Source organism: Apaloderma vittatum, unplaced genomic scaffold, assembly GCF_000703405.1.
Source record: "Apaloderma vittatum isolate BGI_N311 unplaced genomic scaffold, ASM70340v1 scaffold314, whole genome shotgun sequence".
Classification (NCBI taxonomy): Eukaryota; Metazoa; Chordata; class Aves; order Trogoniformes; family Trogonidae; genus Apaloderma; species Apaloderma vittatum.
The window spans coordinates 16,277-88,021 of NW_009711862.1; the positions used below are offsets into that span (position 1 = coordinate 16,277).

Below are 71,745 nucleotides of genomic sequence, written 5' to 3' on the forward strand. Positions count from 1 at the left end.
GGGGTTATAGAAGGAGCTATTATTGACTTGCTTACCACCCTTCAGATATCAACTGTGTCTACCTTTGGTTTTATGTGTGTTACTTTTACCAATCGACTTTTCTCTGTAGTATGGATCAGCATTTGGCTTCAGTATATTCCTTTCTGACGCCAGGTAAGATAAAGGCTTGGATAAACAGGAGAAATGAGACCTTCCATGTGTGCTGCTGGATGGAATATTTTGTTAACTGTCACTCTCTCCAGGTTTTTAGGTAACTACGTGAGCAAATCTAGACAAGCCAAAAGGGTTTTGGGGCCTGTCCTGATGGCAGAATGCTATGGTGAGACTTCAGATGCTCTTGAATTGCTCTGTTTACCTTACAGCCCTGGGACATGTCTCTGCAAAAGCTATCCTCAAGAGCCAGGACTACAATGCAGCACAAGCCAGACACTCCAGGCAGGGGAAAATGCAGGCGGTCACTGCATTGCCACAGGCATGCTGCTCTTCTGATATTCCTGTAATGCCTCCTGACTCATGTGACTATCTCTGCCTGGTGCTGCCATGTCCCATGCCACGGTCCATTCAATCCCCCAAGGTAGAGATTGCCTTCAGGCAGCTAGGATTTTTTAGAAGCCTTGGCAGTTTTCAAATTTATATCTACACTACTTTTCACCAAGTATGGCACAGCCAAAGTATTTTTCTACTCTGTTCCCACTATATTAATGCTGAGGTTTTTCCAGGGATGGTGAGGTCCGTTGCCAATTTCCCATGGTAGGACAGCTTTACATGAAAAACAGAAAGCAGAGCATGTGGAGTCTCCAAATTTAGCTTTTTAAATTAAAGCAATAGGCAATGACAAGCAGTGATTTTCTTGAACAGTTATTGCAGACTGTGGGGGGGCATTAAAAGGTACAAGACAGAAAGCCAAATGGCTTTTTAAGCACTCAAGCAGAGTGAAGCTCAACTGGAAATGAATTACCTGGAGTTTGTTATTGCTACTGTAACATGCAATTCAAGCTTCCAAATAAAACAAGACAAGTTACGTTTTAAATAACAAATAATCTTAAAGAAACATAAACTAGGAGGAGTTCATAAAGGCCAGCATTCTGCAGAAGGCTTACGTATAATTTCAGACAGTTCATCCGTAATTGTAAGGCTCTGAACCTTGAAGGAGAAAATTTGCTAAATAGACTGTTCAAAGCCACACTGTGAACCTTGGTCATGGCTTTACTGAGTACTGAAGAATGAAAAATGTTACTAAGTAAAAACATCTGAGGCCATCTAATTCTGCAAAAAATAAACTGAAAATATTTAGTTAGAATATCACTCAGCTGTGTATTTTGAAAATTTATAGAGGTATTACTAGTTGCACTCAAATTTTGGCCAATTTAAGTTTGGATACCCTTAAAGTAAGATAAAAACCAAGGTAGTGATATTTCTAAAGTTTGCTGATATATTGAGATTACTTTTTATCCAAGTGGGTTGATGTCTTAAAGATTTCTTCCCGGTTTCTAAGGTCAAGACAGATGCTGCAAAATCTAATTTCTGGGCAAGTCCCTGTTGTATCTAGACCAAGCAGGCACTGGCATCCTCCCCGTGAAGTTACCCGGCCTGCACAGTGACACCCTGTACATCTTGCATGTGCTATGCTAGCACTCGTAAAAATTTTTACTTTAGTTTAGAAACCTAAGCCAGAAACATCTAAAGCCACTCTTATGTGAGTGTAAGGTGAAACTCAATGTTGAGATTGGCCCAACCACCTCTGTGGATGAATAAAGCATCTAGATAACTGGAGATCTGTGGCAATTTCTATTTGAAGAGGGCATCTGATTTCAAGGAGCAATATTGCACCTGCCAATGGCAGCCTCCTGTCTGGCTTTTAGTTGAGCGTTTCATTTGCAGAGTACTTGATTTACCTGTGTAATTTGAAAGAGACTCAGCAAAGGGATGGCGTGCTGAGCTGGGAGAGCCAATGACCACCCCCATGAATGGAATTCTGAAAAGTGGAACGGAAAAAATGTGTGGTACCTCAGGGTTCCACTGTGGTATCAGACTCTTTCAGGGATGTCCTGGATAACAAGACCTTTTAAGAACTAAGAACTTTCCATTTCAGTCTTTTAAATTCTTCACTGAAAAGTAGGAGAAGAATTTTTTAATTTCATTTTAACAGTAGAAAAGCTGTTTTAAAGGCAATAGGCATTAACAGGCTGGCATAAAAGAAGCCTGTATATACTATATTCTGCTTGGGGTTTTTTTTTCCTTCTCCATTTCCACTTTACTGTAGCTTCTTCAAAAGCAAAAAAAATTGTCCACACAATTTTCAGGCTTGGATTGTGATGTGGAAAGCTGTCCTTATGATAACAGCTTTCAATGTCCCTTTTTGCTAACTTTATACTTGCCTTGAAAATCTCACCTGTTGTTCTGATGCTTGCAGGATGCTCTGTTGCCACGCTTCTAAAGTTGCACTCGTCTAGAATAGCACGAATGCGAACATATCCATTAGCTTAACAAGGTGTTTGAAAAAACAGGATAATATTCAACCTAAAAATTTAATGCTGACATGAGATTTGATGAAGTATTTTTTGCAATGTAGGCACAGTTTGAGCTTAACCGTAGTCTTCCCTTGCACAAACATTCAAGGGCAAAAGCAGATTGGTGTCCCTGGGAAGCATGGTTACCTTTCCAGGCCCTGTGGCAGAATGAAATTTCAGGTCTAGTGGCTTCATCTGAAAAACAGCATGCCTTCACAGAGCAGAGAGATGAACTGCAACCTAGGAAACACCCTGTCTTTTTAGCAGTAGCTACATGCATCACAGCATCACATCTTAGAATGGTTTGGTTTGGAAAGATCCTTAAAGATCATTTAGTTCTAACCCTTCTGCCATGGGCAGGGACATCTTCCACTACACGAGGTTGCTCAAACCAGCCTTGAACATTTCCAAGGATGGAGCATCCACAACCTCCCTGGGCAACCTGTTCCAGTGTCTCACCACCCTCATAGTATATTACTTCTTCCTTATACCTAACATCCTACTACACCAACTTCGTATTTCCTCTGGTCCTTCTAGTTTACAGTGGGCAGGAGTTAAGCCTTCAAAAGTGAGTAAACGCATTCTCACCAACAGGGGTAGGAAGCGGTCTCACCAGCAGTGGATCAGCATGGGATATATTGATTAATGACCTTCCTCTGCACCTCCAGGTAGAAATTCACATTTGGAAAGGTACAGATAACAGGTTTCTTTCAGTTCCCTTCAACTTCTTATGAACTGGAGATCAGATTAGGAATTTCAGTGAGAAGGAGCTGTCATGGTATATTTTAATATCCTTCTGTATCTAAGTAGTTGCATTAATTCTACCCTCGCCACAAAATCTAGGAGTAATTTTCATTCCTTTTGTTGAAAATAAGTACAAAAAAGTGCAGAAAAAACACCATTTTAGATTTACTTTGGATTATATGAAAAAAATGGCTAGTATCTGGATAAAGGCTTCTGAAAATCTATAAATGTAGGGGTTGCATAGTTTAAACAAATAGACCTGAATAAATCCTGAAATACACAAAAGAAAAACATACTACTCACAGATATGCATGTGCAAAAAAAAAGAAACAGCCAAAGACAGGGACGGTTTAGATACCCAAGGGCAGCTGAAAAATTTAATTTTGCTCTAATTTGTGCATTTTAACAAATTTTAATTTATGCTATCTCCAGGTTAAGAGAAATAAAAATCACTGACTTAAATTCTTATCACTCTCAGATGGAACCAAGATTTCTATGTAATCATCAAATTAACCCTGTTAGGATCAGACTAGAACAAAAGAAATGAAACGTACTCTTTCTGTGTAGGCTTTCTAGAAAGTCTTTTGCAATGTTCCAATTACAAATAGCATCAGTTTGAGGAAGAAATAGAGAACTAAAATCAAATTTGTAGTACCAATATTACATTAGCTGAAGAGAGATTAGCACCAAACTGACACTAAACTCCAAGGTAAAATCTTTTTCCTCTCCAGCCAGCTTCTCTTTGTAATATTAATGACTGTTATTAGCGTTAAACCCTTTGGAGTGTAAATGTGCATCATTAAAAAAAAAGCCAAAACTTTGGATTCTGAATAAGTCTGGCTTATTGGTGCTCTAGATTTCATTTTCCCTTCATTACTTCTACACAGAAATGGAGAAGGTCTCAGTACTGATATGAGAAATGTGAGATTCAGTTTGTGGGAGAACAAAACTCCATTCTTCTCAAGAAGCTCACCAGGTTCATCACCTGCAGTCACAATATCTTTGTGCATTAATCATGAATTTGATGACTGCAAACTGTTGACTCCCTGTATTCCCTGAACAGTTCAGATTTCTCCATCATACAAATCAACATTAAGCGAGGCACTGACTGTTCTAGTAATCTTCATTCATTTTATGCAGAGTTTCCCTGACTGGAGAAAGGAAGACCTTTAACATTAGGATAAGAAAAGAGAAACAGATTTAGACGAAAATGGGAAGTCTTTCTTAAAGACCTTTTTTCCCACTTTTTGATACTATATTCAACATTCATCTGCTAATGAGCTATTAAGAATACTACATTACAGCTGTAGCAGACCACCACTGAAGTAAATATGCACAATCTGTGGGCCCCATGCATGTGTGGAAAGTCACCTGATTTCAAGGGCTCTCGTTATAGACATTTTAGATGAACAGTTGATTAACAAGCAGTTTAACTGAAAAACAACCTTTGCACAGGGTGGACACATTAATCTGTACAGTATTAACCTGTTTACTAGCAAACAATTTTGTGGGTATGGGATAAAATAACAGAGAATCTTAAGCACCTAACAATCATCACTTTAATCAAGAGCATTTACTTAAGCTCTTGGTGAAAAGGCCTCCACCTCCCCCCCGCTCCAGACACCAAACTGAACTTGGACCTAACACATTTCACCTCCCGAGAGGCTACTCTGATGTAAGGATCTTAGTCCCTCTTGCTGCAGAGGTCTGGCACACTAAAATCCTCCTGCCCATGTTTAGCCATCAGACTTAACAAGGCAACTCATATTTGGTCCCTCTTCTTGGCCCACTGAATAACTGAAAAAAGCCATGACCTCCTCACCTCAGAATAACCTGGAGCAACGTCTCCCTGCACACAACAAATTGCTGGATCCAGGCAGCAGTGATTAGGTATTTATTGCTTTCAAAATATGGGTTTTTTTGAAAAAAAAAAAGAAAATTGTAAACATCTTTGATGTCTTTTCCTGTCTTTTCTCTCAGCATATGCAGTATCTTGCTGCTCGGCAGCTAATTAGCGTTGTGCTGAAAAACAGTGCTGTGCATCAGTGCCGAGTGACAGGGCAGGAGAGAGGGCTGGAGACTGGTTCAAGTACACACACACACACACACCCCCCTTCCCCTGCAGCCTGACAACCTGGCAGGGCAAAGGAAGAAACCTGATTAAGAAAAAGCATCATGATTTCTGGTTTATTGGCAGGCCACAGTTGTGATCATGGCGCTGTCAGTGTTTCTCTCCCATCTTATGCAACACTTTGCAAACATGAATTTGGAACCGAAATAATTAAACAACGTAATTAGACATTTATTTTAACTCTGTGAGCCAACGTGTTGGCTGAGGCTTTGCAAATGACGAAAACCACAGCTGCCACGTTCAGCTTTGGGAGCAGCTCAGCTGCACTGTGTGTCATCAGTTCCCATCCTGCTCTCTCATTTTAATTAGACTCTCTTGCAGGCAACAAATCAGACCGATATTCTTCCTAAATGTTGCAAGTGCCCAGAGCAAACTGTGAATACTAAGGGAAAAAAACAAAGAGACAAACTAGATGTTTGTGCTCTTTAAGATACAAGAGCTTTGCAAACACATTCAAATCTATCAAAATAGCCATGTTCAAGAGAGAGGTGGCATGCTACTATCTCAGTAGTGTTACTTCACAGTTGCAAGATAGAGATAATTCTGGCAGAGATACTCTATGAGTATCTGGATATGAGATTAGGCTTGGGATACCTAAAGCTCCTGGCCCAGGTCCTACCTCCACTTTCCCTCCGTGACATTTCTTCCCACCAGAGGGATAACTTCACGTGCGTGGTCTGTGGTAACAGCCAGGAAAGAAAGAGGATGGCAGTTGTCCATACCTCCTTCCAGTCATCTCAGTGAATATTGCAGCTACTTTTATTTTAAAATCCCCACCTGTCTCACTTTTGACCGAAAAGTAAGGGATCAGATCAACTCCACTTAATTAAAGCCAGCACAAGAAAACTTGCCCTTCTTTAGGTGGGAGTACAGGACACTCTAAGCTCTTGAAGAGAAACATTCTCCTTGGCTTTTATTCATCCCTCTTCACCCCTCAAAAAAAAAAAAAAAGTCTGCCCTAAGATGAAAACCCTAAATCTCTCTTCCTTCTCCAAGTTGTTTCAAACTTGTGAGCTCTTTCCCATCACCTGTACTTCTTCAGGCTGGTCAGTGGAATGTTCTGCCTGTATGTTGCAAGTTGCTCACATTTTCCCCTCTCATAATCTGCACCTTCCCACACTCTCCCCAGCATGACACAGAGTGCAGGAGAGACCATGTGCATGGCTGACCCCAAAAGCGACTGGGTAGAGGAAATGGCTGTAATAATAATAATAATAGTAACTTAATGTGGAGGGAAAGGATGAAATATGGCAGGGTCTTTGTACTGCATCTTGAAGTGAAGCCTTAGCTCCCACAATTTCTCGTCAGCTGCTGATGAGATGTTACTGTAGTAGGGAGGGAAGGGAGACTCAGAGCCTCTTAAAACACCTCAAAAGTCAAAAAAGCTATACTAGGATCACAATACTTGATTAAACTGCAATATTTATGTTAGTACTGATGCTGTCAAAGATTCAATTGATAGCCTCCATCAATAGTAGATACCTGAACGGAGTAACTGCAGATATCAAATGTGTAATCATTCCATGCCAGTCTGCAGCATGTATTTATAATCACACTAAGTATTTTAAGCATTCCAAAAGCTACTGTTCTTCGGAAAGAGATTCAGACATGATGTGAAAAGATCCCTTGTAGCAAGTCCTAGTCTTTGAAAGAGACACAGAACTTCCAGCGTCTATAACTTGGCTAGGATGTGAAAAGTACTTTCCACTTGTCTCACTATTGCAAAGAAAAAAAAAATCCCAAAGAAAAATATTTTAAACCATTTACAAATCAGCACATCATGTTACATAAAGAATTGAACTACTTGTACACTGCATGAGCCATACAGTTACAAGTTAATTACAGAAGAAACTGCAGATTTGAAGGATGATCACAGATGAGGCCCTGGACATGCATATAGGAAGATCCTTTAATTTGAAATGAACTTGACTGGGAAAAACAGAAGAGCAGTAGCTTTTCTCCTGAGGATGTGGAGGTGAGCTGGTTTACTGAGGTAGGAATGGACAGTGGAAGGAGAAGAGGAGATACGAGCTAATGAAGATAAGCAAAAAACTGTCTCCAGGATGTCAACACCTGGGTTTAGAGAATAAGTGACTGCTCATGTGAGTAATACCAATTGCAGGATCCTGGTCCTGAAAAACGAGGATTCTAATATAACCCCAATAGAGTCTAAATGGTTGGATAACCAAATCATCTGAGCTGGGACTGCATGGATCCACAGTTGTCAAATTCACCATTCTGGACATTCACCCAATCCCCTTAAGAGAAGACAAATGAAAAAATTATTCAAGTGTTGGGCCAAGCTAATACAAACTGCAGGAACAAACACTACTTGAACAACTGTCGGTTGACACATTGAAAAGCATATGCATGTTTGCCAAGGCAAGCAGCTCCTAGGGATTATGCTTTTCCCTGAATAGCTATCAGCTTGCAGCATGTTTCTGAGTTTACAAAAAGAGGTTTAAGAAAACGTATTGAACTGCAAACAAATATAGTACCAAGTGCAGGCAGAGCTCAAACAGCTGCATTGCAGTGGATGTTTACTTTGAACATCGTGACAGAACAGCGTTCAGCAAAAGCTATCCAGTGCGTGCGCTCAAAAAGGATGCCAGGATGTTGCTAGTTCATGTACTCCCACTGACTGGGATGATAAAGGCATGAACATAATTGTCAGGCAGAAAGAAGAAGTGAAGAACTGTGCCACAGTGCTTCGAACAAAGGAACATAAAGCTTTCTATGATCAGCTTACATCTGACTAGACTGGGGACGGGGGGAGAACAGCACAGGGAAGGGGGAGACAGAGCAAACAGACTGATGAGAGCACTAGAGACACACTGAAAGAGGAAGGGCTGGCACTGCAGAAGGGAAATTTGCTGCACAGTAGTGAAAATTAAGGATGAGGAATACCTTATAAAAGAATGTAGAAAAGCTAAATAACATAAAAACAAATAAATAGTGAAAAGTTTGCAAGGTCTTTGGGCCAAAGTCTTATCTTTTCACGTGTACCTTACCAAACATGACTGAGGCAGGATCCCTGGGGTTACAGCTACATGGCACACATTAGCATTAGGGTGATTAAGTTCCTCCTGGCCCCAGGGTCTATTGGATCTCTCACCAGGCATCTCTCTCTAATGAAATGAAGTCTGCTGAGAGAGCTTACAACGAATCAAGTTGTTAGGCTGGATGTAAGTGAACGCTACTAACTCAGGTTAACAGCTCTTGATGTTCTGGAAGTTCTTGATCTGATCTAAAGGTTAGTTGTACTGAAAAGAGGTAAGCAGGCCCCAGAACATGACTCAGCCAATCCATTTCTTCCCAACATAATTGCATTCAGCAACTCTCAAAACCTTGAAATGCTCAAATCCCTTCGATATCACCCAAAAACCTCATTGGCAGCCTTCTACTCATCTGAATCAGGCTTTAGCCTGTGTAATTCAGCATCTAGTTTCAGCAAAGTCTCAAGGGAATGCCAAAGGCAGCCATTCCCCCACCAAAGCCTTGAAAAAAAGCCCGTTTCAATAGGTTTCGTAACACCCATAATTCACTCTGGATGAGATGCACTCTGAACCCTGCTTTCTCTGAAACGCATCCGCCAGGGGGAGGCTTTCCAGCAACAGTACACCTTTTCAATATACAGCTCATGTCCCAGTGGAGCTCTTAGCTCAGGTACAACATGATCCTAGTGCAATTACACAGCACCTCAATCAGAGGCGGTGAGCGTACAAGCAACAATATCTGCCCATTAAATTCTAAATAGGTATGTCTCCAATATTTTATTGCCTCTAAGCTACTTTAAAAATGCAAAATATAATTTTCTCCTTTGTTGACTTTTTAAATTATTTTTTTTGTAAAATACAGAAATGAGAAAAGCTGATTTTAACTAAGAGCTGGGTTTTTTGGAGTTCAACATCCTTATTTGATTCTCAATTCTCAGTTATTTTTTCTGACCCATTAGCTTCTTAAAATTTAATGGACCTACTTTTCTCATTTCCTTTCCTTCTCACCCTTGTCCAGTTAGTAAATCCTTTTAACATCTGATTAATTTCAGCTAAACCAATTCATTATTGCTCTTATCTTTTCTATTCTGGTTTTAATAGTGTCTTTGATATTCTTGGAAATGTCTCCTTTATTTTTCACCTGTGACTGAAGTTTCCCCCTCAATTTTGCATAGTCCTTCATGAAGGACTTACATTGCATGCTTCTTGTTCTAACACAGCAACCTTAATCATACTTTATCCATCATCATCACCCACAAGTTTTGACTCTCAGAAACTAAAGTTCTTCTAGTTAACAGACTTATTTCAATCCTTTGTATATTATTTCAGCACAATTCTCTATTACTATATTATTTCTCTCTCTTTGTATATTTTAATACAATATGTAAAGGGTCATTACCTCATCCTTATTTACTAAGCAAAAAGCCTATTATTTGCTTTAATTCCCTTTCAATGTCTGACTGAGGTTGGCTGCTTGTAATTTCCTTTATCCACTCATTTTTCTGACCTCCGAGGCATTTTATTTAAATCTTCAGCCTTTCTTTGACTGCTTGAAGGCACTCTAAATATTTCCAAGAGGCTTATTCTTTTAAAAAGATTTGGAGATCTTTTCTACAGTATTCTGAATCCCAGATTTCCTGATCTTTCTTTTCTTAAGGACATCCCAGGCATCATCTTCACATCAGTTTCTGAGCTGCTTATTTCAACTTGTCTTCAGCTCAGTTTTCTTCACTCAGTGTATCTCATAGTTTAGTCAGCAACGAACGTTTATAGATCTATTTTTGTTCTCACAAAATTTAAAGAGAACTGACATACACCAATTCAATCTAAGGATGTTTTCTATTACCAGAACTTTTATTATGTTTTCAATGCTTACCATGTTACCTCTCTAAATAAACTTATGTTCAACCAGGGACACAGTGAATTATGACATTAGGAAAGAGAGGGAAGCCAGAAAAATAGGTGATTCCATGCAAAAAACTATCTATCTAGTAAAATCTACTTTCAGCAACAATTAAGATTTGGCACCTAATCCTAATGAAGAAAACACATACACAATCCAAAATAAAAATAGTCTAAAATAATAAACACATTCTAACTAAAAATATATACCATTTGTGCAGCAGTTAAACATATTTCCAAGAATATATGACACTAACACACCCAAACATTTCTTGTCCCTAATCCCAATATACAGTGATGTCAGTACTGATGAGAGCAGGCAACTAAGAGCCACTACCCCAGTACATCAGAGCTGTCTTTTTTTTTAAGATAACAGGGTCCACATTTATTCCTCACCCACGAACATTCACACCACTCATATTCATTTTGTACTGTCATACACAGCTTCAGTTAATCCATCCTCAACTTTTGCTTCTTTGACATCACATCTGCCTTGCACCACAGCCCCTCCATCGCCCTACTGCTGAAGTATTTGTTCAGAATGGTGTGCAGGTGGAGGGCTGGCAAAAAGAGAAGAGCAGGACCCTTTAGCTGCACCTTTTGTAAAGAAGACTTCATCTGAAATGTCTAGGTGACACACAGTTTTGGTCTCACCACTTGCCACTATATTACACATACTACCTGAACAAGGTAAAGCTGAGCTGCAGCACAGTTAAAAACTAAAAGCAATGTGGAGAATTTCTCAGCCTAAGAAAAGCTTTTGTAAAAACGATACTTGGATGTAAAAAAAAAACTTCAGTTTGTAAACATGTTTATAATCTAACTTCTCAAAAAAATGAATAATCAGACACAGAATCTGAATGGAATTAGAAGAAGATTAGGTATATAAACTGCTAGTCATCAGGTCACACTGTATGATAAAGACAGTAGCACGAGTCCTCATAGTAAAAATGCAAGCTCTTAAGAAACACAAGGAGCTATATCAACAAAAATATGAATCAAAATAATATTATTTTTAAATAAATCACTTGATTTTTTTTTCTAAGTAAAGGAAATATACTTTATTTTTCCTCAAGAATGGTCATTAAGAGATCAGCTAATCCAGACTCATACCAAATGCAGGACCAACAGCATTAAAACATTTCTGATACAGGTTTTTTAAGAGGAAAAAGCAGTGACAAAGACTCCAAAAAGACCCGAGACAGCCCTGTGCTGGAAGACAATTGCAGCTAGCAGGTTTTTCCCAATGTGAAAGATCTCCCTTGCTGTGTGAACGTCAACCCACAAATTTGAGTTTCCAGTCAAAATGCAGAAGACTAAAAAGGGATCTTCTACATACAGATCAAGAAAGCATATGAAGACAAGAAGATGTAAACACATGCTTAAAATCACTGAAATACATAATGGGGGTGGATTAGTGAAGTGGGACATAGCATTGTCATCACCTGAATGTCTTCATTTTTCCCCATAATTTTTTTCATTTTTCCCCTTCATTTTTTCTGTAGAGACACTGACCACCTTGCCAGTTTTAAAGCTTGACATAAATAAATTGTTACTAAAAAAACAGTCAGTGACAGACATGGATCAGCAGGCACTTGGCTTTTTAACACTCTCAGCAAAGAGCCACATATCCCATAAGAGCTGACAAATGTGAAGGGGGTGCAGTAATTTAGGTCAGGGTAAGAGTCTGCTTTCATTTCTGCCCTGGAAGTGACCTGTTTACTACCCCTATACCTTTCCAATAGTAATACCTTCACGTTCCAGGTTTTCAGCATGTGCACAACTTAGTTGCTTTCAGCTTTTTAAAGGCCTCATATCAGGGATATCCTGCAAGGACTGTCTTTGTTGGCAATTGCTGACCCAGGAAGTCCTGAAATGAAGAAAGGTATTCAGTTTTTTTCCTGTAATAGCTTGAAGTCAACAGCGTTTGGGGTTTGCTTTTTTTATCCCTTAACATTTCCTGTTCGAGGATCAGAAAAGCTGTTCTCTTTATGTAATTGTTTCCTTAAATTGCTGTTTTCAATTTGCATAATGTATCATTTAAGTAAAGGTAAAGAAGCATTTCATCTTGATAATTTCTGCCACAGCTGAGATTGCAAAATTGCTTCTTGCTAGAAGGAAATTTTTAAAAAGTGCAATCGTTGCAACTTTCCAGATGGCAACTAACATATTTTTCAGTGTGCTGCAATAGTATGTTATAGATATGCTTGCTATTCAGTTCAAATTAGGAAACATTTGCCCCAGCTGAGCCAACGTTTTTCATCACACTTCTTCATATTGTATCACACTTCTTGACATTTCATGATTTTCTTTTAATTCCATAGATCTAAATTTTGCCTTGTATATTAAAAAATCTCTAAAAATTTGTCTTACCAAGACACTTTATTTCTCCATTACTAATTTCTTTGCTAATAAAGCTGTTTAATTCTTTTCTCTGGCCTCATCAAAGAATGCAATTCTTTGCCCACCCCACCATTTTACATTTATCAGTTCTTACCTCCTCCAAACTTAAATTCTTTTCTATTATTAAAAACAGGTATTGATACTGGTCAGAACTACAAACCACCAAATTTCCCATAGAATAACATGGACATTCATGCCTAATACTTCTCTGAATTACAGAGTTGCTGAAAACATTAATGTCATTATACTGAATAGTTTTGCACAGGCCAAAAGTCTGGCAATTGATCTATAAACATGTATTGGTTCTTCAGGTTTAGTCCTACATTTGTCTGAGCTTTTGACTCTGTCAAGCATATAAAGTTTATACTTCTGTAAAATCACTTCTTACACGCCTAAACTTTGTTTCATGCCTAAACTTTGGTGCTGGGCAGGAGAAGAATGCTCAGTAACAGGCTCAGTCATTCAACGATTTAAATTATGTAAAAAAAAATACAGGTCATTACAGGTGACAAAGAACATATAGATCACACTGGCTTAAACAATCCTGTTCCTTGACTTAACCGAAGACTGCAAGTCAGATCCAGAACTGCCTGCCAGAGAGAAAGAGAACTCTCTTAGTCACCCTGAAGCTCTTTACCTGGGTCAGGAATTATTCTTATTTACCTGAACTCTCCCATCCGCTCTTTGCACTTCAAGGCAATCAGGGTGCATAGCCTTACCGTCTCTGCGGTACAGGGTCAGAGATCTGTGCAGACAATCATCAGAGTAAAATAAAATTTTTCCTTCATTCAGTCATCTTCATTTTCTTACATTTGGATGCTATCCTTCTCTATCACCTCTCTCTCATCTGCAAGGCTGCAAGCTGATGCAACCCCTCCCTCACTTGAAATTCTTTCATTAGATCAATTTTATTAAAATGAGTCATGCACATCTCTGCTTGCTGCTTGTTTTATTAATCTGTCTTCCTTTATGAGACCTGGAAAAATTTCCAATTATTTCATAGAAAATTCGAAAATATTGGTTTTGTTGACTTGTAAACTCCAGCATTTTAAAGATTTATTTTTCAATCATTGTCTTTGTTGTTCAAGCTCACCATTTTAATACTGAAGAAAATAAAAAACTGTGATAATTTCTTTTTTTATGACATATTTCTTGGTCAGAGAAAGCCCTATGAAACATTTCAGCTCCAGTGTGTCCCATGGGTTTAATGGCAATGACAGGGGCTTAAGTAATCTACAAGAAGATCTGCAAGAAGGCAGCAAAATCAGTCACCTACACACAGGGGCCAGAAGGATTGCCTCTCTACTGTCAGATCTGAAAGTCTACAAGGAGCTCAGAGTTTATCTAGAATGTGTGCACTTCGCCCATGTAGCTGATGATTCATGGAGTTATCGCTGTATGTTAGGCCAGGGAGAATAAGCTGTGGTATGTCTCAGGTGATTTATGTTTATGCCACTGCTTGGATATGATCACAGGCTGTGAAGCTCACTTGTGATGCACCAGCAAGAGCATGTACTTGTGATGTCTGACGTCTGAAACAGTAGATGGCTTTATCTCAAATTCAGGGAATGTGTTAGGGTTATTTCCTAGACAACGAAAAGCATTTGCAAAACACCGAATTGCAGTAATACATGTCATTTTGTTTTGAAACACAGGTATTAATGGCAGACAATGCCATCAGTGGTAGTTAAGTTTGATTTTCAGCTAGGAATATTATAACCGTGCGAGGTATTCCTTTTCAGCTGCTTTTAAGAAAGTTTACTGTCAACAAACAGAGTTTGCTGCATCCCTCCATATATTGACAATTCAATTCAAAGAAGCTTCTGTTTAACAACCTGGTAAAATCACAGTCCTTTAGTTTAAGGAACACAAGGACTCTTCTCTACCCCACTGCAGTATGGTGCACTAGGTTAAACCTCCCTGGGACCTTTACCTGCTGCTCAGGCCAGCTGGCACTGAACTGAGCAATGCCTTTTAATTCTCTTACCTTCCAGTGAGGGAAAGTATGTATTGAGAAATCTCCCATCAGGAACACCCAAACTCTGTCCAGACACCACGCGGCTAGCTGGTGCAAGCCAAAACCACTCCAGCTACTAGTTTAGGCATTTATCTTTTAGTACAGATGTAGTGAGGAAGAAACAAAAGGAAGAAAGAAATAAAACTATGTCTTTGTTTCACTGTCCAAATACTGGAATGCAGAAGGCAACTCCTTCTCTAGCAGATGCCAACGGAAATTCCGAAATAAGCATCTAAGTGGGGTTATTCCTCTTCCACGCCAGGTGTCTGAGAGAGGTCTACCTAGCTGCCTGAACAATTTATGAAAACATTTGTGACAAAATGAACATGAACAAATTTTTCTTATATTTATTTATAACAGAAAACTCTTCCTAAATGTTATTTATTTCACAGACTATTTCAGTCATGATTAACTAGAGCATACTTCTTCAGAAGAGCACTTGAGCATGTCCTCAAGACCCATTGAAGTCAATTATTAAGTTAGTTGAGGGAATTAGTTATGAAGAGAGACTAGGGAGGAACACTGGACAACAGAAAGCAGTAACTGAAAAGCAGAGGAGAGAAAAAACAATATATGGGACAAAGCCTAACTGGGGAGAAAAAAAATGAATCTGATATTAAATCAGGTGGCCTTGGTCCACGGTAATTTGGTCATTGTAGGGATCTGTACCTCATTCTTCAGTAGCTCCAGCACAAATGCTGTAGAAAATATCTTCTGGACTTCTTATATTTCTTGCAAAATGCTTTATTCTGCACAAGGTTCCCTAAAAACTTCTTTAACTAAACATGTTAATAACACACAAAAAAATATTTGTAACCTGAATTAACTGTTCATGAGGTCATCTAAACTTAAGGACATTCATGTAATATGTATTAACTGAATAGTGAAAAAAAAATGAAATAATGGTTACAGAGAAACACAACAGCAATGCATTAGCAAGGACATAGCCAATGCTCATGGGAAAAATCCATGACAATGAATTAAGCACACGATTAAGTAATGATTTGGTTGATTTGCTCAATTTAGCACACCCTGCTCCTATGATAATGGAAGTAAGAGATGCTCACGCTACATAAGATATTTTACTGAATTAATTTTATTTTCATGTGAACAAAGCAATGATACATCAAGCTGCATGAAACAACAAGAGAAGGCTCAGGCTCATTCCCTCAGCTCTTGGTTTGAGGACCTGTAACTATCGTTTCCACAGGTCATTTCTTTCCATCTGATTGAACAACCAGACCACAGCATGTGCTGGGACAGGGGCTACATGCCTAACCAAGGATTTAATTTGGAGTTCACTATAAGTCTCTACAGAACCAAATATAAACATTTTAGCAAGACTTGCATTCCACAGCATACTTGTTAGAGAAAAAGACATAAAGACACTGACCCAAAGACCTTAAAGTACCTTGGAAAACAAAAAAATGTTTTATATTGTTTAAATTACAATGATTATCTGAGAATAGAATTGCCTTTGCCTCTCATCTGCTGCCTACCTTTACTTCTCATTCACCTGCCCTTCTCCTCCTCCTCACTCCTAGATCAAAATGCAGGAAGAAAGGCCTTCGCATGAAACAGCATCTGCTTGAGTTTAGGTTCAAACTCTTCTACAGGTCTGGATGTTGGATTTCTCTGAGGGGGACCAGTATCTAAAAAGCTGTGATGATCAGCACTTAGCCTAGGATTTACAATCCATGTCTTCACAGGAAAGGCTCTCGGTTCTCCTGCTGTGGAATCCCTATCTTTTTACCCTACATTTATCAGAGAGCTAGGAGGTCTCAGAAAGGGATTTCAGAGAGCAGCATGATAGAGAGGGACTATGTTGAGGTGGCTCAAAGGGAAACACTGAGAAGACAGCATACCCTAACCTTTCCTCATCCTTTGAGCTTCACTCAGGTTTACAGTGGGGCATCTCTATCCTTCATTACCTCCAGGCTAAAGTCCTGTCAAGTTGCTACTAAGTGTGGGGTTTGGTTTTTTTTCCAGTGAACTTTGCAGGTCTCATGTTTCCAGCACACCTTCTGCACTTTTGCCTCTGACAGCAGCATTTTTATTCCCTACTGCTAGCATTTATATCCACTGCTTTTGCATTCCAAGCGAGAGATTCATTGATCACAATGAGCACTCAATTGCTAAGTACTTAAAAGGCACATACAGAACAAGAACAAAAGTTTTCATATCTAGCTTTTGGTGCACCTAATTATTAGTCTTTGTCCATAGATGCCTCAGACAAAGAACCGAACAATTCGTTAGAGACTGGCTCTTTCCAAATGTTTCTTGGCACTCAGACACATGTATTTTGCACAGATTTCAAAATTTGCCAAACCAACTTATCTCCTCATCACCATTTGTAATAGCAAGCTGATGGCCATTTATGGTCATGTGATTTTATTCACATCCCAGAGATGTCTGATAGTTCATGTTTCAGGATGTAGCTCATTGATGACTTAGGAATATAAGGGCCAGACAGAACATGCTTTATACAAGAACTGGTTGAAAAAAATCTGACAGATACAGTGATCTACAAGTGGTCACAAGTTGATAACTAATTATATTCAGAAACATCAGTATTGACATCTTAGCTAATCTAGGTGGATACACAAATTATAAAAGTCCAAGATCCTGAAAGGATATTCCATGCTCTTAAAAATCAGACAAAGAGAGGCTTCCAGTAAGAGAAGTGGAATAGACATACTCAATTTCCTGATTTATGTAGCTACTTTCACAAACAGTTGTAATCTTTCCCCAAATTCAGGTGTAAAATTTATCACACTTGCTCTCCAAAGGTCATATTTATTGCAATCTAATATGATCAAGTTAAAATGTACTGAAAAGGGGTTTAGGATAATGCCACTTGCAGCAACTCTTAGACAGCAATGCTGGGAGTCACAAGGAGAGAGTGAAAGCAGACCTCAAACACCTCCTCCCATGTGATGGCCAGGGAATCTGGTAGGGACCTGCTTCTGCAGCCCCAAAGCATCCCACCTTCTCAACCTTCAACTTTCAAAATATGAAGCAGAGCCTATAAAACACTGCCTTGGAGCCAGTGTGTATAGCCCACAATGAACCACATAACAAAGATGCAATGATGTTCAGAGGAGTTGGAATTTTAGAAAAAGACTCAAGCACAACTTTGTAGCCTAAACTGACAGATGTAATCGGTTTCCATCAAAACAGAGAATATTATTAAGGAGAACATATAAAGGTATCCAAGTCAACTGCATGGTTAAAAAAAGAGGCTGCTATATTGCAGCAGTAAAAATGGTTCAGATAGGCCCAGATCTATGTAAATAACAAGGCTGATTTAATTTCTGACTAGCTACCTCTATCCTTACAAAGTCTCTTTGAGCCAAGTATCAAAACCACTATGGCATTTAGACAAAAAGCTGGGGTGAAACTCACAGGATGGTTGTGTCCCTGGGGAAAATATTCCTCCTATAGCTAGGTCTGTGTCCATACAACCCACATAATGCTTGGGCCTCTTCAGTTGAGTCCAGTTCCCATATTTCAAGGCCATAAACTGCTTCATCAGCTGCTATTTAGCAGAATTCAGGGGCAAATCCAGCAACATCTGTAGGCACTCTAACACATGTCTATATAGGGTCCACAGACAGTGTCACCCGGTGCTCAGGCTCCCTGGGCATACAGGTTCCTCAAACAAAGGATTCCGAAACACTGAAAAAAGTGTCCAAAATTATCCCCTGAACCAGCAACTGAATCATGCACCTTTACTGACTCCACACTCTAGACAGCCTCCTGAAGCAAAACATCTTCTAGTACGCTTCAGGGGAGCCCATGGGGCTTCTCCTTGGCTATAATGGTCCACTGGTCCATATATGGTCCATAAACCATAACTGCATGTTATGGTTACAGTTACTTTATTCATCTGGGAACTTACACCTATACACATCTTGTAAAATGGGCAGCAGTCTTTAAAGTTCTTTAATGAGCAAGTGCTCTAACAATTAGTTTTGTAAAGGAAGGGCATAAAAAGTACCTCAGTTTGTAATCAGTTTCAAAAAAACCACCCAGTAGATACAACTCTGGGGAGCCCTGAGTTGTTTGTGTTCTTTTGGCATGCTCTCCTAATGCTGTGAACAACACTTCAGAGTAGCTCTTTGTTCAGCTTCTTGCCATCTGAAAAAGAAAATACTTCAATACATTTTTAATGAATTTTCATCAGTTCAAAACGAAATCTTCTCAGTTGAGAAAGTAAATATCTCCACAGAGCAAACAGAAAAAGTCATATAGCAGACATATCCAAAATTGTAATAAATGCCAGTGAATATGCTTGGACACACTTCCCATACTACAATGCCTTTGGCAGCTTGTCCCAACAGCTTCACGCCTGCTAGTTCTCCAGCAAGATTCCATTCACGATGTCCCTCAGGGCAGCACCGTAATTCCCGTCTGACGGCTTTCATCTGCATTAAAGCCAGCTCAGCAATACAGATAAATTCTCTACTCCTCTTAAAGACTACCCTTCAGCATCACTTTCCAAGGGAGCTGAAAAACAAGTCTTTGATATGTAATTTCTCTAAATCTTGCTGAATTAATCACATCAACTCCTGCCTTCGTCTTCCCTCACCTAATGACAGGAGACTGTGACCAGTTCCCTCCCACTCTCATGCTGGGAGTATCTGTCATCCTTGAATTTCTCGCTAGCCTGGCTTGCTTCTCCCTGCTCCCTCCCGAGGTGAAGGCAACACAACTGCCTGTCTCTCTGTCCCTGTGCTGGCTATCATCCTGACATGACACTTGCTAGCATAAGCTATGAAAAGCCACGTGGGTTACATCCAGGAGTTCCTTCACTTACATCCAGAGCTGTCATCAGGTTGGTTTCCTTGACAATATCACTCTTGTCATCTCAGACCATCTAACAGGCTGATTTTGTTCTACCTTTAATATGTTCCAGGTCAGAGTCTGCTCAATAAATGAACACTGATATTCAACATTTGAGACTAGGACTTTTTATTCAAATAACATTGTACTTACCTGTCTCTTCTCCAGGCCCATTCCAACAGAGCATCTCAGAATACATTTGTGAACCTGAGCCCTGCAGAAAGGAGGGAGGAAAAGGGCAGAAGACAGGGGAAGGCAAAGAGCCAGAACCTGATTTCCACAACTGAGTCCTCCTCAGTTGTAGTTCTTCTCTTATGAGAAATACTAAGCACTACGTACAAAAGTAGAATATTTTAATGGGAATCTCAAGCACTTATTCCCAGCTCAATCTCAGATTTTTCACGGGCCCTCAGTGAGACCACCCAGATAACAAACCCAGGCTTTATTCCGTTCAGCTCAGACATGCAGATGGAAGCCTCGTGCTCCTAACTACCAGGAACGGATACTAGTGCTCTCAAAAAACACTAATTACACCCAAGTACATGAAGAGGTATGAAAAATTAATTTAGGAGGTGCTTTACACCAGCCCAGAGCAAAGTTCTGAATTGTTTTCAGCCTGCACACTGAATTCCTCATACACCATCAGCAGCCAGAGTTCTGACTTGCATAAAACCCGACCCCAGCATCCACCAAAGTCAGTGGTAACTTTGTCTGGATGCTAAACAGGCTTCATCTGTAGTCTAACAGCAGAATTCCCTGCTTAATCAATACAATTGCTATTAATATAACATGGGGTGTGGGGTAGCATCGTGCTGTACCACATTAAGTGGCAGCAGCAGTACATATGACTAATTAGTGCATCAGGCTTAAAAAGTACAGACATGGAAGCCACGAGAAAGGGATGTACAGTCTCCCAAATCTATGAACTAGTTGTGGTTGTCAAACAGAGCAGATTCCTTGGCATCAACATCTATGCCTGAAGCAAGCAGCAATTACAGCACTTTGCAGCACTGTAAGCCATTCTGACAGCTCTCATCTCAGTCTGCAAAAAGATTTGATGGTCCTGGCCACACTTAGCAAAACAAACGAGGGTGCCCTGCTACCTGCTTTGTGTGGGCCACCACACATGCTGAAATGATTTCTCCATACATTTCTCCCTACACATATTTAATACTAGGAATTTTTCATCCTTACTGAAACACTTCTTTAGCAAGTCTATGCCTTCTAATGCATGGGAGCTTTACCAGGCCCACGCACAGAACATTAGAAAATCACTGCAGGTGATGCAGAAAAGTAGAGCAGCTGCCAAGTGGCCTCCTGGATGGTAAGTCAAGGAGTTCTGTTAGATTACCTCACAGAAATTTTTTAAAAAATCAATCAATGATAGAGAGAGAATAAAGTGGGCACTGCTAGTGTGTGTATTATTTGTTTCTGTTGCTGTGAGAGGCAAGGTTATTTATTTAACTTTTAGCTTGTTAACATAGAGACACATCTTGACAATGATACATCAGTAGACTGGTGTGCCATCTTAATAAATTATACAACAGATTACCATGCATCAGATTGCTGATGAAACCCGTCCCCTTACTTGATCATATATAAAGCACCAGGTTGATTGAATCGTTTAGCTAACATCAATGTTCTGGCATGTTCTCTGCAGAAGGATCCATAACAAAAAGGCTGACTATACTCCTTCCTTTTCCTGTTTCAGGCCACAATTAGAAAGACAACTGGTTAAGAACTCTCACAATTGTATTTTATTTGACATCAGCAATATACACTGGAGTATAATAGGAACAATTTTTTGCACAATCTTTCTTGCAAGATGAATTTATTTTCCAAATACATAGATGTTCATAATACAGGAAGGTAACAGTTAAGCTGCACAATAGCAAAACAAGTTGACAGCTATCAAACCACCTTTTATGTTTGTTAGTATAGTCAGGTGACCAGCATTGAACATACGCATTCAAATAATTTAGTCAACCTCCAATTCTTTCAATCCTCTCAGCCACATTGTTCCATGCAACAAAAATGTGCACGAAGAGTAGTGTAAAAGAACTCGACTCCAAGGCTTCCCTTGCTTTGATTTCCTTTCAGTTATCCCCATGTATGAATCAATACAAAGGAATAAACATCAGAATTTGGCATGGCACAGAAACTCTTGCAACATGCATCTAGGACAGTCACATATTGCAGAAGTAGTAAATTATTGACAGAGAAGTTAAGAGATTTAGGACTTTCCTAAGAGGGCATTAAAGAAGCATTTCTACTATGCTGCTTTAGTGAGTATTTTCTTCATGCTGCAGCTTTTACAGAAAATAAAAATACTTCAGAAAGCTTCATGTTTTTCAATGGGAGTATTTCTTACAATGTCTAAGCTTATACTCAAATGCTTTGGTTGCAATGGACAGGGCTTCACAGGAGAAAGAAAATCTTACAGTTAATTAAAATACCAGTAAATATGGTCTTCCTGGTTTTTACTTTTTTCAGCTTAAAAAAGACACATAGCTGTTGGAGCTGCTGTACATGCCAGAGAAACTCTCTTTTTCTTTCAGTTCCTCAGGTGGTACAGCTACTACTCTTTGAACAAGCACAGAAGTTAATATCTCCCAGCCTGCCTCTCTGACCAGTATGAGTTGAGAGAGCATGAGAAAGGCTCTTTCCCATCATCTGTTCAATGGACCACAGCTCACAGAAGTGCCTCAGCAATTTGTAAGATCAGAACTGGCAGGACTGGTAGAGTACAAGGGTGGTAGCTAAAGGTGAGAAGAAACAGGAGACAACTATTAGGGGGCTTATTTACTTATTACTAGCAAGTAAATACAGTGTCTGCAGCCAGCCTTTTAACATACTGTCACTGCTCCCTATATTTGCTAGTGATGCAACTCTTGACATATATCCAGGTCAAATGGTTCTTGCCACAGTAATACACAGCACGAGTGGACTGGCAGTGCTAGCACTCCTCCACGATATCTAGAAACCAGACAAATCTTTTGTCTGCTCTACCACTGACTTATATTTTGGGCATTCAAAGTACTTTTACGTCACTCCAATAAGACCGGATCTTGAAACCCACAGAACAATATTTAACGGCTTCAGTACTCCAGCCCTACTCACACTGCTCCTTGCTGCATGACAGCCAGGTTTTAGCTGCCACCTGCAGGGGCTCATGCCCTCTGCTTGCCCAGGCTCTGCCATCCCCTCCAGTGATGCTCAATGCAGAGAGAGCCCATGGCCAAGGGGAGAGTGGGCGAATCCTGCTCTGTCCCAGCGCTGCCAGCCCCCACCTCAGCTGTGAGGCAAAGGAGCAAAGTCAGGGATGGGCTTGGAATGAATTCCAAGAGTGCAAAAGCAGCAGGACACACTGAAGCGTGCTGCTAGATTGTACACTTAGGGGGTTTTAAATAGCTGATGAGCAGCTCTTAAGCCTAATTCAACTCTCATGTCTTACCTCAGCAAAATGTGTAACAGTCTCCAGCCTCAGCTGTTCTTACCCAGAACTGGGATACCTTCTCCTGATGAATAGATTGCTCCATCGGGACAAAATTCAGACCTATGAAACTACACTCCTATCTCAGCAAGGTCAGCACTGACCGAGTGCCTTCCTGACTGGACTGATGAACTGAACTCTAGGTCTTGCTTGAAAAGACATTGCCTTCTGCACTTTCCCCATGGCACAGCAGAAGGAAAACGCAGAAGTCTATAGGGAAGCCGTTAACTACTTAGTAAGAGCAACTCAGAAAGTGACAATCAAAGAAAGTCTTTGCTTTTACTCTCATATTTTCTCTTACCTGATTTCACTATATTTATGATATCCAGACAGGAAGAGAGATGTAGCCTTTCTAAATCTCTCTACAAAATTCTCCCACTTTCTATTTACATGCTATCTTCACATTCTTCAAAGAACAAAAATACAATCCATGTATTTATGAAATGGCTACTGAAAATCACAGGGTTAAGCATCTTTTCCACCATGACATATAGGAACTAGCTTAATAGAAAACCCTTGTACATTCATTGTGTCTTACCTTCCTAAGTGAAATGGCTATAAGTAAAATTCCTATCTTTAGTACCGAGAAAATATTTTTATAAACTACAGCTCATCAAAAAAAAGTCGTAACTAAATACTCCCCAAATGAGAACTTTTATTTGAATACAAAATCTGTCTTTTTTATAATCATAGAGATTCTCCTGAAGTTGGCTTGGAAGTGTTTGCTACCTTCCCAAAGTGTGCAACAGAGTTTGTGATTGCCATGTGTGCAGGTGAGGAAACTTCATTTTTTAAAAAATAAACAAACAAAACTAGAGAAAAATTCAGCTTGATTTTCTTTTTCACGAATACACAACAAAATGGAGAAACAAGCACCAATGAGAAAACCTCTTTTCCAATGTTTAAGCTACAACAGAAGTGGAAGGGGCATAATAACTATACTTACAAAAATCAGTGACGCAGCTCTGCTTCTGGGAAGGCCCACAAAGGGCCAGTATGAAACTGTGGGTACTTACCAGCCAGCAGCACTAAGCATGCTCTGTTTCATTACCATACATGTTCTTGCCACTCCCACCACTAATGTTCCACATCAGAACATTCAGAAAACACGCTAAGAGACGACAAGACTGCATTACACCTTGGTCCTCCTTGGAGATGCTCCGTTCCATTACAGGGAGTATCAGCAGTCCTGAGCTGAAGGAGAGTTTTCTTCACCTTCAGCCTGCCCTATTTTTCACTTGGAGAAAGCATTTTCCATCCCACCCCCAGTGCTCTAAGGACCCTGCTGTCCCACGGCACAGCTTGGATGCACAGCAAGGAGGACGCATCCCAGCTGGCAGCAGCTGCTAGCTCGCATCTTTCCAGCCTTCTGGTCACAGCATCCAAAACCTTAGGACAGATTAACTGTGCTGATCCTCAGGCAGGATTCGCAGTTGGTGTTGAATTCCACACTGTGCTCAGCTGGTGCCTAAGCTGCGTGCTTGAAAAGAGTTTAAGAGGCATTTTCATAAGTGGCTTAACCCAATGTAAGATTTGCACTGTCTCTGAAAGAGGCAGTCCTCCTCTACTTCCTCCCTTCTATTTTAGACCATAGATTCCTACCTCATTTCACATCAACAACAATAACAGCCTTCATGCACCCATACGGAGGGTTACAAACCCATCTCTGCCTTCCACGGCACTGTGCGAATGCTGAGGTTGTGGATCTGTTTTCAGACACATCTACTTTAAATGCAGTCACAGCCCACAAGCTCTAGTACTGATTAGATTATCAGAAATGCTCGGCACTAAAAAGCTCCCACGAACCCAGGTGCAGGAATAAAATCTTCAGATTTACTAGGAAGACATGATGCTTCCAAAAACTGGTTGTTACTGTAACAAAAGCTTTTCTCTAGTTTTTTTATTACATATACTCTTAGAACAGAACTAAAAGAGACAGCAATATCTGTATTCAGTCTCTCAAACATAAAGCAAGTTAAATGCCAAAACTTCCAAAGTGTTTCATTACTGAAAATTAAATACATGGGGTCTCAAAAAGATTTTAAAAATGTACTGTTAACATTTTTGCTTGAGAAATGCTCTAGAACAGGAGGATACAGTAATACTTAATAAAACTCCATCCTTTTCCTTTTTCATTCTGTCTGATTATTCCTGGCTGCTGATGAAAATACCCTTTTTTAATGAAAACAACTTCAATGGAACACAAATGTTTCTAAGAGAATATTAGCAACATATTTTCTTTATTACTTTCTCATTACACATATAATAAAGAAATAATTATTTCTAGGCTGTTTCCTGCCAGATGCTCTTCTAGAACCTCTAATAGGACATATCTTAAAATAACTACTCAGTAGCAAGAAACTATTTTTTTTCATCCTTACTCATGCTTTCGCTTCTCTTCTTTTTTTCTCTCTCTTCAAAAATCCTTTTGATTTGGGCCCTTTTATAAACTCTGACCTGCTTATATATTTTTTTTTCCTCCATTATGTGCCATTGATGTAACTCACAAAATCACCTTTGCAGAGGAAAAAAGACTACAGAGGGCACCTGAGATTCAAAAAAGCCTGAGAGTGCCTCTGTTTTAATGCCAGTGGAGGCAGGACAAGGATCCTCAGGCTGTGGTTTCACACCAGCTTTAATCCAGGTCAAAACATCCATCCCAGCCACCTCACCACCTCATTTGTGGCTGCATTAAGTCAGGGAGCCAGATCAGAGAACTGATCCCGTCAGCTACTAACCAGTCAAAAGACAAGAAGACAAACTTGGTTTTTAGCTAGACAAGTTATTTCAGCCAGATCACCACAACTACAAAAATATTTCTCCCTACACAATGGAAGACAGCAAGAAAGAAGGTGGGAGTGCTACACTCTGCAGTAATACCATAATTATGATGAAGTATTCATGGTCTTAAATTAAAAAAAAAAGGATTCTCTGAGCCCTGCCCAATATGCTTCATGAACCCTTCAAATGCAAGCTAAACTCTCAAGGCCAGGATTTTGCACAAGTGAATCCACTTACACGCTGAACGTGTTGTTTGTATTGATCTGCAAAGGTAGGCATCTACAAAACAAAATATTTTCATGTCATTCTACAAGAACTCTGGTAATCAGAAATTCCTCATATCTCCACCACTAGTCTGGTGCCAGAGAATGTTGCCATAAATAAATAAAAAATCTAATGCATGCACAGACAGAATCTTCTATTTATGAAAAGTATGTTCTTATTCATATGATGGCTTGGTACATTCTAGAAGAACAGATTTTCAAACTTACAGATGTAAAGCAGCCTGTGAAGTTACTGTTACTAATAAGGTCTGAATGCACTTTGAAGAAATACTTTTTGTAGAAATGCTTTTGACTACTGAGCTGTCCATCCTTTACTTACCGTGGAGATGAGCCACCAGCACAGGACGATGAGGTAAGACTGCTGTACTCAACTAAATTTTGTAATGCATCGAGCTCAGATGTCCAGCTGAGTGCTTCATACTGCCACCTGCTTCTTCTACCAACCTCCGGTTAAGTTTTTTCCATGGATGAAAACATATTCGCCAATATCGTTTATTCCCTTAAATGCTTCTTTGTGCCATCAGATCATCTGTAGAGTGCTAGGTCAGTTAACAGCAACATGGATACAACATTCACAAAAGCACACAGCAAATGTTAAAGGAGATCAACAACAGCAAGATAACATGCAAGAAATAACACAGAGCTCTGTGCTACTTGAGGGTTAATTTGCTAGTATTCTATTTTTCCTCAAGATCTTTTTCTTTAAAATAGAGATAGGAAGATTAAAAAAAAAATACATATATACACCTACCTCACATGGCAATTTCCATCCAAAAAGGTACTTTTTCAAAACAAGACTGCTTGCAAGCGTGTCTTGAGTCTGCCTCCCATACAATTCAGGGAATTCATATTATTTGAATGGATGCATAAATATATGTATTCAGGCTGCAACCACATTAGTATTTTTAAATGCTAAAGCTATGTTATTATTTTAAAAGAGCATTCAATAATTGATGGGAGTTTGGATGGTTTTCTAAAAAGGGAATCTCCAAGGCTTTTTATTTTTGCTGTGGTTATTTTTATTTTAAAGAAGCCACTACATTTTCATTTTCTTCTGCAAGAGAAACTGAGAATAGAATTATGACCAAAAAAATGCAGTGAACTACAGTGCATAGTAACTGGTTTGGTTTGAAGTTCTTTCTAGTGGAGTAATACAGAAAGCATGAGAATGTCTAAGAGATATCTGTAGATGCACTAAGTTATGGACCAGAAAGCGATGCTAGTCAATTCTGAAATAAATACATATTGCATCACCCAATTCACGTGAAAATAATCACATTTTTAATTCCCTCCAGTTAAGAACACAGTACATAACATTAGCAAAGAGAGACCTTTTCAGAGTTCTCTGTACTTCACACTACTCTCACTTGCTCGGGATGTGGCAAAAACTTACTTTCAGAGTCTGATTTACTCAGAACATGATGAAATTGCTCACCACACTCATATTCTGCAAAAAAAAAAAAAGGCTACATCTTGACTCTGAGGAGAGACCTACAAATAAAGACTGTACAAATTAATGCATTTTTACTTCCAGCAAACTTCCTGTTTAAAGTGCATTGAAGTCAATGAAAAAACACACACTGATTTCAGAGGATACCAGTACAGGTCCTCACAACAATATAAATATAAGAAACTTACCTTGGATCCACACAGTAAAAGAAACATAAGGACTTGGAAAAAACTAAACAAATATTTCGGGAGAACAGACGCTATTGTCACTTAACTGATTTATTTTTTGCTATTTTGGGGGAGTTGGGAAATGCTGGTGGGATGGTTAATGCTGACCTCCATAAGTCTATGCACCCTTTAGATTTTTACCAAGTAATAAATTTTGCTCCCCCACTTTATGCAGTATTGCTTTATGCTTGTCAAGACTATGAGAAGCATCTCCTATTCTTCTTCACTTCCTCTCACTGACCTGTGCAAACTTAATGTTGCATAGTTCTTAAGTTCTGTAATACTTTGACAATTTTGATCATCCATGGTTTTAGCCATATCATCCATAAATATTCTACTTCAACCTAGGCTTCTCAGCACTACAGTTGCCATTCTCTTAATCTGTTAATCAATATTAAGATTAAATAAAAGCAAGGGCAAATTTTTGTCAGCTGTCTGTATTGCAATTCGCAACAGTGCTAGCTACACAACACCCATCTATTTTAGTGCAGTCAAGCCCTATTGGCAAGTTCCAGGAAGATCTGGAAAAATCTTGTCATAATTTCCTCCCTCCTGTATCTTTTGGGTCAAGCAAAAGCTCTGGAGTCCAGTGTATCAAGTCTGGGATCTACTCTGCTTTCTAACTAGAACCCTTGGAAGATTTTGGCATTTGGAGGGAGAGCATTCTACAGCAGAAACTGTGCTCCAACTTCTCACATTTAGAAAAACTCTCATAGGAAATCTCCTATAGGATCTATGGGAAAATCCAAGAATCATGGACTGTGTTGGGCTGGAAGGGACCATTAAAGGTCCAACAGTGAGCAGGGACATCTTTAACTAGATCAGGTTGCTCTGAGCCCCATCTCTTAAACAACCCGTGTGGTCTTTTCCTCTGTTCTGGCCTGCCTTCCACTTGCAACAGCACAAGGCAGATGCCAATGTTAGGCTTTGGATAAACTCGATAAATACATACTGTACATTCTGATGTTCTCACATGGCACACAGACACTGTATTACAGCATAAGATACACAAGAAAGTAGGAGACAGAATTCTGTGCATATTGAAAAGTTCATTCACTTTTCTGTAGAAGTACTGGTTAAATCCTATTAAACAGTTATTTGATTTCCCGAATTTTTTGCAAGGTCCACCCCGAATGATTAAAACCATGATGCCAAAGACTACACTTAAAGTGTAGCCTCTGCAATCAATAACTTTTAGCTCTCATGAACAGAAAAGCTCTAATCATGCTCCTTTCTTTAATTATTTCCCTCTTTCACTCAATTATCACATGATCTACTTGCCTGATCACAGGGTAGAGTGGATGACTGACCAACTTATGTGTACGTTTTTTTTTTCCTTTAAAAGACATGTGGGAGAAGAAATGTACCACCAACATCAATTTGGCAGAGACGAGACCATTTTATATGAGGAGAAAAAGACTCCAGTTTTTCTGGTGATCTCTAAGAGCTCACGCTACCACAGAGGGCTGGGGTCTAGGTTTGTCACCTTGCCTGGCTTCATTATTTTGCCATTCGCAGTTAAACCTGTTAATAGCGAGCTGATAGAACTTTGGCCTTGTTCATAACTGACTATAAAACACACTTCAGTTCCTGTGAAGACAAATCTTCCTGAGCTGACTTTTTAACTGGTTTTCTCAAATGACTGTGTTAGTGCTTGGGGCTGCATCACTGCAATCTGTGGGAGTTTTGCTGTTGGTAACAATGTCTCCGAGGAAACAGCAGTCAGTGGAGATTCATCTCTGTTTCCTGGTAAGGTTTTTCGGCTTTCTATCCTGTTTCCTTTCCTGTTGATAGAGATGACTTATCTGAACTGTTTGGTTAGTTTTAAATCACTATGGTATTGTCAAAAAAAAAAAAAAGACTGCTCAGCAAAGCCAATAGAAAAAAATAAAATAAAAACAGCTATCTCACTCAAACCCACCCCTAATAAGTGATTTGGTCACTGAAATGACACCTGCAACATTCTCCCTTAGGATTTTAGTTAGCAGTGTTGAACATTTGGGCTGCTATATTTAGCATACTCCTGCTTTTGTTTGTGCTTCTGAATTACATAGTATTCAGAACCTGCCAGTGTTACTGAGTGCACTGCAGGCTCTTTACCGTTTCTAATCACTCTACAAGGAGTTCAAATATAATGAACTTCTGTTAACAATAAATTCCTATTTATGTTGTCTGTAGGTATTTTGGAAAGCTAGTTATGGTAATTCCTTCATATGCTGTAACAGAAAAATGTAGCATAGTATAATAAATTAGTCCTAGACTCATAATGAGATTTTTTAAAATTTTTTTAATATCTGATTATGGACATAGGCATGCAAATATGGCAAGGTACTTCAGAAATACGCTGACAGATTAAAAATAGATATTTTTTTTTCTGTGGTATCATTAAAATTTTCTTCCAAAATGGAAGCATAGAAATAAATACTCTGAATCTATTTTTTTTTTAATTCTTGTTTCCTCTAATCTTTAAAATTAAACAGGAACTACAAATGAATCCAAGTAGCATATTTAGATTGATCTTGGTCAAATAGCCTGAACCAGTGTTGATCCTACTGAACAATGCACTGAAAAAGCTGATTATACAATCAGTATATGGGAATGGGTGGAAGGAAAAGACAGCTGTTTCTAGTGAATCGTTTGGAGCTCTGCCTGAGAGAAAACATCCTTGGTTTTCATCATAGAGGAAAGCAAAGAGTAATTTCAGTAGCTTTTGGCACAAACATTATGTTCTCAACATAGAAGGCCATCGTTCTTCATACTAGAAATATTTTATCATTTGTACAATTACGATCAATAATTGCCAGAGGATTAGCTTTGTTTCTTCTGGCTTAACAAAATAAATAAACAATCTTCTATTCTGACAATCTGCAGTAATGTGATGAAATTAGGGAAGAAACAGCTACAGCAACTAGAGATACATCCGAAGAAGCAAACGACTGCATTTAGACATTTTGCATGGTTCCAGTTCTGTGATATGGTGATATGGTGCGATGGTTTTCTACAGAATGCTGTCACGTGAAAGACAAAAAGGAAAGGGCCGTATCTGGCCTTTTGAGAGCAACACTTGAGGAAAAAAAAGAAAGCAAAACAAAATAAATGATAATCATTAAAAAAACAAATAAAAAACAAACCCAAGAGTAACCATTTATATCACTACATCGTATTAAAGTCTTGTATACATCTTGTACATTCCAATGCTATGCATGAAATTGTAGCCTGGGATCCACACTACACACTGTAGGGGGGCATCTCTTGCAGTCTCCCAGGACTTGTAAGTTAAGGTCAGATTCTCAGCCATGAACTGGCTAAACAGTTTGGAGACACAGAAAGAGGCACAGAGATATGGTCATAGCTTCACCACTATGGGGTCTTTTTACTCCGATTCTTGTCCCAACATAGTCTATGGTAGTTTCATGCATATCCTTAATTATGCTAGCCACTTGTGGTCTCCATCAGTCACCTGATCATCACCTGGGCACAGAACCACTCAATACTCACCTTATCTACTCCCCAACATAAAACTTTGACAATAGGCTACCAATTTATTTCACTCAACTGAAGCTAAGGATTAGTCCAGGCCCTTCAAGGTACAGCCAGATCACAGCTGAGAATTTGGCCTTTGATTTTTATTTGTCACCTGCACAGAAATCCTAACCATTTGCCTAGCCAGATGGATCTGTACAAACATTTCTCAATTTATTGCCAGCATATCATCCACTCATCCTGGTGAAAAGAACATTTCTGATCAAGATTTCTATCAGGTTTAAGCTATTCAATTCTTTATTAAAGTTGCCTGCTTGCATACTGCAATTTGAGCTGCTAGGAAAAACACCTATCTGTGCCATAGTTTGAGAAATAAACAGACCATAAATAAACTTTTTGTCCCCAGGCTCCACCTAGAAAAAATTTCTTCCTATTTATGTCACAGCATTCCTAAACAAAAGGGTTTGTTTCATTCGCTCAAAAGATGTGCCATAGCCACGCTCATCAAAGCACAGGAAAATTTGTTTTGCTTAATTTGGAAGTCACTTTTAAAAATTTAACATGACTCAAACATTTTATAAAGGTGACGGGAATATGAGTTCAAAGGAAATCAGAGGAGTGTGAGTGAAAAATATGGAGTCCAGAAAAAAGGAAAAAAAACATAAACCACAAATCATCGAAGAAAGAACAAAGAATTAAAATAAAAAGTTGAACATTGTGGGCCTGGTGCTCATCTACCACAACAGATGTAATTTAAGAATAAATCCACTCAAGCTGGTCAGCAAGGTCTAAGCAGAATCACATGCTTAAGATCACCTTACCAAACAAAAAACTCCAATTCTGAGAATTACATCAAATTTCAGATTTTCACTCATTCTTATTCTGGAGTGAGAATTTCCCAGGTTGCAACACAAAATAACGCTTAGTAAAAATATATGGAGCTCTACAACTCCTTTGCATAACTTTTCTGGAGTTGCACTCTCCCAGGCTGGACCCTCTTTTTCTTTTTTCTGCTGTTCATTTTCTTCCCCTCCCATGCCACCCATTTTAATCTATCAGGGAAATCCCTTTCTAGCACGCACTGTCAAAAGATTCAGGACATGGACCTTGCACTCCAAGAATGCAACGCTGTGTCCGGACAACAGTGCTGGGTGCCTCAGGGATTCGTAATAATCAACATGCCTATTCCTAGCAGTCAAGATGTGTTCCACTGCACAGCTGTGCACCTCTGCCTTTGACTTGTTTTGGTGCATGTTCCTCCCAAAGGCAAGTGCTGTTTAGCCAGAGTACTCTGTCTGAAGAGAGTGATGGTTCACTGCTAGCTGAAGGGAGGAAGACAAATCTGTTACCCATGACTCTGATAGGAGTTTACTAATTATCCCCAATAACTCCAGCCTTTACAATGGGAAAGTAGCACACAGCTTTTATAAGTAAGAATTATTGACCTTTTTAAATAGTTTCAAAAGAAGAAACTCTCCATCAAATGTGAGTATAATTTAGGAACTACTACATAGCAGCAAAACTACATTAGACTTTCCGATTTTTCCATGGTATCCTTGGATAGATACACCACCCAGTAGACCATGTTAAATGCTCCGAAGGTAACAGGAAATAAAATGCGTGCATATTTGTCTATCTTACTCGTGCCAGAGTGGGAGGCAGGGGGAGCAGGTGGTGTGACAGCAGATGGCTTTGCAGATGCTCCTAACGTATTCGGTGTGGTGGTCTGAATCTGCTCCAGTCTAGATCCAAGCAAGTGCTGAATGGAAGGGGATCCAGCTGTGGCATGCTGGGATACAAATCCAGTTAAAATTGGGGTAGAAGGAGGAGCTGGAGGGGTAGCTCTTGCAGAAGATAAGGTCTCTGATGCATTGATGCGTGTGAAAGGGTTGGGACTCGATGCAGAAAGGGAGCGGGGGGTAATGTCAGAAGACCCCTGAGCTACAGAGGGAGGCTGGATGGAGCTGTGCCTTGTGTCAATTCGGCTCCCACCATCAGCTTCGGACTGTACTGTGGCATTGGTTCTTTTCCTCACATTTGAATTGGCATCTGTACTCTGCAAAGTGACAAAAAAATACTAGTTATTCTAAAAATAAACACTTCAGCTGAAGCAATGGAAACTTTGTAATCAAGCACTATCAGAGTAATACTCACAAATATAACCAGTAGGTTGATCTGGAAACACAGATATCGCATGCTTACGACAACAGATTTAATAGCACAGAAAGCAATAAAGAGGAGTTCCTTTTACCTGTCGCTGAAATACCAGGGTGAACACTCCATGTGATGTGGTACCTGTGTAAACTTAATAACATGAGGCAAAGGACTCCTGGCTTAGAGTCAGAGATTTCTTTCCAGGCTCATGCTCTAAGCAAAATTCTCTGATGTTTACCTATTCCGCTGATGATATAAAAACATTCTAGATGCAACTTACCAGCCATAATTGTTTACTTCTGTTCTGTATCTCCAGAAAAGTAACTACCGTATACTAGGAACTCTAGTCTGTCTTCTAGAGTAGATGCTATTAAAAAGCATTATTTACCAAACCAAGCTACCACATTGCTGCTCTTTTAGAAATAAAAGCAGTGCTTTTTCACATTAACCACAGGCAATAAATTCTCCAGATGCAACTCAACCAATGAATAAATAATTTTTTCGTTAACTACTCTTTTTCATTAATTAAGACAAGTGGTGAATTCTCCGTCACTTGATGTCTTGATACAAGTCTGATGTCTTTCTGAAATATATGATTCTAGGATATACTTAAGCCAGATTAGTACTTATTAGGCTGGATGAGAAACTGAAGCACAGATAAGGAAGTACAGATGGGAAATACAGCAGTTTAATATCTTACTAACTTCTAGGAGTGGGACCCAAGCTCTGTCTTTCTTGTCTGCATTTAAGAGCAAGCACAACATCTCCTGAACCTCCTTCTAGAAGGGTATCTGTAGAATAGACTTTTGAACCTTCAGCCCTACACTTAAAATACATAAAGTATTTTATATTCTAGATATAATATGCGAATATTGCCCTTCAAAAGACAAAGATTTAAAGGCAGATAAGGTACATATACTCAACAACAGCAATAGTGGTCTAAATACAGGCAGGACTAGACAATCATTTGTTACACATCAAAAAATCATGTTTTGCACCTCTCTGATGATACCATTCCCAAGTATTGCCCTGCACTGCAGCTACTGTGCCTTTGGCTCCTCTTCCCTTCACCCTTATCACAGAAACGTGACAAAGCTCACAGCACAAGGAAAAGGGAGAGAAAGTGGGCAGAAATCTGTTTTCCCTTCTTCATGCAACAGCAAGTCTCTCCACAAAGTGCCAAAGCAGCAAAAGACAACACCTCATGTTATTCAAGGTTCTGGTACCTTCAGTAGTGAGAAGAGTGACAACCATGTCTATCAGTTGTGCTTAGCTGTTTTGCTCAAGGAAATAAAGAAATGGGAGCTGAAAAAATAATCAAAAATAATAAAAAAAATAATTCACTTGATATCTCCAGTATTCCCATCATGGCTAGAATGCTGGTCCCAAAATCCAGTTAATTGCAGTAACTTGCAATTAATCAGTCACTTGCAATATTGCTGGCCTGGATTTATCTGAAGCTGTCACAGCTATATGCCAGTTCATAGCTGATGGATTTGCCAGCCTGTGGTTGATACAGCAAAGAATCCCTCCTAGGTTTCACAGTTTTTCTTGCTGCATAGAAGCGTGTCAATCCCTTTTATTTATTTTTCTGCATCTGCAAACAAAAGACGCCGAGGACTGCAGTAAGCACCAGAGGAAACTGGTATTTCCTGAAAGAAATACTAATTGTACTGTTTGAAAGAGAAGCCTGAGTCACTCTTTTGGAAGTGCAGAAGTACACACAGGTGTGCAATTTGGACAATTTGTCAATGACCCAGGAATAGTAATGCAGCTTTCAGGACTGCTAAATTGAAACCATAAAGTAAAATCAGGACAGGAGTGCATGTACTAAAGAGTTGATAATACCTGACCAAATGTTACTTGTTACCATGTTACTTGAAGGCTTGCAAAGCTAAGCAGGTGGAAGACATCAGTGTTCACTGTCCAGAACAATACTCTGTGCTATGGAGAAGCTGGCACTAGAGTCATTGAGAAGAGGTGAGTTTTACCTTCTATATGCAGATCCTTGGACAACCTGGCTTTGCTCAAGTAACACGCTCCCATCATAAAGCTCTCAAGCAGTGCCTGGGGAGCAAAAGCTCAGAGGCTGGGACAGGGGTTGCAAACCAGGTCTGCACTGGAACCACGACATGCTTTGCTTCCCTTCCGCCCTCTGCTTACATTAGACCAGTAGCTTAGAGGTGGTGCTGCTGAAGAACAGAAACACCATTCAACCATTCCAACTGCAACTATAGAAGAATGGTCCCAAGAGCAGATCAGAAAATTAAGTGTAATTCACAGAGGCACCATTTAATGCTCTTGCTCACCTGTACTGTCACCTTTTTTCAACAGTCATCGCATTATTCTTCCCTTCTGTGCATTAACAACAATTGACACTGGTAAAACAGACAGATAGCACTCAGGTTCCTTCTCACATTCCAGTCATCTCCCTTTCTTTTGTAGGAACTTTGTCCCATCGATAAGTTTGCATAATACATCCTTTCCCCCTTACTTCAGCTGTCATCTAAGTGACCAAATAAGATCTGTTGCTATACAATCCACTACTCGCGTCCCATTACAGTGGTTATTCCAGAATAAAATTATCTATACTCTTTCAAATGGTAAAAAATGTGCAACAGTTTAAAAGTCTACTGGACATTCTCCTTCTTGCCACTGATAAAATTTCTGAAGTATTGGATTTTGTTTAAGTTTATAAATAAACCCAGTTTCCTCACAAGTATTACAATGTACACATAAAGACCAAATAGATAACGTTGTAAGATATTACAATATAGGACTGCAAAACAAGCCCCAAAAATATGGGCAGATTTTTTGTTAATTCTCTGGAAATCACCTTCCAAGCATTCAGAGCACAGAAACTGGAAATGGTATTTCTAACATACTCCACCGGCAACATATCACTGAAAACTGGTTGTTCTCACATAATGTCACTGTAAATAGTTAAATATTGGATATAGAAAATCTCTTGGATCTGTGCTTAGCTCCAATCCCTTACACACCCCAGAAGCCCTGTCTAAGAACTACAGCCCATGGGAAGGACTCACTTTGGAGAAGTTCATGGAAGACTGTTTCCCGTGGGAGGAACCACAGGAAGAGTGTGAGGAGTCCTCCGCATGAGGAGGAAGGAGCAGCAGAGACAATGTAATCAACTGACCACAACCCCCATTTCCTGTCCCCCTGCACTGCTGGCAGGGAGGAGGTAGAGAACACTTGGAGTCAAGCCTGGGAAGAAGAGAGGAGTGGGTGAAAGGCATTTTAAGATTTGGTTTTATTTCTCATTACCCTGCTCTGATTCGACTAATAATAAATTAATTTCCCCCAATCAGGTCCGTTATGGCCATGACAGTAATTTGTGATTTATCTCCCTGTCCTTATGTCAACCCATGAGCTTTTCATTATATTTTCTCCCCACTGTCCAGCTGAGGAGTAGAGTAAAAGAGCAGCTTTGGTGGGCATTTGGCATCCAGCAAGGGTCAACCCACCACAGGCACAAAATCAAGAAATAGAACATGAAAATCAAATGGATGGCAAATTGAAATGCAACCCAAGTAAATGAAGGGATTATCCAAGTAAAGATTCCTTTCTGAGGGCAAGTCAGGAAACCATTCAATTATCCTGAACCAACAGAGAGTTGCTGTGCTAGTCCAGATGGGCCTCTGCAGGAAATACTGAGTTCCCATTTTTTACATTCTCACTCTAGATTGAGAAAGGATCTGACTTTCTGGAGGCATTTCAGTGAGATCTTTGGGAGACATTTAAAATGGTCTATCTCTGGACTGCAGAATGGAAAGCCTGGAAGCTACCATAAAATTCTGTACATTACAGCATGCAGTGCCAGCCTTAATACATTAGATATAGATTGCCTTTCTATAAACACAACAACTTGCCGCTTAGGTAAACGATTTGGTCACTACAGTATAAGAAGGACATCGAGGTGCTGGAGCGGGTGCAGAGAAGGGCAACAAGGCTTGTGAGAGGTCTGGAAAACATGACCTATGAAGAGCGGCTGAGGGAGCTGGGTTTGTTTAGTCTGGAGAAGAGGAGGCTGAGAGGAGACCTTATTGCCCTCTACAACTACCTAAAAGGAGGCTGTAGTGAGGCTGGTGCTGGTCTCTTCTCTCTAATTACTAATGACAGGACAAGGGGAAATGGCCTCAAGTTGCGTCAGGGTAAGTTTAGATTGGATATTCGGGGGAAGTTCTTTACTGAACGAGTGGTGAGGCACTGGAACAGGCTGCCCAGGGAGGTGGTGGAGTCACCAACCCTGGAGGTGTTTAAAAAAAAAGTAGATCTAGCACTTGAGGCTATGGTGTAGTGGTTGGGTGTGCTGGGATGAAGGTTGGACTAGATGATCTTCAGAGGTCCCTTCCAACCCCTAACATTCTGTGATTCTGTGATTCTGTGAAATAGCCTATCACTGACTTGGTCCAACCAACTCCACGCTTCACAATCACCACCGAAACAAAGGTTTTAAGTTCTTTGCTTTGCTGTATCCTCCTTCAAGAGGAAACCTTCTCACTATTGATCCTGTCAGGAGAACTCAGCCTCTGAACCTTAACTGGCAGAAACACTATGGATGAGAGTTTCAAAATCCTGGGTGATCTGAGAGCACAATTCCTGACCATGCATAGACAAAGTTCTCTAGAGCTCTGATAACAGTAACAAACCCAAGGAATTGCCCTAACATAGGGAAATGAAAATTCCAGTCTTTTTCAGAAGATAGTGATAATCACACCCTTCTATTAAAATAAATATTTCATTAGTCTGTGCAACCACAAAAAAAAAACAAGAAACCAACAATTACCTAGGTACAAGAGATTTAGAAAGCTCCCATCCTATGCATACGCATGCTTTACTGGGGAGGTGGGGTCCATATAATAGGATAGGAGGGTAAAACTTCATCAGACAAATTCTGCCATACAGCATAAAGTACGCAAAAAGCTTTTGAAATATTTACTATATTAAAAAGCATAGAGATAACTTGCTTTAAATTTAAGCATCGCATGCCATTTCGCCTTGGTTTTATCTTTAAAAGAACTGAAGTGGGAAGAGATACAGTCAGTAGAAATTCTTCCTATGTAAAATGTCCTAATATAAGATGCCTTTTTGCTAGTCCCAGAGCAGAAAGTCCATCTTACTTGGCATGAAGACAGGATAACTAAACCCACTTCCTTGCAGGCATGTGTAAAATGCAGTCATTAATGCTGTATCCTTCCCTTGACAAGTGGATTCACATGCAATTGACCATGAATAATACAATGAACAAGCTGTTAGCATACTTCAGGATAAATCTGTACAATTCATTATTAAATGTTATGGCAGATTTGTGGAGCAAGTTTGATGGTCAGCTTCTATGGCAGAATGTATAGAACAAAAAAATCCCTACAACAAACCCACTGCCAAAAATCAACTCACAGATCATTTGTTTTTCCATTTAAGTTCAACTTTGATGGATACTGCTGTTTACTACACTAAAATGATGCACAAATATGAGTCAATCTAAATTCTTCAATATTTAAAAAGGTTTGCACACTATAAACAGCTGCTCACATAATGTGGAAATTCTGAAACTTTCTCTAAGTCTACATAAGCCTTGAGTCAAAAAAGATAAAGTACAAGATTGTTTCGTATGTATTACCAGTTTTTGACAAGCAAGCCAATTTTGCACTTCAATGAAGTCAAGATTGCAAATTTAGCATGAACTGAAGTAGTGTGCAGCAGCTGAACTGAGATTCATGGGAAGGGGATCATCAGCACAGCAATATACAATACTGAACTGACAAACTTAGTCGTCTTGTTACAGAACAAAGAGAGTTGGTTACAACTGCAGGGTGTATTCCCTACAATAAGGCCAATCCAGAATCTGTAAACCAAACAAGAATATTATTTAAAAGCCACATGCCAAGTCCTGCAGAGAATGCAGCAACGATAAAAGTGATTACCAGGGCATCAAGCAAATCTATCCTTAGGGTTGGACCTACGAATGTAAGGACTGTAAGAATGCAAGCTTTGTAAGAATTTTTTTAGTTTGTACAGCACTGTACTGTTAGCTCCTTCACACACCTCAAGGACATCTTCCTATAGCCTGTTAGTGTTCTGCATAGCAGCTTGCAATCAGTCTGCAATTTTGAATTGCTCCATAGTTTTTATGATGGATACATCCCATTGGGATGTGAAACCAAAATAAGCAATTCCTACTGCCTGAGCTAACAGAGAATCAGCAGTACTGAGCACTGAAAATTCCTTTCATAAGCTCTCTGGCCAGTAAGAAGAAAAGCCATCATCAACTGCTTATAAGCAGGTACACATTAAACCAAGGGCCATGTATTTGCAATATAATTCAGAGGTGAGATATTCTTCTAATCTACCTCAGCACTCTTTGGAAAGTAGCTCAGCAGTTCTGAGGTTGAATATATAAACACTTTGGAAGACCTGCCTAAGCCTCATCATAAGACAGATCTTCACAGGCACATTTTGCAAGGTCCCAGGGCTGCTTTTGCAACTCTTTGTTTCTCTAGGTCAATACACCTTCTAGATACTTAGCAGATCTTTGGTGCAGGGTATCACTGAAGTGGTATCTCTCTCTGGGAGAGAGGCAATACAATTTTTAAAGCAGTGCCTTCTATCTTTTTAGGGATAAATTCACAGAAGAATTTACAAGTCACACCACCACCATCTGGTACCAGTCCTAGCAGGAGAGAACTAACACATTGACATCCAGCAAGCAGCCATAAAAGCTAGAGAGAAATGCCGGAGGTAAATTACATGCCTTTGCAGAACCAGCTACCCAACTGTACCCAGTGCTTTCAGCTCCGAGCTCTTTCCTGAAGCTAGACAGCTGTCACACTGTAAAACAGACACTCACAAAAAGACTGTCCTCCTCTACATTAATACAGTGATCAGGATGGGAATGTAGGTTTGGTGATAGGAGACCTCTGCTCAAATCTGCCCTGACTGTCACAGGGATATCATGGGATTCCCACATCTCAAGCGCTTCCCCATCAGGCTACTGGATACTCTAGGACAAGGAATGAGGATCACTTGTCCTAGAATATCCAGTAACCTTGAGAGCTTGAGATGTGAGAAGCCCATGATATCCCTGCGACAGGCACATTTGAGCAAATGGTCCTCATCCCTTGTCAGAGATGCTGCATTCTGCACACTTCAGTCTCACCCTCCTGTTGTAGTGCATTCATAGACAAGCCAGCTCCAGCATCAATTCCTCTCCTTCTCCCTGGCCCCATATAAATTATTTAACATAGCAAGAGTAGCTTCAATATCCCACGGACTACCTAGGAGTCTGGTTATTAATACAATTCTGCAGGACAGAAGGGGCAGGACTCAAGCCTGCTAGGACTCCCACGTGGGAGGCTGCATCTAATATGCATGCTGACCATTCAGATGAAACAGAGCAGGTATTTTTCCACCCAAAATGCATGACAAATGCTTTGGAAGCAGCAAGCCAGTTCTGTACATGCCTACCTAGGGAAATTTAGTAATAAAGCCTTCTGGGTGTCTAATCATCATTTTGGGGATCTAATCTCCCCAAGTTAAAAAAAAAAAAAAAAAAAAAGCAACACAGAAAATCCCCACAAAAATCCAAACCACTAAAATCAACCAACCAGCAACAAAAAAACCCAATAACCTAACCCTGAAAATAGTAGCACAATCAAAGCAGTTTTAAAATTGCTCAGAAGAATTTTAATTGTTTATTACAATAATCAAGCATATAACAGATGTGTTACTATAATGACATGAAAAGTGAACAGTAAATAAACATGTTTAGGCATTGCTGTTAATTTTACAAGACTAAGAGTAGGGCCTTGCAAGACAGCAACACTATGAAACTTTCAGTGAAACACAGGCAAAATGTCAGTGCTGTGCTATATAAAAGCATAGGTTTTCCAAACTGGGAATTCAATTAATTCAAACAAAAATTCATGCAAAAATTGGAAGGCTTAAAGGAACCAAAATTCTGGCATTACTTATTGTTTAGCAGGAACACAAAAATTGTTTGTGTGATAATTTAGTAATATTTTCCTATTAAACTCTACCATGGTGGTTTTTATCCTTACCATTCCTTCCTAGGAAGACAGTCTGTTCTTCTGGGAGGACATTATATAGCCTGCCAAATTCACACCATTTGGTATTTACCAGGGAAGTAGCATGTTGTCATCAGTGTAAATAATGCTGCTTGTCCCAAATCCCACTGAGTCACCATATTGCCATGCTGCTAGCAAATGTACAACTTGGAGGAGAAACCTACCGTGTTTTACTATTCCGTTGCATAGAGCCAGTCAATCAGAAATTACTGGAATAGTACTAGAGATTTTGTTTTGCCTTACAGGGCCCTGGAACATGACCAAGTAAAAGCTCCACCTGCCACAAAATACAATGAATTCTAGTCCCTAGTTTTAGCAGTACAAAGAGACTATTTAGAGAAGAAAAAGTGAAGAGAGAAAAACTATAAGAACCAGTCCACGATCCATGCTGCTCATTTTGCAGTCTTAATCATGTGATGGTAGGGGAGGAGAAACAAGAAGAGCACTTCATCTTATGTTCCATCCACCATTAGACATGCCTAGAAGTGCACAATGTGGAAGAAAAGTGAATTCAAGGTGATTCTTTCAAAGAATGGATGCCAAACTTATGCCAAATGAACCTATCCACCTCTACGGTACTTAGGAGAGCCATATACATACATACATACGTGTATGTATAAGCATGCATGTATGTGGTTCTTAAGCATTGGTGTGCACTATGCTTAAAAATTTTATTGATATCAAGACAAAAATGAAAGAATTGAAAACATAACTCAGGAGGGGGAATATATCTATTAGGATAGATCATGTGCTAACCAACTGCGGAAGTGCTCTGTATAACATATATATGAAGGGAAGAGAAACAACTAACTAGAGGCTAAAGACCTTCATTACTTTTTGTATCTTTCAATTTTCGGTGACCTTAAAGATGTAGTTGAATTTGTTTCAGTATTTTGCTGAAAATGCATTGAATTCTCATTGCCTTGTAGATTGTCCCAAGCATCTCAAAATATTTATTTCTTCTGACTCCAATTTTCCCAGCATGAAAATGAAGTCAGCTAGAAACCTCACACACAGCTGTGAAACTCAACTGCAATTTGGTGTCGTTGCACTCATCAGTATTGAAAACTCTTCGGGGAGGGGAAATAAAACTGAAATTTAAATATAAATACAGAAAAAGGTTTAAGCAGAAAATATTAAGAGCTTTACGTTCAAAGGCATCATTTCATACGAATCATCATAGGGAAAACTATAAACTCCTTAGCAATTTGCATTATAAGGGATTCTGAAAATCTTACCCCTGTCACCATACAGGTTTGTTCTGATTTGATGCTTCTGAAATGCTACGACATATTTTTCAAATACAAAACGTTTGCCTCTACAAAAAAGAAAAAAGGAAGCAAATTGCAATTAGATCAGCATAAAACCTACCTTAACGTCTGCAACTGATTTTAGCATGAAAGTATCTTTTATTATTAAACAGGAATATGTATTGTTTGTTCTAATGATGAAACCACATTGAACATCGAATTTTTTGAATCATGGCGCTGGGTTTTTTTCCCAGCAGATCAGAGCAATGGCAGAGAAAGGCATTTATGTGTATTTTTAGAATTAAAAGCAATGGGGTTTAGTATTTTCTAAATTAACCACTTGAAAGATAGACATTACTGAGCTATGGTTGGTGGCTTCCAAAACAAAAGCCTTATCCTAACAGCATAAAAATTAAGTCTTCCAGTAACTACAGTAAACACCGTCAAGTATTTGAGCATCAGATGAATAACAGTCAAGTGTATCCCTCATATTTCCTTGCCTACTATTGTGGGACTTCACTATAATACAGAAAATTGAAGTGAGCAATTACTACATAGGAGTTGGAGGTGACAGCACTTCAGCAATATCTTTTGTTTAGTTAAAAATCAAGTGTTGAAATTAAACTCCTGCTTTTTGTGAATATTAAAACCAATATTAAAAAAAACCAAAAAAAACATTTCCACTATCAATACGAAAAAAACTCACCCCCCAACTTTAAATTCCAACACTTCTGTTAATTTTATTAACACCCAGCCATTTTTTACTTTCAGTATGACTGAATTCTAGAATTCAATGAAGTTTACATCACAGTTAAGTTGGGTCAGAAACTAGCCCCAAATCTAATACTATATTGTGTACTTTCAGTAATTACTCAGTTCACTTTGCACTAGACAAATCTTTCTACTTCCAGTGTAAAACTCAACCCTGTTAAAGGTAGAGCAGTATCAGGTTCTTGAAGAGAGACCAAGTTTTTTAAAATAGCACTTTAATCTGTGCTATTTAGAAAGACATTTTATGTGAAATATTAAGAAACTCATTTTAAATTGCACATCCCACATGTATGCCAAAATTGCATTGTTCGAGCACATATTTAGCTTTATACATTGCAAGTAGTGCCAGTTGTGGGGTAGGACTAAATCTAGAAAACCAAGTTAAAAAAAAACAAACCAATAAACGAAAACCAAACAAAACCAAGGAAACAATTAAGTTACTGCAGCCTTACCTCAGCTAATCATTCTCTCCTCTATTTCAAATAGCTTTCAGTACAAAATGTGCCAGTTGTCTATGATCTGCACCCATTCTCACTCTACTTAAACATGATGCTAGCATATTAAGTCTGTAAATGATCAACAGCAAAAATGTTGACTAATGAAACTGGAGTGACAGAAAACTGTTGACGCACCAAAGAAATTATCCACATGGCACGGCAGCCTCCCTTTGTATGGTCCTGTCCTTATGTCTGCAGGAACCCTACGCATTTCTTGACCCTGAAGTCCATCATTAAGATCTGAGTTTTAAATGCCACTGTCCTAATAAAATCCAAGCCATAACACTCTAGGCAGTGGAGTAGTGAAGCAGAAAAAAAAAATTATTATTGTATTTAAAAACTGAAATGCTGTTCCAACTTCAGGACTATTCAAAGTTACACAGAGGAGGTAGGCTATGCATTCACATAGGGAGTTTAGGAAACACACCATCATGTTGTAGTTCAAGTACCACCATTAAGATATAGCTGCTCTTCAGATAACTCCCTTCACGTATGAGGCAAGTGGGTTTAGCTCCACTTCATTTGCTGGGACAAGAGAAGCTATTATCCTACCAGTCCAAAAAAGAAGCAAAAAAGTTAAGCGATACTACTCTAGGTCTGGTACATTTTATGTACCCGTCTTCATTACAGGACATATCTACATATTCAAGAAGTTTGGGTTCAAAGGCTAGGCCTTAGACACAAGAGCGTATCTGCTGCTGTTTTAGCATTAATCAACTTCAGGAATTAAGAACAAAGAATCAGCGCACACATGCATGCTAAAAAAAAAAGAAGTATCCAGCCTATGGCCTCCGGATTGTACCCAGCCCATCAGAACAATTTATCTGGCCCAATCCTTGCCCTGGAAGTCATGAGATGGGGCACAGAGTTGGGCACGAGCCAGATTAATGGCTCTAGACTAACTGCCCTAGACATCTGTTTACCAAAAGCTGTCAAAGGATCCCCAACTTCCTCCCACCGACCATCATGTAACCTGAGCTGTGTTCATCATATGACTAAAAGGCAAGTACTCCATACTACAGAAAAAACATCTTAATCACATGAAAGCAGGTGTGCAGGTTGCCCCCATGAAAGTATTTCTTGTAATGTTGACAAGTACATGCCTGTCACACATTACCCCAGCATGAACTGCTGCCATAATGAAAGGAGTGCACATGCATACTGCAGTAAGAAGCTTGACCCTAGAGTTCCTCCATGAGATGCTGTGGAGCTTACTCAAGACAATATGGCACTTAATTGTCTTCAGAAAAAAGTAAGAAAGTTTGAGAGTTACAATCTACTTATGACCGAGTTTGAAGAAATTATTCCATTCAAAACATTTGAGTCTGACCTGTTTTGCTGGGGTTTTTTCTCCCAAGTTTCACATCCTATTAACAAATAGCTGAGGTTGAAGCTCATGTTAACAGTGTTCAGGAGCCTGTTTTTTGAATACTATTTTTCAGTAGCGTTCTCTGTCTCAAAAATTGGGTAGGTCTTTAAAAATAAACTTCATAAGAATATAGTGAAAAGGAAATAGTGCAGAAGCATAAAAATAGACTCAGGAGTCCAATAACAAACTATAAATCATTCATTTGCATCACACACTGACTTGCAACAACATTTCTGCTTTTACTGAATAAAGGAGTTCAGACCATTTAGGGACAGGTTCATTCCTTCTAACTTGAAAGCATTTTAACTTGCTCCCAAGACAAGGAAATCACAGGAGACCGTGATGTAAGTCACCTGTCTTGGCTTCAACAGACTTCAGTACTGCTTTATTGTGCCTCACAGAAGGGATGAGTGAGGTTGTTCAAGTCCCTTGTGAACTCAAGGCAGATGTCAAAAAGTAGGCATCCTACTCATGGAATGTCTGCTGCAAAACTATGCTCCTCACTATGGAAACACACTAAGTTTGTATCAGAAAGTTATAGGCAATAAGAAGAAAGAGTTGAAATGAGGCAAGGAGGGCAAGGAGGGTAAAAAGAGGTTGAAGAACACCATGCTAAAACCAAAGTGATAGAGGAGCACACACTGCATCTGCAGATACTACAGACTCGTTCCTGCCACTACCAGCCCAGTGAATTAGCTTGACACCAGGATTTTTTGTTGGAATTAATACAGTTCAGATTATTTAGCTAGCCTCCAAAATTTATTTAATGCTTACAATATATCGATCAGTAACAGTCATTGAATGGCTCCAAAGAAGTAAATATAATTACACAACAGAATAACTTAGAAAATAATATAGTTCAACTACAGTAAAAATGCATTGATTGTGGTGAAGAAATATGTAATATGAATGAACACATCTCAGTTCATTTGATCATAATGATAGCAGTTGCCTTTGATCCAAGAAAACTGGAAAAGTGTTTTTGACTGAATAGAAAAAACCAACCCACCACCAAGAATTCTAATTATTGTGAATAATACATGAACTGATTCTATATTAAAAAAAAAAAAACCACTTTAATTCTATGGTCAAAAAATGATCAGACATGTAAAAAAATGACTTCCAATTACATGTAATTTATCTTTATTTTACCAAACTTTTCTATCAATATGCCTAATTTCTAGAACTATTAGATAGTAAAAGCCCTATGTTCTATATGGAACCCAGTTTCATAGCCCAACTTGCTCCCTCTAGGACGATCCTACCACGTTATTGTAGAGGAAAAAAAAAAACAACCCCAAACCATGCACATAACCATTTAGTGAATAATGCAGAATCAACAGCCCATAGAATGAAACCCTCATTTAAAAGTATAATATCACCTTGTTTCTTTTCCTTAACAGCCTCAATTGCTCTGTATTTTTCTTGCTTCCTGGGGACCTATACAGATGGGACCTCACCTATGAAAAGCCAGCACAGCCACCTGTATGCCATTTCAGGCAGGCAAAAGCAGAGGGCTGACAGGCGTAAGAGAGGGATCTCCTCCTCCAGTTAGTAGAAGATTCAAAGCATGTTACAAATGGTGAGATACACACCGGAAAGAAAGATAAGGTTTAGGTATTTGGGCATCTTCTCTCCCGATTTACACACACTTCCTCCCTGGCCTAAGAGAATATTTTTAATTTTGGGAGACTAGCAAATAGGCAAATCAGTTTGAAAAAAGTTTCAAGTTTAAAATAAAACTTTCCTTGAGCTCTGGCAATTGTATTGCTAACAATGGAATTTCTGCCACAAAAGTGGCAACGTAGTACAGACTTTTTCTAAACACTATCTTGTGCAAGATATCAAAGCCTATCATTTAAGTATGGAGATAAAACGCGTAGTCTTTATGTTAAGAAACAATGCTTACAGATTACACGCTACAGTCAGGCTGTTGTCCTGCATTCTTTGTGCACCACAAACTTACTCTCAGGGAAGCTGAGATTCTCTTATCTCTGGTACATCAGCACTGATTAGACAGTATATGTGCAGAGAAAAAAAATCGGATTCATAATAAGGCATAAGAAAATTCTAGGTTAGTCTTTTACAAGCAAAACTAAAAATTTTAAGGAGATAATTATATGTCAGTTGGGAAAGCAGAATCTAACAGCCATATTAGCTTCTAATAAATTAGAACAGCCATATTAGCTTCTGTTCTGTGCAGCAGGAAACCAGCACAGAAGTCATCCTCCAGTCACAGAAATGACTGTGTGATAGCTAAGCCTCTATAACAATATCTGTGGGCTCACCCTAGACACCTGTCCTGAAAAAGCAAAAACTCAAGTCTTAGCATAGGCACAATCAGAGAAAAAGACATAAAATAAAATAACAGTTCAAGGTACAATCAACATTATCATTCAGTCACACTCGTAATATTAATGTGTAACCCTTCAAAAAAGTAGCTTGCTCCCTTGAGTGATTTCAAAATCCTCAAACCTGTAAGCACACTATAATACACATCACTGAGGTATTAGTTAAGCAGTGGAATAGAACTGTTCTCATCTCTTTTCATATAGCTTTCAATTTGGGTGAACCTGTGTGTGTTGTATTACTGCTGTTAAAATAAAAGAAAAAGAAAAGAAAAGGTTTCTCCAAAACATATGTGTAAACAGCTAAGCATGCTAAGCATGATATACAACTGACTGACAGCAATTCCAACCATGAATCAAAACAGTTTTGTGAACCTTCCATCATTGCTACCTGAGAAAATTACTATTTCATATATGTATATTTCTATGTACAAGGCAACTACATGCTACTATAAACATATTTTTTCTTGCTCCCATCTCTTACTAGCAGCCAACAGAGTGACGAGTAATCAACTCTTCAGGAGCACATCTATCCTTGTAAGCAGAAGCAGGAGATAACAGAAACCACAGCCAGGAGACTGAAAACAGATCTACGTCAGGAGAGCAAAGAAGAGGAAGAAAAATGGAAGTGAGTGGACAGTAGCTGAGCAGCGACAGCAAATGGAAGGGGAGGGAATGCACAAAAAGAGTAAATGAATAGGGAAGGAGACAAACGAGATGTGAAAGAGACAGAAGACAAAATTACCAAGAGTTAGTCTAAAACAGTGGTTCTTAAATCATGGCTCAGCCAAAGGAAATTATAAAGTCAGCCTGACAGGAAGAGTAAATTACAACGCTGCTGTCAGCATCTTACTTCTTGAATGGCTTCACCAAGAGTCTGCCAGGGCTGGGAATTACTGGCCTGCTGCAGGGCTGGTGCAAGCACTGTGATGACTACGGGTTTCATGAGTAGGAGGAGTGATGCAGCCAAAAGCAAGTATATGGGAATGGAAAAAGGGACGAAAGAAGAATCACTGGTGAACTCAAGCGGAAATGAAGATCGAGCCTTTATTAACTGGTCTGCACACTAAAATAGCTACCACACATGCCGCACGTAATCTGAAACACTAGGAAAGGTGGAAAGCATTTTCTTGAACAGATCCCCAAAAACTTTTCAGGACTTGAGTTAAGCTCCTATGCAAAGATATGAAAATTACATAAAAATTATATCTATGGTGGACTCAAAGGTTGCATCCAGCATTCTTCAAAAATTCCCCAGATAATTAATGAAGGAAGAAAACTCTAGATAGGCAATGCTTGCAACAAAAGGAGAACTGTGATGTCTAGGGAAATGCTCCAAGGTACAACTGCAATGCTTCAGTCTATTTTAATTCATTAAAGACATTAGCCACATTAGGTAACATGCTGCCCTTATGATCTGTAATATCTTAGTCTGTATAATCAGTCCAGTCAGAATCAATCTGCAAAGGGAAAGAAAGTTTCCTAAAAACTCCAAACCTACTTCACCAAACACAACTAAATACATAAGAGACTGCAGGTATAGATGGACACAACCACCTCCTTCTCTCCCTCGATTTAATCTAACAATGCAAATAAGAATTAAATCATGTTTTACTGCGTTTTATCATTGAATACAGTGTTACATTAGCCTTCCATTAGGCTGACTTACACTACATCGTTAGCTCAGAGAAAGCTCAAGGTCTGTTTTTACCGAGAAACACTACCAAAACGACAGAAAATGTTTGCATAAGTTGAAAACGTACCGTGAGTGTCTCCTCTGTACTTCTTTTCCTTTGTACTGGAGCAATTGGAAATTCAAGAAGGGATTTTACCGTCTTCCTTTTGGCTTTTTCCATTTGAATATTAGTAAAATAGTTGACAGCAGCAAACTCAATAAGAGCAGAGAACACAAAGGCAAAGCAGACCGCTATGAACCAGTCCATGGCTGTAGCATAGGATACTTTTGGCAGTGAATGTCTTGCACTGATGCTCAATGTCGTCATTGTCAACACTGTGGTTATTCCTTCAAAGAAATAAAGCAAAAGCACTTCTGAATCTGAGCAAAAACAAAGTGAGAACTGGTAAGGAGCTTCAAATGAAGACTTTTAAATCACTTACGGGTCTTTCTCTACTGTTTGCAAATAGTGCATTAGATTTAAGTCATGGTCACCATCATATACCTAAGAGCAGCTATGTACACAAAACAGTTAACTAGTTTTTAAAGGAGGTATGGAAAGCCAGGACTTCAGCAGAACATGTACAGTTCTCGCAAACAAAATGTGGATATCTTTTTTTTACATGTCAAGAGTTCAGTAGAATTTCTAACAAGTTATTTTCTAAACATTTGAATAAAATTTGTTAAATAGAGGAGTGTCCCTCAGACTGCAAGAAAAACATAGTTTCTCTTGAAATCGCTTCAGAATGCCACCTATTAATCTGCATCTGTTCCACTGATCCCACTCAATCCACGTGTCATTAAGTTAAGGCAAATTATTTTGGTGCTAAGGAAAACTAGAATATTAAGTTAACACTTTTAATTAAGAAGCCATCTTTTAAACCCTTCTGCTACTAGTCAATTGATAAAATTTAATTAGAACTTTTAATTAAAGTGTACGAGCATGAACAATGAACTCAAAATATGACAACTTCATGGTAATACTTCAAATGCAAATACATGCTGTATAAAGGTACGGATTCTTTTTTTTCCCTTTTTCATCCAAAATATCCCATATCATACAAATGTAAAATACCAAGTATATAGTGAAAACTGCATAAGTTCTATCATGATAACCTCAAGGAAGACTGGCTGCACATGGAACTGTCTTTACTCTTACGTATCCATTTTAATTAAAGATTAATTGCATATGCTCAGTAGGATTCAAAACAATTAAGAGCATGTTTTTTCAACAGAGTCCTCACATACCCTATTCCCTAAATGATGGTATTCCATCTAGATACTCTGATATGAAAAAGCGTCAACTTGACACTGACATATAGAGAATTGGGCAATATGAAACCAGTCCTTCCTATTGAAAAAGAAAAAAAGGAAAAAGTAATAGCCAGTTTATCAAAGCACAAAGAATATCTCAGAGCAAACTCAGCAGGATAAAAACACAGATGCAAGCTGACAAAACCTTCTGCAGTGGGAGGGTGTGGAAAAACACACCACTGAAAATGTTTAAGTCTGAGAAAAAAAAATAAATTATGCAGAGTTATTTTTTCCTGAAAGAGACACATCCCTGCTCAGCCCTGTCCTTCCTGATTCTACCTTTGTCCACTTCATGCAAATAGCTGAATTGCGTTTCTAAAGACATTGTTTAATAGATATAAAAATAGAGTGAAGTGACTTGAATGACCAATCATTCCCCAAACACAAGCAAGGGAGGGGAGGCCGTCACTGTATTATACCTTACTGATATAGTCTTTATCAGATTTCCCCTTATTAAATCATTCTTCTTCAAGACTTAGAGTTGCTATTCCAGCTGCCCTTGGACACATACTATAGGGATTTACAAGGTAGGAAATTAAGTTCTGGTAAACAAATACTATATATACACATGAACTGTAATTATCCAGAGCTAAAAATCTGCAAGCTTCTGATCAGAAATGCACATAACCATATAAAAATATATAAAGAATGTTTTAATATAAAAGTCAATGCTAAAAACCTGTTTTAAAATTACTGTTGTCTTTCCTCTAAGAAACACCAATCTCCCACAATCACCACCTTAAGGTGTCTTTCGCTCTGATCGCAGAAATCACAACCTGATGTACCTTTAGTTCCTTGTGTATCCCTACATTTGCCAAGTTCTCCCTAATCATGCAGTGTCCAATGGAAAGATCTTTCGGTAGCCTCATCTGACAGCTCCTCTAGAAAGCTGGTACCATAGGAATGAAACCAGAATATCTGCTATCTCTTGCCTGTAACATCTCTATCTTCTTTTAAGAAAATATTTAGAAAGCAGGGCCCCTGTCGGAATTTGTCAGAAAAATTAAAAGATTATTTTAACCATACTTTAAGCCATTTGCTTTCAAAGGCATTTTAGAGACTTGTCTGCAATTTAACTATGTCCAAATTTATTATTATTTGGTTTCAGTATCACATATCAATATAATTACACTTACTACCTCTACTGCTCTATAATTTTTACATTTTCAACTATCACTGTTCACAAGGATGTGTAGCAACAGGACAAGGGGCAATGGTTTTAAACTAGAGCATGGTAGATTTAGATTAGATGTTAGAAGAAAGTTCTTTACAATGAGAGTGATGGAACACTGGCACAGGTTGCTCAGAGAGGTGGTGGAGGCTCCATCCCTGGAGACATTCAAGGTCAGGCTCGATGGAGCTCTAAGCAACCTGATCTAGTTAAAAATGTCCCTGCTCACTACAGGGGGTTGGACTAGATGACCTTTAAGGGTCCCTTCCAGCCCAACACATTCTATGTTTCTATGATTTTGTCTGTAAATACGGATTTCACCTTTCCAGTTCATGGCAATAGTCTCTTCAAAAAAAAAGTACCATCATTCAACATCACTGCAAAGGCATGTGAAGCGATACATTAGTTTGCCTAATGTAATGCTTGAGTTGAGAGCTAGTGGGGTTCTTATTAGGTTTATAGGTTGTTTCTCCTATAACTAATCTTCAAACATGTCTAATTTGTGATACTAAACTGTTCCGACTCTACTTACAAGTCTGAATGGGCCGTCACATAGAAACATTAATTCCTATCACTTTCACCAGCATCTATCTATCTATAGAAAGGCTTTTTGTAGAACATTCTCCTCCTGTTTAGCCCTGCTTTAGACTACAGTATATTATAAAGTTGCTTTACGAGGACTGCTTTAAAAATTGTTTTTATCCTACTTCTTTGTTAAGCATCGAATTTCCATTCAATTTCTCTAATGCTCTGTCTTCCATAGAAGCTTTTCTGTTTTTTATTTTCCGAGTTCACTACAGCATCTCATTCAAGCTGTATTTTGATGAGGGCAATTTCAATGTCTTGCAACCATTTTGCTTTTTGAATCCATTTTCATAATGGCAATGGCAGAAAGGAGAGAAAAGCACTAAACCTGAAATTACAGTAACAGAATCTAAGCCTTACTCATAGGAAGCTTCCATGGGTGACACACATATTTCATAAGAAGGTATCTGCACATAAGGCACACTCTCCATCAAATGATTTTAAAAGTAATTTAGGAAGTACGAGTTCAAGTAATTACACTACTGTCCATTGGATGATAAAACTTCTCCAGATGTAAACTAAGGACTTGACTGTATCACCCAGGGTCACATCTTTCCAGTTTGCTCCACCCAGCAGGTAGAATCCCCAGAGATGTGCACCCACTGGCCACAGGCAACCACGTGTCAGCGAGTGTAGCGGAGGGCAACGAAGCTGGTGAACGGCCTGGAGAATAAATCTTGTGACAAACAATTGAAGGAGCTGGGGCTGTTTAGTTTGAAGAAAAGGAGGCTAAGGGGAGACCTCTCTACAACTACCTGAAAGGACCTTTTAGAGAGGTTGGTGCTGGTCTCTTCTCACAGGTAACTAGCGATAGAATAAGAGGGAATGGCTTCAGACTGCAACAGGGGAGGTTTAAGCTGGACACTAGGAAATTTTTTTTCACAGAAAGAGTAGTCAGACATTGGAATAGGTGGCCCAGAGACATGGTTGAGTCACCATCCCTGAAGGTGTTTACAGGTCCTTTAGATGTGGTGTTGGGGGACATGGTTTAGGGGTGAGCTTTGTAGAGTAGGGTTAATGGTTGGACTCGATCCCAGGGGTCTTTTCCAACTCGAATGATTCTATGATTCTATGTCACCCTTCAGATTATATATTCCACGTTTCTCTTCAGCTTCAAAGGATTCATACAACAACATTCTTCATACAATGATCAGAAAAACTCCTCTGAATTTATATTATTCCCTTGTTTCTGCATTAGCATGGAGGCACTACACTCCAATGCACTAAAAAAAAAAAAAAAAGCCTCTTCTAGTGAAAGTCATTACAAGAGGAAGGACAAGAAAAAGTAAAAAAAGAAATAATTACCAAACACAGTTCTAGCTGGAACGGATTCCTTATTTATCCAAAATGAAACTTGAGAAAGGATCACGGTCATAATGCATGGAATATAGGTCTGAATCATAAAATAACCCATTTTCCGTCTGAGGTGGAAGTAAACTGTCATAACAATATATTCACCTAAAAAATAAAGAAAATATTCTTTGGATGTGCATAAAATTTGTGTTGTAGTATAACTGTTTCAGACTATCAGCTAAGATTATGCTATTCATACCACTTAATGCATACAGCAAGACATGTTCCTTAGAGACAAGAATGAATGAAAATTTCAAACAAAAAAATCCTGGAAGTAGTAGGTCCTTATAGTGCCATTCAGAAGCTGATATCAACAGAATTATAAATGTACAGCTAATATTGAATTACATTTTAAAGTACAAACATGATTTTAAAAATTCTTTTGGCAGCTGTTGAAGAAAAGTGTCCCAAGACACAAGCTATCTATCTACCATAGTATCCATAACATTTTGGTACCTACCTGCCAAATAAAACAGTAACAATAGCAATGTACATTAAATATTATGGAAGCATCTCAGCTTTCTACTAGGTTTACACATCAGCACCACTATGAATGCAAACACCATTGACAAGAATTAAAAATACCGTTAAGTTTATCTAAATTGTTATCATCCATATTAAAAAGAATATATAAAAATTTGCAGTTTTACCATAAACTGAATAAACTGTCTAAATAAAGCACTCCAGAATGAGCATTTTGGGAACAGTATGGAAATTCCATTGTTAACTCATAATAATCAATATGCTGAGAAGTAAATTTCTAGTGTATTGCAAAAAAGCTGTTTTATCTTTGAGAAAAATATCCGTAGAGCAATACATCAAATATATTTGCTTTATCTGTTTCATTTTGACCATCTCGCAACACCCAAACTTGCTGATGCTTAGCAAATGATTCCAAATTTTAAAAATATTTTGGGAACAGGCTTGTTTATCACCACACTGCTCATCAGTGATGCTTCACTCATTTCGGATGCCTGTAGTTGCCATTTGCCTTATTTCTTACAGCACAAATCAGCAGAAGTATCTATTGTGACTAATGCATTTGTGCCTATCCTTATCTGACTAGAGGGTTTTTATGGCTTTAATAACCCATTCTGTATGCTGTACTTCTACCCCAAGCTGTTTGTGCCACCAACAAAGGAAGTCTTTTGCACATAATGTGGATACAGTGCTGAGAAATTACTTCCTCACCCAGGCATCCTCTTGACTCTTCAAACTGCATTTTAAGCAGTGATTAAATGCTCATTTTGTCCCTCGGAGTAATGATCTCATTCTAGCTTTCTGAAAGCTTTCTGAAAGACCGTCGCAATCTACTGTAATGAATCTGCAAATGTAAATCTGAAGGACAGAAACCTAATTCAGATTTATGCTCTCAGCCCTTAATATATACCCTATGACATTCAGTAGAATACCTTAGGTGAAGGAAAGAAAAAAGCCTCAGGAAATGTTACAGGGTTAGTATTACCTCAAGTTGATTTTTAGTGACGAGATTCCTACCTGTAATAGATTTAATGGTTTCAGTGGATACCGTATGCCCAAGCAGGTCATACTGAACTAAACTGGAAGACTCCTCAGGAACTTCCACTGACTTCTCAGGTCCTTTTGTCCAGGTATAAATCATTTCACTCTTTGGATAAGCATCTACAACACAGCATCAGTTTGCATAAACAGGAAACTTCTTCTCACACCTTACTAAGAGCCCGATTGAAGTTGAAACCGAACGGCAAGAATCACACGAACAACTTTAGAAGATTCTCTTTATGTTAAGCTACCCCTAAAAGCTACCCTTGGATAAGAACAAATAGCAGCTAAGATCGTATGTCAAGTGCCACATACAAATTGAGTTCACATTTCAAGGTGAAGTCAAAACACGAGTTCTTTCTGGATCGGCCCTTATTGGGCATGTAGAGTTTATCTTTAAATTATTTTAGAAATTTCTATCTAAAATTTTACCATTCAAATTTACTAAAATATAAAAAAGAGCATATATAAGGATACACTTTGGAGACTGGGTGCACATATCTTTACAACAAAGAATTATTATACTAAAAACCATACTATATTAAAAGCTATAATATTTTAAACTAGTGTTTAAAATACTTGTCAGAAACTAGAGGTTGGTAAAAAACCCACAGTAGCCCAAAAATAAGGACACCCAAAGAAACATTTTACATTCAAAACAAAAAGACATAACTTAGGGCTACCATACAACCCCTACACAGCTCAAACTCCTGTTAAAATTTATTTAAATCAGTCTTGCATTTGAAATGACTATATCTTATTTCAAGCTTCACTGAGAAAAATATCAGATTAGTGTCAAGTGCAATTTCAGCTGGCTGGTGATTCTGCCTGAAGAAATAAGCCTGTGTAGAAGTCCCTACTACCAAAGGTCTGCTATTGTACCACTGATACCAAGGCCAAAACTGGCAGCACCTGATCTCCAATCTCATTGTAACGGTGTCTTTAATATCCCTCTTTCGGCTGACTACCCAGCTGTATAAGCTACATTTATGCTAAGGAAAGACTATGAGGAGCTTCCAGCCATCTCTAACTTCAGAGCTCTGGGATCAAGGAAAACAGATTAACATCCACTGACTACAATGGAGTGTAAAGCAGAGAAGTCAGTGACTGGAGAGGCTTAGAAGAGTGACAAGACAGTTAATGGAGTGCATCAAAGATCCCCAGGCCATCTCAGAGGTCTCTACCGTGGATTCATATCAGGGAATTGTAAGTAACTTCCTCAGCTGTTATGCAGTATGTCCCAAAATGTTACTTCCAGCCAAAGTTTGGAGATTATTCAGAAATCTGTCTGACTTCAAAGCAGAAAAGGAAGGTCACCTGCAACAACATTCCTCTCTTCAATCTAAAAATTATTTATCTAGTCTAAACTTGCCATGCAGATGTCCGCTATAGGTCAGGAGATAGATAAATACAACTAAAGATCAAATCTCTGCACATAACCTACACATCTGTTTTAGGATGCCAATGTGCATCCACTAATCATAAATTCAAATAATCTGCTTCCCCAAGTTATCTTTTGCCTGGCTGTTGTAAGTTGAGATGGATCCCACCCTCTTTGTCTTCTCCAGAGAATCTCTCACTTCACTGAGTATCCAATTGCAACTCTTCCCTAAGAACCAAGAACTACGTATTTCAAGTAACTATGTAGCCAGAGCAATGTGGTTTAGCGTAATAGCTGAATCACCGCCTGCTTTTCAATTATCTTCAGGGGTTTAATTTTCAAGGCCCTAAATAAAATTCCCAAGGAATTTAACAGGAGTTTTGTCTGCAGAAGGATTGTGTATCAAGATTAATATTCAGAAAGTTTAGTAATTGCTCAATATCTACTTCTACTATTTAAATTCTGTAGTTACAAGAAATTTCATAATTGCAACTTACAACTCCCAAATTTGAGAGGACAAGCATGACCATCCATGGGAAAATCCACTAATCTCATGGGACACTCTGCACTTATTGTAAGCCTATAATGGAACAAATTAAATAGTCTCTGGTTGCCATTTTGTCTAGGCAGTACAACTTTTGCATACAGTAATTGTAAGAAGCCGAACAAACGCATTAAGATACCTCATCGTGTACAGGATGGTGCCATTTCTCATTATTCTGAAGAGTTTATTTGGGGCTGTCATATTATGTGCAACGGATTTTTTCCCATTCCTGAAGAAAGTGTCAGGAGTCCACACTTTTGAAACCATCAAGTTGTTAAGTCTTAAAATTTCAATAGGGCCATCATATTTTAATCTTTTGTCTACCCATGTCTGGCGGAAGAAGACATCCATTGTATATTCCTGTATTAAATTGCAGAAAAACAAAAGATTTGTGTGTTTCCTGCAAAAAAAAAGAAATCCCTCAGCAGCAAAAAAATCAGTAGTAAAAAAAATGCTAAGTCCACTACACAATCATATTTCCACCAATTAAAATGTGTTGTCTGCTTCTAATAGCTTAATTTCCCACATTAGTCATATCAGTAAATTGTGACACATATTTAATCATTAAGGAATAATTAACCTAATTAGGTTTCAGGAAGCAGGCGACTGAGTTTGCAGTCAAGCATGAAACTGGAAACACAATGATCTCTGACAAAAAATGTCAACAGATTTTTAAAGAAATGATATCCATGAATTTTCTGCTGCTGGCTAAATTAGAAATACCAGGACAAACAATTATTTCCATTTTAAAGTTAAGAAAGAAAATTTAATTTCAGCTCATGAAAAGTAAGCTTTTAACTTTGGAAAGCTAAATATTTCCTTTGCCGTGCCCACAAAACATGGATAATACATTACACAGAGAGACTTGCATGTACATACTTTTGTTTCTAACTACACAACTGTCCTATTAACTTCCTTAGAAAAGCTACCAGACGTTCCAAAGAAAACGTACAAACAACTGCAGAATTGCAGACACAGGCACATCATGAGAAATGATACGTGAATGAATGGATGAAGGAATGTATTTCCATTTCAGGAGGCTAACGAATTTCACACAAAAAAGTGCATCACATGGCATAAAAAAGGTAACACAAAGTTTTAAGTCCTTTCTAACTTAGAGTTGTGATTTCGTTGTTAGGCCAAAACATGTTTTCTGACTATTTCAAACTCTTCTACATAATGTTACCACTGAAACTATTTGTGTGACTGTATCTATTCCCATTGGTACGGAGGCTACCAGTGCAATGCATTTTGGAATTAAGTCTGTTTTCATTTCCACGGCTGCATGCTCCAATGTCATTTACAGTTAATCTATGAAAAGTCTCTTTTCTAGTGTCATTTCGTGCCGGTTACTTCATAGCTCATAAGTAGCAGTTTCTGTTATTAGCTTCTATGTGACAGACTCGGTAATATAAGATTTCAACTGTCTTCATTACACTGAGTACCAAAGTAACCCAGCTCTAAAAAAGATATTCTGATCATCCCCTGCACTGAGGCTATATCACACTTTGCTCTTTCAGCAAATTTTATCAGTGCAGCCACATTCAGATTATATTGGGTAACTAATGGATACACTGACTAAAAGTTATTCCAGAAACGATCCCTGGATCCTTGAATAGTCTTCTAACTAATCCCTAATGATGAAAGGGGAAACAGCTGCAGTAAACTCTCCTTTTGCCAGTTCCGTACCTACTTTCAGTCCATGTACTCACTGCTGTCTTCTCCAATATAACTAATAATTTCCCATGTGGCACCTTGTCAAATGCTTGAGTAAAACCTGAGAGATGCCACGCAGCTCTCCTTTTAGATTTGAGGCACACATTCCCAGATTTCCTCGGGATCAGATTCTTGTCCCCCTTGTCACACTGAACAGCTTCATACTGCACATGAAAACCACTGAAGGGGTAAGATGCATTTCAACATGAGACTGCTGACGTGAAAAAATGTCTTCCTATTGCACACCCTTCCACATGATAGAACCAAATTGAGTGCACCATGAGGTGCACGACAGCACTATATGGGAAGAAAGTTACTGTCCTGAAACTGCCTTTCCTTTAAAGAAGTCCACTTCAGCACATACAGCTGTGTTACTTCTATGGGATTTCTTCGATATTTTATAGAAAGATATTGTATGATTTAAGAGTATAACACTGGATTACAGAAGCTGATGAGAGTTTTGCTGGATTTGACCACAAATGAATGCAGATGCCATTCATGCACAAATGACAGTATGTGCAAACGTAATACTCCTCTTCTGTTACTATCTCATGCATGTCACTTTGACGTTCAATTTCTGCAGACACTTATGAAAACACTTATCAGTCAAACACTTGCTGAAAGTGATGCTAAAAGGGGCACAAAGATCACCAAAGGGCATTCATCTGAGAAATGAAAATGTCAACAACTATTGTGAAATGATGTCATTATTATTCACCTGAGAATAACACAAGTTTCAGAAAGGAAAAGCAATTTCAAAGATATTACACATTTTCCCCAGAGTAGACTGACTTAGACGCTCCCCAGAGGGCCTGATTCTGCCTCTGCACCATGAAAGCCTGTTTTTAATCCTATGAAGTGAATTCCTTAAGCCAGCCAAAAACCAGTGAAAGTGAGACCAGAATCAGGCCTGATGTATCTAATTATAACCTGTAAATTAAGCTGTTACTAATCTTGCCTACTTTGCATGATTGACAGAACAGTACAGATGAAGCATCCACTCCTTACTGCAGTTAATGGTTTCTCAGAATCAGGAAATGGCATTTCAATCCCAGAAATACATACCATTTCTACATCAGAAACAGGTCCAAAACTGGTGACATATATATCTGTTTTGACTTCAGTAACAGGACCTAATATATGAAAAAGAAGTGAGCAAGAAAATTTAAATTTTGCAGGTCAACAATTCCCATAAAGGATCCTGGCATGTGAACAGTTATGACTTTGAGGGTTCTGTGGATGAGCAAGAGTGAAATGCAAAGACAGGTCATTTCAGACAAGTCTCTAATAACACGCACTTCTCTATTACCTTTACTACATAAGTAAATCAAAGCCAGCATTTCCATGAAAATCCCATTCTGAAAACCAGTGTTGACTCAACAGATAAGAAAAAATGCCAGAAAATTAAAAGGCTCACTGAAAACACCATGTGAATTAACAAGCACTGAATTCAGGTAATCTACATTCCCCTAGGCGTTTACTACTAACATTCGGTCCTACTGGTAATAACTGGACTACAGATATTAGCATATCATGCATTGGGAAATGTAGTACTACATGATCAAGAACTGCATCCATACCCCGAGATGTACTTCAGTGCTTCAATACTAACAATCAAAAGTTGGGTATCTAGGTAGTTTTGAGGGTCTGAACCTAGGTCCACATGCTACTACAAAGCCTGCCTTGAAAGAACTAGTGATACTTAGGATGCTGTTAAAAATACCACACCAAGCAGAGGACTTGTGCTCTCATAGCAGGGTACAGCATAGTAACCATCAGAGAAAGCAGTTTCATTTTAACATATTTCCTTTACTACAGGACAAAACATCTCAAAATTTCAGAAGGGCATTCACTCTACAGCACACTCTACAGCTCCCCTTAAACCAACCAACACATGCACTAACTAATTTCATTGGGATTTAGGTCTGTTCCCGATGTTAAAGGCTAAAAAGTTGCTAATCATTACCAGTTTTTATGATGATTCTGTGATCAAAGCATTAGCTAACAGTTTAATTCAGGTAATTAATTCACATCATAAATTTCTTAAAAAAAATTCTATTGATACTCTTAACAGTATCTGTTTAAAGAAAAATTAAAATCTACACATTCACAGCCACCATTTCTAAACATCTACAACTCAACTTTCTAAAGTGGGCAAGTGGCTCAAGCCTGTTAACTCAGGCTTCATCATAGCATTTGCTATCTAAAAAATGAAAGGAGGAAAGACTTAAGACTGTTAACAGCAGAAGAATATGCCCCTCTTGGAAAGAAAAAAAAAATTAAAAAATCATTGTTCACAAGTCACTTTGAATCAAATGTTTAAAGGAGAAAAATAAATAAATAAGCAACTGGAAAACAGAGAACTTACACTTATTGCACCTAGAACAAACGTCAAACTCTGAACAAAATGTGAAACAAAACTATGTAAAATTGTTTCACTAAACATTTGCAGGTTATGTAGAGAACAGCTAAGAATTTTTCAGCTAAATTTCAAAAAAAACCAAACTTTGCTGGTAGTTAACAGTTTCACAGAACATTTTTTGAGATAAAATCTAAGAAATGGACCCTACAACAGCTGGTAGCTCAGTAGTCCCTGGAAAGTTGGATAGTTTGGCATATCTGTCTTGAAGAGGTTTTACGATGAAACTCCCAAGTCCCAGATGACACACTTCCATGCCATGCTGTTTGTTTTCCAGTGAGTTGCTCTCCAAATATGTAAAATGGAAGCTGCTCCCCCTTCTACAAATAATGAAGTGTTCGTTAGTTCAAGGAAATCCATAAGTGGTTAGACCACTCTTTTGACTGACAACATAGTCCAGTAACATTTCCTGAATGTAATTATTTCTGGAGAGCACAATAACTCTGAGAAATTGGAAAAACTAGAGCTGTCAAGATACTAGAAGTGCAGACATTAATTTGCAGTGTTAGAAAACAGAGGAGAAAAGTCCAATCATACTTGTACAGAGAAATTAAAGAGATCAAATCATACCTGGACTTCCATAATCACAAGACTACAACTTATCTAGTGTTAGTTTAAATATATAAATACTTATTTCACCTGAAAATGAAATGTTTCTGAAATTAAAGTTCTACAGAAATGGAAAAGTCTTTTTCCCACATTGCTCAAATAAGAAAATGGATAAATTAGTCTCTGTTATTCACTAATAAGAGAATCCTAAATTTTGCACATAGTTTCTGAATCCATTTCTGCTTTTATATCCATAACTGCTTTATTTATATATCCATTTCTGCTTTTAATCCATAACTGCTTTATTTGTTAGTTCTAAGAAACTAAATAGAACCATTCCTCAAAAAAAAAAACAAAAAAACCAAAACAACAACAAAACAACAACAACAAAAAACCCCAACAACAAAAAAAAACCCAACCTTCAACTGCTTTCCTTTGGTGGTACCTTCTTTTCTTTAGCTCACAGAACACTGTAATTTTATAATCATATCAAACTGAGCAAAGGGACAGATTTTTCCCACAGGCATGAACTGCATCTCATCAGGCATTGATTTTGTCTGTTGTATTAAATGATTATAGGTTCATGGGCAATAAACGTTCAGAGGCTTTTTGCAAGTTTATTTTTTTGAGTTTCTCAGAAATAAGGGGAGAGCTAAAACCAAGAAGCTAATCTCCAAATCAGCAAGCCCATGGCTTAATGCTATTAGAAAACCTACAGCAGCAGCAGAAGACTACAACTGTGCTTGAGTTTACTCTTTAGTTTACTCTTTAGTAACTGTTACTCTACTCTTAAACCTTTATTTATTAGTAGCATCCATGAGAAAGAAGGAAACAGGAACTCTGAGACAATATGGAACAGATCATCCTGAGTTCCACCGTGCAGCACATGCAGGACAGCCAGGTGCTCAGGCCCAGTCAGCATGGGTTTGTGAAGGGCAGGTCCTGTTTAACAAATTGGATCTCCTTCTATGACAGGGTGACCCTCTTGGTGGATGAAGGAAAGGCTGTGGATGTTGTCTGCTTCAACTTTAGTAAGGCATTTGACACTTGCCCACAGCATTCTAGAGAAACTGGCTGCTCCTGGCATGAATGGGCATATGCTTCACTGGGTGAAAAACTGTTCAGATGGCCAAGTCCAAAGAGTCGTGGTCAATGGAGTTAAATCCAGTTGGTGGCCAGTCACAAGTGGTGTTCCCCAAGGCTCAGTACTGGACCCAGTCCTGTTTAACATTTTCTTCAATGACGTGGATGAGGGGATAGAGTACATCCTTAGTAAGTTTGTAGATGACACCAAGCTGGGTGGAAGCATCAATCTGCTTGAGGGCAGGGAGGCTCTACAGAGGCATCTAGATAGGCTGGATCGCTGGGCCAAGGGCAATCACATGAGTTTTCATAAGGCCAAGTGCCGGGTTCTGCACTTTGACCACAACAACCCCCAGCAACGCTACAGGCCTGGGGAGGAGTGGCTGGAGAGCTGCCAGGCAGAGAGGGACCTGGGCATGTTGACAGACAGCTGGCTGATCATGAGCCAGCAGTGTGCCCAGGTGGCCAAGAAGGCCAATGGCATCCTGGCCTGGATCAGGAATGGGTTGTCAGCAGGAGCAGGGAGGTGATCAGGTCCCTCTACTCAGCTTTGGTGAGGCTACACCTCAAGTCCTGTGTCCAGTTTTGGGCCCCTCACTACAAGAGGGACATCGAGGTGCTAGAGAGGGTACAGAGGTGAGCTACCAAGCTCGTAAAGGATTTGAAGCATGTGTCCTGTGAGGAACAGCTGAGGGATTTGGGGCTGTTTAGCCTGGAGGAGATTGAGTGGAGACTTTATCACTCTCTACAACTACCTGAAAGGAGGTTGTTGCGAGGCAGGGGTTGGTCTGTTCTCCCTAGTGGCGAGTGATAAGACAAGGGAAATGGCCTTAAGCTGTGCCAGAGGAGGTTCAGGTTGTGTATTAAGAAGAAATTCTCTACTGAGAGGATTGTCAGGCACTGGAATAGGCTTCCCAGGGAGGTGGTTGAGTCAACATCACTGGAGGTGTTTAAGAGACAGGTGGATGTTGTGCTGAGGAACATGCTTTAGTGCTCTTGACAGGGCCAGGACAAAGGTTGGACTCGATGATCTTGACTGTCTCTTTCAACTGAAACTGTTCTACGATTCTAGAATTATAGTAAAACCAGAAAATAAGGTTGAAATTTAAGTTTACTTTTGGTTGCTTGCCCAATATGATGGCAGTCCAGTGGCAAAACAAATGTTAAAATCACACTCTAGGCTACTAGAAAATGGCAGATGAATGAGGATCTAGGTATACTTTGAGGATCCTAACAGTTATCCAGATGTGTAAATCCTTGCTTTGCATCTAAAACCTTGATCAAACAGTAAAATGTTTGGAAGGAGTGAAGACATCAGCAAGGGATAGTGAAGTTGATTATCTCCCTGATGTTTTTTTCTGCCACTGCAGCCCTGTCATGCTCCATATCTTCCACCTACATAAAATCATAGAATGACCTAGGCTGGAAGGGACCTTAGGGATCATTTAATCCATCCTCCCTGTCATGGGCAGGGATGCCTCTCAACTAGATCAGGCAACACATGGGGACCGAGTGGGGATCGAACCCGTGACCTTGATGTTATCAGCACCAAGCTCAACCAACTGAGCTAACCATTGTCAGTTCACAACTGTTAAGGCCAAATCTTGGATTTTCTAGCACATCCCAGTACGTAATGCCAACTCAGGAGTATCTATGGTGACACTAAAACCTATCCCTTATTCTTCTTGTTCTAGAAGAAAACATAACTCCAGTGGGTAACAATAGCAAGAGAAGAAATAGTGAGTCATGCTTCTTTTTTTTTTTTTTAACTATTATTAATTATGGGAATTCCTGTCAACGAGGAGGTGATCTGCAGTCACCCAACCTACTTTTACTGGTGATTTAAATAGCCCTCTGAAATGAAACCCCAGCAGCGCTACAGGCTTGGGGGGCAGTGGCTGAAAAGCTGCTCAGCAGAGACAGACTTGGGGGTGTTGGCAGATAGCCAGCTGAACATAAGCCAGCAGTGTGCCCAGGTGGCCAACAAGGCCAACAGCATCCTAATCTGTAACAGAAATATTATGGCCAGTAGGACCAGGGAAGTGATTTTACCCCTGTACTTGGCACTGGTGAGGCTGCATCTTGAGTACTGTGTTCAGTTTTGGGCCCCTCACTACAATGAGGACTTTGAGGTGCTGGAGCGTGTCCAAAGAAGGGCGATGAAGCTGGTGAAGGGTCTAGAGCATGTCTTACAAGGAGTAGCTGAGGGAACTGGGATTGTTTAGCCTGGAGAAAAAGAGGGTGGGAGCAGATCTTATCACTCTCTACAACTACCTCAAAGGAGGTTGTAGTGAGGTGGGGATCAATCTGTTCAAACAAGTAACAAATGACAGGACGAGAAGAAATGTCCTTGAGTTGCGCCAAGGTAAGTTTAGATTGGATATGAGGAAGAATTTCTTTACTGAAAGGGTTATCAGGCATTGGAATGGGTTGCCCATGGCAATGGTAGAGGCCCCATCCCTGGAGGTATTTAAGAGTCATGTGGATATAGTGCTTAGGGACATGGTTTAGTTGAGGACTCATCAGTCTTAGATTAATGATTGGACTCAATGTTCCTGAAGATCTTTTCCAATCTGGGCAATTCCGTGTGAGTCTATGATTCTGTGAATGTGTTGCACCATTTAACTCAGGCTCTGCAAGCAGAAGATCCTGTTAGGATCCTTGACACTATTACTGGCAATAAAATGCAGCAAGTTGTAAGAAGGCCAATTAACTTTAAATATGACCATTTTGGCTTATCCCTCAATGGATGTTCAGAAAGCATCTATCCACCATAAATCTTCAGGAATGCTGAAGAACTATTTATAACATACTGGTGTGTATTTTTATGTCAATGAAATAGGAGGAGAGTCCTACACACTGCAGTGGGAACAGTTAAGTCTGAATCACTGCTTGCAAGATAATACACTTTAAAGAAGCTCAGGCAGGATTAAAAGCAACCCCTGCAAAAAGCCAGAATAGTTCAGTGTTAGATAGAGATGTTACACGTGGGTTGAAGAACCGATGCCAGGCCCTAACCCTGTGAAGAGGAACATAAGACAGCTCTCCCATGCATTTTATGCCAACATATGGGTTGAACTGCAGCATAGCTCCCAGTGAAAGACTTTGGGCTCTATTATCCCCGCGTCTCCATGGGCAACTGTCACTGCAGAGATCTCCACTGTATGTAAACAGTCAAATCCTGCAAAGGCTTTCTGTATATTGCAAATTTTGCCATCAAGAGTCACGCAACCAATCGGGAACATTAGCAAACAAGTCTGTGCAAAGGTTTCAACGTGCAAAGTACAATTTAAATACTAAGTGCAGTTATTGCTGCTATTATGAGATCAGTCCCAGGATACATAAACTACATGAAATTATACTACATCAGTTCCTACAGCTACATCTTAAAAAAAAAAAAAAAAGTGGTTGCTACAGATTTTTTTTAAATATAACTGCATGTGGAAGATTTGGTGCTTTCTCTTTCCAAATTTTTGATGCCTGCACAGGGTTGATATCTTTTAAGTGAAGGGGAAAAAAAAAAAAAAAAGACATCATAGGAAGCATGTTCTCCTGTTTCATTCTATCAGAAAGAACAGCTGAGGACAACTGCTATATCCAAGATTTCTGTTAGGAAGCCAGAACAACTACATAGGGCATTTTTTAAAAAAATTGATGTGGAATTCAAACATGTGGGCTACATACTCTATCAAAAGACGAATAAAACAAATGCATCAGCACACGATAAACTCTGTCTTTGTGTACGTTCATCCATCAGCATATCTGAACCCTGATAAGGGAAAAACATACCTCCAGAAATGAGATTACTGTTTCTTTACCTGTTCATCACCAGATAATCTCTGCTGAGACAGCCAACAAGCTCAATACTGGTGCCAGTTTTCATAACGTGGACACCTGTCTACTAAGAACTGGACTAAGAATATCAGCTCATTTTATACAGGTCACTAAACAACAGACAGATGGTAATGACTTCAAGCATTACTAACCTTGGCCAAATTCAAATCAGTCAACTACAGGTATCTAACACCACATCCTGTTAAGACCTTGAGTCATCTACTCTCACCAGCTGAGGAAGACTGGACAACTGCCTGAAAAAAAAGATCAGCTTCACTTCACAATGCTCACTTCACATCCATTTGCAATGTAAAAAATAAAAATAAATTACAGCATCTATTATGCTGAGCAATGGAACCTTGAACATATCCATGAGTTCTCAATAAGGGCAGATATTCACATAGATATTTTTGTTTTCTCTAAAACCAGAAAAATGTCTTTGCTCTTCAAATTTGTTCTGTGTTTATTTTCTGACTGAAGTCACTACACCTGCACTGACAGAAAATGAAACTCTTCAGAAATGCTGTTCATCAGCTGAACATCACACAGCCTAGAAGGGGCAGAGAAGCCCTCTCCTACTCTTCTTAAGAGAGACAACGGCCAACACATTTAATTCCACCAAGTAATAAGCTGCACTTTCACAGGTACACAAGAAAATATGAAAAGAAGGAGGAAAATAAATAAGCATGCTCCTGTTCCTTCTCCTCATGAGCCAGTGTATGTGGCAACTTCCAAACAGAAAGCCACAGAGCTACCACTGTCTCACTAGCCGATTGTGAGATCTGCAGGTCGTGCCAGACTCTACCTTACACAAATAAACAGAACCCAAGAGGGAAGAGAGTTCCAGCCTTCATCGACTGATGGGCAGCCACACCACAACGAGCGAGGAACAAGCTGTGAGTGACCCTGTCAGCTTGTTTAGGGCTAATGCCAGTGGGTTTCACAGTCACCTTAACAGCCTTGGGCAGGAAACAAGTCACACCCCACTTTCTTTCTTTGGTCTAGCCATACAGTTGGCCATTAAAAGCAAAACACCAGAAATTAGATCTTCTCTAAATCACACAATACATTAAAATTAGCAGATACATGACAGCACACAGTGATGCTGTCCTCACCAGTCCCTCCACTCCTTTTTACATTTTTTATTCATTAGTCCCTAAATACCTTCACTCTACAGAAATTCAAAACTCTTAGGCATTTAAAGTCTTCCTGACAGCACTTGGTTGTGGGTTTTTTTTCCCTGCGTGAAACTGCCTATTCTGCTTTGTTTTTTCTAGGTGGAATCTCCTTGCTTCTCTCTTGCTTCTTTAGATTCCCTCACCTCCCAGACTTCATGGGAACTTACATCTTACATAAGTGCAAGCTCAACTGTGATGAATTACTTTACCATGAAAGTTCCACATACATCATTGTATTTTCTAAAGTTACAATCCAACACAGGTTTGAGTAATCTAGTCTAGTGGGAGAGAGGTGTCCCTGCCCACAGCAGGGGGGTTGGAATGAGATGATCTTCAAGGTCCCTTCCAACCTTAACCATTCTATGAATCTATGAATTGGATCTCCCAGGCCCTTACTTATGTCAAGAGCTTCTCAGGTAAAGCCTGAAACAATGCAATTGTTTAAAATGGTAAATCAGACCCAGGGCTTTTACTTTGAGCAAAATATCATTCATTTTAGGAAGTCTTTAGACTTGTACAATCACTTTGAAACTAATCACCAGCAGAAAGGTAACAAGGGGAAGTTCAGAGAAAATCGACCTTTTGCAACCTTCTATAGTTTTCTGTTGTCGTACACAAATCTTTTAAAAGCAGATGAAAACTGGAGTCAGAGTATAACTGGAAGTGCTTTTGCTTCAAAGTTTTATAGCTGAATCAAAATAGCACTGGTAATATTCTTGAAGTTTTCCAGCAGAAAATGCTTTTAATCAATCACACTATACATGGCTTCTGTAAACACTTTGTTCTTACACAGTGGTTTTGTCCAGGAAACCCACATGCATCACAAATAGCATTTGGGAATTGAGGGTAATGAATATAGTGTAGAGAATAGTACGAACTTCGTTTCCACCACACTATTTTCAAACATCATACAGCATTACTTTATTCATTAGTCCCTAAATACCTTCACTCTGCAGAAATTCAAAACTCTTAGGCATTTAAAGTCTTCCTGACAGCACTTGGTTGTGGGGTTTTTTTCCCTGCATGAAACTGCCCCTTCTGCTTTGTTTCACTAAATTTCTAGGTGAAATCTCCTTGCTTCTCTCTTGCTTCTTTAGATTCCCTCACCTCCCAGACTTCATGGGAACCTTCTCTTCAATGGTCTTTAATAACTTTTTACATAAACCATTCTAGTTTTGTTCATTGTACTACCAAACCTCACAGTGTAATTGACAGCAAATAGACTTTTAAAGTTCATGTAGTAAAGTGAGTTTGTAATGCAAAGTGTCAATCCAATGACATGGGGAATTTCATTCTTCTATTAACCCTCAGCATATGCTACGGAAAAAAAAAGAAGTACCAAGACAAGCTTCCACATACTCCAGTGAGGTTCAAAACCCTCCTGAGGGACTACTTCCACATTTGTAAGCATAGTCAGGCAATTTAACTTCTCCTCTGTAACTACCAAAAATTGTGTTAATTAATGATAGTGTGGAAAATTTGGATCCAGTTTTAAGAAATTTCCAAAATCAGTTTTCTACTTTGCTCTGCATGAGAAAAATCTTCATGAATATTATTTGTGGCAACCATGGAAGATGTCAGCAAAATCCAGGATTTGGCTACCTCCCCAAGTCTGATTTTAAACATAATTTGAGTCATAATTAGAAATGTTTTCATTAATTTGAAGTTTTAAATCAGCCTCAGTCAGACCTCTGTGCAGCTTTTTGTTCTTAAAATAAAACCTTAGTTTCATTTTAAGCCACGTGAAAACTAGATGGTGAATCAGCTTCAAGAATAAAACAAAAATACATAGTCTGCTGTTCATCAGAAAGTGCTGTAGTCTTAACATTAGCAGAACACACTATACTTTCCATCTCTAAATATTCCCATCCCTTCTGATATTTTGTTTGCTATGCTATAAACTAGTGAATGGTCCACTTTTAAGATGCAAGTTCCATTTGTCATGAAGATTTATCAGCAGGGGAAAAAAATAGGGAAAACTTGTTTTGGATAGTGTATATTTTAATAACTAATCCATAGTTATTACTCTGCATTATGTTAAAAAGTCAAATCTGACCAACTGAAATAATTTCTTTCTTTGGTTAGTTTTGCTTTGTCATTTTTTTAAAAAGTTGTTCTTGTCAAATCAGGTGAAAATAACTTTTGCTGTAAGGCACTAGGGAGGTAGGCACTATTTTTAAAAATAAAGCACTTTTTTTCCCCAATTAACTTTTCTTGGAAGTTCAAAACTCATAGATGAGTAGTTTAGGTAACATAAGGAAAGAAGAAGCAAGAAGCAACACAATACTGATTTTGTGACATAATTATCCAGAAGTGTTTTCCCCAGGCTGTAATCTGAGAGCCTTTCCATCCTCCATCATCTACTTCAATATTGCCACTACGAAAGTTCAGGGAGATAAAATGTTTTTTTTTTCTCTTGAGTGCATTTTGCTGAAAGTCTGCAACTTACTGGGGGAAAGATCTACTCTTGCAAAATATCCTGCAAAGGACAACCGTATTACAATAAAAATCAACATAAACTCTATGTCATATTACATATTTAGTAGTAGTTTAATTTTGGAAATCTGATAATGCTCATAAAGCATCTTTGCTAGATGACTAATTAGTTGGCATTCAACCTAAAATGGTGCCAAACATAGCACATCTCTTGTATGCGTGCAGAAATGGCTGTAACCTCTCTGCAGATACTAAATTGCAAAATGCTACTTGCTCCCACCGACTCTGCTGTGTGCTAATAAATTTAGCTTCCTTCACACTAAATGTGTAAGTTAACTTAGAGAAGGCCTCATTTATTCCGTACACTCAAAATAACAAAAGAGTGATCAGTGATGTCAAGTGTTGTCCTTTAACAATCATGACCATGCATGTGAGCTCTGTATAGGGCATGTCAGGAACATGTTGTCATACATGTCAGTGTAGACGGTCACATGTCAGTGTATGAAGAAGGTACCTTCAGAGAAGGAAGAAAGTATTCCGCAACACAAACCTACGCAAGAATCTCATTCAATCTTGTATAGGAAGCAGCCTGTAAAATGTTCCTTACAGCTCTGTGCATCATAAGAAGGTCTGTAACATTTCTTTCTAAATCTTTTATTATTTTTACTTTCAGATCTGTACTTCTAATATCTTCATTCGAGACTACAAAACAAACTTTTATTTCATCTGAATCCTAATGATTTTTAATTCCAAGTCCCTACACAGGAACATCTAAACCAGTAAGAACAGCAAGTCTGGCTGCTTCTTCGGCAGCACAAAACTGCATCTCAGCAGCCTGGGGCACAGACGGAGCACAAAACCCTCACAAGCAGAGCACAGGTGAAAGCAAATTCGACACTCCTCCTCTTCTAATTCCTTTACAGCAATTAAGTCTACTACTTCTAAATCGGAGCTAGAATTCGAGCAACCGTGGTAAAGAACTGGTGCACTCAAGCACCTGAACTCTGGTTTCTCCTAACTAGTGGAACAGAACCCATCAAACACCTGCCCTTCCAGGCGCTAAAAGTACGTTTGTTTCTATTAGGACCGACCCGTGGCATTCAGGGGCCAAAAACTGCCAAGAAGCAGAAAAAAATCTGGACGTTAGACAGGTCCCTCCATCCTCATTGAGCCAACGCACACCGGCTTCAGGGCTTTTTTTTCCTCCCCAGCGCAACAGCAGCAGC

At 39.0% G+C, this 71,745-nt stretch overlaps 1 protein-coding gene across 1 annotated transcript; it reads right to left on the minus strand.

Moving 5' to 3' along the window:
* Positions 1-32,788: 32,788 nt before the first annotated feature.
* GABRA4 (gamma-aminobutyric acid (GABA) A receptor, alpha 4) lies at positions 32,789-60,153 on the minus strand (the record flags this gene model as incomplete). Its single annotated transcript, XM_009867752.1, has 7 exons — positions 32,789-33,322; positions 49,524-49,783; positions 53,811-53,963; positions 55,356-55,499; positions 57,258-57,340; positions 57,444-57,664; positions 60,086-60,153. Coding segments are annotated over 7 exons (1,463 nt in total), but the record flags the coding sequence as incomplete, so codon positions are not given.
* Positions 60,154-71,745: the final 11,592 nt, after the last annotated feature.